Source organism: Lolium rigidum, chromosome 3, assembly GCF_022539505.1.
Source record: "Lolium rigidum isolate FL_2022 chromosome 3, APGP_CSIRO_Lrig_0.1, whole genome shotgun sequence".
NCBI lineage: Eukaryota > Viridiplantae > Streptophyta > Magnoliopsida > Poales > Poaceae > Lolium > Lolium rigidum.
In genome coordinates this window covers 375607226-375678844 of record NC_061510.1, presented here as the reverse complement: position 1 = coordinate 375678844, position 71619 = coordinate 375607226, and the positions used below count along the sequence as shown (strand labels likewise).

Genomic DNA, 71619 nt, shown 5'->3' with positions numbered 1-71619 from the left:
ATGCTCGCACGAACCGCCCGAGAAATAGAAAAACAGACGACTGAGTTGAACAGGAGAAAGGCGGCGGCTTACGCATCCAGGCGAGGAGAAGGGCGGATCTAAGTGGACAAGTCTAGAATTTCGGGTGATAGCCACAGGGAGGCTCGGAACGAGAGGAAGATCAAGGCTACAACACATACCCGAAGCAGACAGAGAGTACTTGGTTCAAAACCTCGACATGTCCTTTATGTCGATAGATACAAGAGGAAATATTATCCCTAGGACACCGGAAGCTGGGTATATGGCGACACAAGCTTACATCCTCGCATCCAAGCCACCCCCGGGAGATCCAAGGGAAACATTATACAACATGGCATTGGCGGGAGTTGGAGCTATGGGGACGGCGTTCGTAGCAACGCCTCCCAAAGGAGCAGACAAGGCAAAATAGTCCACGACCTGCGGCGAGTAACGGCGGCAGCTCCGGAAGGACCAAGTGGAGCAAGAGACACAGGAGTACAAGCAAGGGTCGACGAGCAAGGCAAAGCGAGAAGAGATCATCGGCGGTCCCCGGAGCTTAATGACGAGGATATGTGCGGTCTACCGTGCTTCACGAGAAGAGTCCGAAAAACTCGAGTCCCCTCGGGATTCAAGTTACCCGATCACTTCAAAAAGTTTGACGGCCTGCAAGATCCGGAAGGCTGGTTAATTGATTACCTCGAGACGGTGAAGCTAACTGGAGGAACTAGAGCAACAGCGATGCAAAGTATTCAGGTGCACTTAAGTGGAGCCGCACGATCTTGGATCAAAAAACTTCCGCCAGGATCCATCGACAGTTGGGAAAGTTTCGAGGACGTATTCGTCAAGAACTTCAGATCCACATGCAAGAAGCCTGCATCGTTGGAAGAGGCCGAGGGCGTGTCGACAAAAGCCGGATGAGTCAATGAGAAAATACATCCAAAGGTGGAACATCATAAAAAACTCGGCGAGAAAATATATCGACGAGAGAGCAATAGATGCGTTTGTCGCAGGAATCGAGCGCGGAGATTTTGTCGAGGACTTGGGAAGGACCAATCCAAAAACAGTATCCGCGTTGATGGAGATAGCAAATAGATGGGCAGACGGAGAAGACGCTGTCCACAATAAACGACACGGTCGCCGGAGGAGGACCGTGGTCGAAATTATCGAACGAGGCGACGATTTCCTCGGCGGTATCCGAATTACGACGCCCGAGGGCAAATTTCGGCGGGATTTCGGTCAAATACGAGGAGGAAGCAACGAGAGATGATTATCGAGAAGCAATGAGCAGCGAGGCGATAATAGGGACGACTCCCGTAACGAGGCAAAATAGTGGGCCAAGGTTTCCACGACCTTTTATGTCTCCCGAAGAAATGCTTGAACGGACCGTGCCGGATGCACTTCTTCCTCGACAGCAATGGGAAAAGACAGTCGGGACACTCGCGAAAGATTGTCGAAATTTTCAAGCAATGTTCAGATGTGCAGAAAACGCTCACGCACGAGCAGCACAGAGAAACCCTCGGGAGCCTAGGAGCGAAATTCATCTACCGCCACCTCCCGCGATTACAGAAGGCAATCAACACCAGCTCAGAATAGCGGCAGCACCTGCACCACCACCCTATGTTGATCCTAACTCCAACGGAGCAGTGTCGATGATTCAGAAGGGAAGGCCATCTAATAGAGCTCAAAAAGTAATCTCACGACAGGTGTTTATGGCAGAGAAAATGCCTCCACCAACGGTTGAGTACCTTAATTGGTCGAGGCAAGACATCGGCTTCACCATAGCGGACCACCCGCAGCAAGTTCCTCGACCAGGGCGGTCGGCACTCATTCGCCGGCGGTTATCGCAGGATTTGACGTTTCTCGAGTATTCATAGATGGTGGCAGCAGCTTAAACCTCATGTATGCGGATACATTGAGGAAGATGAACATATCCTTAGCAAACCTGAAGCCAACGGACACAAGGTTCCACGGCATCACACCGGAGAAACCAAGTTACCCATTGGGGAAGATCAACCTCGACGTTCGGTTTGGAACCCGAGAAAATTATAGAATCGAGAACTGGAGTTTGAAGTCGTGGATTTCCCATCGCGAGTACCACGCTTTGTTGGGACGACCGGCATACGCTAGATTTATGGCAGTACCACACTATACATACACGTTATGGAGATTGCACTGGACCCAAGGGACCAATCACGGTCAAAGGGAGTTTTGCCTTAGGCGATAAGTGCGACAAGGATTTCCATCGGTTATCAGAAACCTTCGGGATGCAAGCGGAATACTTGGCGTCGAAGAGCATGACTGATTACGACGTATTGCCAGACGTCGGAAGGCCAAATAAAGAATCAACTTTCAACAGAGAAAAATTCTAAGGAGGTGCGAGATTCACCCGACGGATCCAAAAAGACGACATCCATTGCAAACAACATGGATATCGCATAGGAAAGCGCGCTCGTCGAGTTCCTCCGTGAGAGCTGGAAAATCTTCGCATGGTGTCCAGCTGACATGCCAGGAGTACCCGGGGAACTTGCCGAGCACCACCTAAATTTGGATCCAACGACAGAAACCAATCAAACAACCTTTGCGGCGTTTTCGGAACCAAACCGCAAAGCCATGCTATCGAAATAAATCGACTAGAGGAAGCTGGTTTTATCGGAGAGATATCTACGAAGCCACATGGGTAGCTAACCCAGTGATGGTGCCGAAGAAAAACACGACAGTCCTTCGCATGTGCGTCGACTTTACGTGTCTCAACAAACATTGCCCTAAGGATCATTTTCCCCTCCCAAGGATCGATCAAATTATCGACTCCACGGCAGGTTGTGAACGTCTTTCCTTTTTGGATGCATACTCTGGTTATAACCAGATCAGATTAAAAGAAGATGATGAAGCCAAAACAGCGTTTATTACACCTTACGGCGTGTTTTGCTACAAGACAATGCCCTTCGGTCTAAAAAATGCGGGAGCAACATATCAGAGGATGATGCAGAAGTGTTTAGCAACACAGATTGGGAAAAACGTGCAAGTATACATCGATGATGTCGTCATAACATCAAAAAAGGGAACAACGCTGATCGGGGATCTCAAAGAAACTTTTGACAACCTCGACAAATTCTGCCTCAAGCTGAACCCGACGAAGTGTTCTTTTGGCGTCCCAGACGGGAGAACTTACGGGGTTTCTAGTTTCAGCAAGAGGGATTGAAGCAAATCCCGACAAAATACAAGCCATAGTAACAATGAGGAAGCCAACGAAGTTGAAGGAAATACGACTGACTAGCTGGGCGAGTCGCGACTTTGAGCGGATTCGTCGCCGGGTTAGGAGAAAAGCGTTACCATTTTATGCGGCTGATAAAACAAGGAGATAAATTCCGGTGGAACGAAGAAGCCGATAGAGCTTTCGAGGATCCGAAGCGAAAAATCTCGACACCACCAATCCTGGTAGCTCCAAAGGAAAAGGAACCTCTCCTGCTGTATATTGCGGCCACGCCCCAAGTGGTTAGCACGGTGTTAGTTGTCGAAAGAGAAGAAGAAGGGAAAATCCATGGAGTGCGGCGACCGGTATACTTCGTGAGCGAAGTCTTGTCGCCCTCAAAACAAAGGTACCCTCGGTACCAAAAGCTAGCATATGGAGTGTTCACGACGGCACGAAAATTGCGTCACTATTTTTCGGCACACCCGATCATAGTGGTCAATGAAGCTCCTTTGTCAAACATACTTGAACAACCCGAAGCTACGGGTCGTGTCTCCCTTTGGGGAATAGAACTTTCCCCTCGGGACATCACGTATGAAAAAGAAAAGCAATAAAGTCGCAAATACTACCGAGACTTCATCGCGAGTGGATGGAGTTGCAAAATACGAGGACCCCAGATTTATCGAGAACCTGGACTATGAACTTCGATGGGTCCAAGAGGCTAGAAGGGAGCTGGCGCAGGAGTAGTACTCATATCACTCGAAGGCGACAAGTTGAAGTACATCCTTCGGATGACGTTCCCTAACGCATCTAACAATGAAGCGGAATATGAGGCTCTCATACACGGGATGAAGATGGCGAAAGCACTGCGAGCAACTCGACTAAAAATCTTTGGCGATTCACGGTTGGTAGCTCGGCAAGTTATGAACCAATGTGACGCGATCAATGATAGCATGATGGCATACAAGGAGGTGTACAATGAGCTCGAGAAATTGTTCGATGGATGCGAAGTAAATCATATTAGCGAGATTGAGCAACGACGAAGCCGACGTTCTTGCAAACATCGGGTCGCGAGTGCCTTGCGGTCCCACCAGGTGTATTTTGGGAGGAGATAACAGAGAGATCCACCGAGACGACAAAATCAAAAAGAAGGAGAAGAAACCCTCGGGGCTATTAAGGAGAAGCAAGAGGAAGAAGAAGAAGAGCAAGACCTGGTCCTAGTAATACAGATACCATGGATGCAGCCATACATATCATATATCCTCAGGAAAGAAATACCCGATGATCCAGTTGAGGCAAGGCGTCTTGCAAAGGTGCGTTACACCCGAAGAAGGAAGAATAATTCTAAAAGACGTACATGAAGGAATATGTGGCCACCATGCAAGTAGTCGAGCTATCGCAGCCAAGGTTTTTCGGGCAGGATTCTACTGGTTGACAGCAATAGAGGACGCTAAGGACATAGTACGAACCTGCGACGCGTGCCAAAGGTTTGCCGCAAAACCTCACTCTCCAGCGACGGAGCTAGCACCAATACCTTTGTCATGGCCCTTTGCACAATGGGGACTCGACATGGTAGGTAAGTTACACAAATCGTCGCCGGGAGGAAAGGAATACATGCTAGTAGGCTGTCGACAAATTCACAAAGTGGATAGAAGCGAAGCCGATAAATTCACCGGACGGAGCATCCGCAGTAAAATTCATAAAAGACCTCGTCTTCAGATTTGGAGTGCCCCACAGCATCGTCACAGACAACGGCAGCAACTTCACGTCCAATGAATTCAAAGACTATTGCGAAGAGGTGGGTATCAAGCTGAACTTTGCATCAGTGGCACATCCTCAAACCAATGGGCAAGTCGAGAAAGCCAATGGCATCATCTGCAATGGCATCAAGAAGCGCTTGTTAGGACCACTAGAAAAAGCTCGACATACCTGGCCCCGAAGAACTACCAAGTGTGTTGTGGAGCATCCGAACAACTCCAAATACGACGACACAGGAAACTCCGTTTTTACGGTACATGGAGCGAAGCGTATTGCCAATCGAGATAGAGCACAACTCTCCACGTGTCGCGGAGTATGACGAAGAAACGTCGAGAAAGGCGCTAGAAGATGATGTGGACGCACTTGATGAAGCTCGAGATGAAGTATTGTCTCGAGTAACCAAATATCAACAGGACTTGAAGAATTACCACAGTCGACGTTTGCGGCCAAGATCTTTTCAGATGGGCGACCTAGTTCTTCGGCTCACGCAAAAAAGTCATGAAAAACTCGAGTCACCATGGCTCGGCCCTTACATCGTCACGGAAGTAATCGGAGGAGGAGCATACAGGATAAAGGACAAGAAGACAGGGGTGGAGGAGCCAAACCCTTGGAACGTGGCGCAACTCGAGGCGGTTCTACGCCTAGAGTCGAAATATAGTCCTTGTAAAACTTCAATGTACTCGAAACGCCCGCGAGTTTTCGGACGCACTCTTTTCCTTTTTCGGGGCACCGGAGTGGGGCCGGAGAAGGTTTTTAATGAGGCGGGCTCGCGGTGGCTGCAATATAATAAAGATAGTGGCTATATCACCTTTTTCTTTATCAACGCGACCAAAGTCATCGCTCCGACGAATTTCAATATAGTTCATCGATAAAAGAAGGAAAAAACCTTGCCTTGGTATTCAAATACCTCGTGAGTCAATAAAAATACAAAATAGTACTCAGTAAAAGCTCGGGGGCTCATATTTGCCTTCAATATATAAATGCCTTGGTCCACAACCTCGCAAATATACAAATATAGTAAAAAGTCACCGAAACACTCGGGGGCTAGACAAACATAGAAATATAATGGTTGCTTTACAATATAGTCATGGACTACAAAGAAGAAATTTCTACAAGAAGAAAATAATTAGTCTTGATTCGGTATGTCATCAAGAGTAACTCGTTCTCTTCGGGAGCAGCACCAAGAAAATCGGCATAATGGCCATCGGCAAAAAAGTCGGCATCCATCCGAAGAAGGTCCTCAATCATTTCTTCGGCTATAGGTGTAACCTTCGTGTTAATCCTATCAACACCAACTCTCCGACGTTTTACCTTTTGATGAACCCTCTCGACAACTTGGGCAAGGTCAAGCTTCGAGTGGCGAGATCTGGAGCATGATAAGAGCAAATCCGGCACCGGCTACCGGTTGTGCTTTGACAAAATCGTGGATACTCGCGAGCATCCTTGAACCTTTCCATCAATTCGGGAAGAGTTTTTGGTTGGACATTCCGAGGAAACATGGAGTTGTAAACCATGGATAAGGTTTTGGTACGAAGTGAAGGAAATCACGGGTTTGAGAGGTACGATCCCGAAATCGGTAATTTGGCGGGTCCTCTCCGGAGTGGCCCAAAACAAAGAACCATGGTCCAAGGAAAGATTGACAAGGAGGTTTGTCCTAGTGTTTACCCTCTCTTCCTCGGCAGAAGCATCAATAAAGGCACCTATCAACACAACGAAGGGACAACCTTTAGGAGACAATAGCATGAAGATGAAAGATATCACAAGACGAGACAAACATACCCGACATATCCGCACTGGCTTCATTCATTAACTCGAGCATGAAATTTTCTCGAGTGACCGCTTTTCAGCTTCGAAACAGCAATCTCCTTAGCGGCCACAGCCTCGCGGGCTTGCTCGAAGGGCAACTTTTCGGCTCGGATGATTTACGAGACTGCTCCATCATCACAAGTGTTTGCTTTTTCGCATATCGAAGTTGTTGTCGAAGATCATTCAATTCTTGCGACAAGGTATCATCGACAGTGCGATATCGATACGGTTCTCTCGCGCGGGAAGAAGGCGAAGCATTGGAAGGAGTAGGAATTGGAGTATAGTTATCAAATATCAACTGAAATTTAAACAGAACAACATCAAAAAACAGGCAAAGATAGAGTTCTTCATTAATCTCTTGGGAATAATTACAAGGGCACTACAGTGGAGCTAAGAAAATACGTGTCGCCAAAAGACTACTTTGGCGACAAGAGCAAAAGAAGCAAAAGAAAAACAGAGGCATGCAACTAGACCTCCGGCTTTGACGAACTAGGAGTCGACGTTGGCTTGATCCCGAGATACGCCAAGATTTTCTTCGTATTGGGCTTGGCCGCCTTCATCAGTGACTTCCACCTCGACTGCTATATCTGATCGGTGTCGCCAACCTTCGTCCAGTCGAGAGTCTCGTCGACTGTCGACAACCGGAGCAACGGTATTTTCAACGGCCACCTTCATATTCTCATGGCGCATCTTCAGCCCAAGATCTTCGATGTATTGAAAAGCTTGGCAAGGTCAAGGAAAGTCGAAGGTTCCTCTTTCTTCGGGAAGAAGTAGGGGAACAACGCCGACAAAGCCCCACTAGCATTGGCCACGCCTTCACGAATTTCGCGTCCATGGAGCTCAAAAGAGAAAGTGCGTCAAGGAGAGGGTCATTGACGGGATTCTCCAGATCATAATCTTGGCCTGTTTGGGCTGACACACGAGACAACATATTAGTCGAAAATCAAGACACAGGAAATGCAACAAAATAGAAGAAATTGAGGATATTACTCAGCGTACGTCGACATTGCGACTTCAAACGCTTGATAACTCCTTGCTCACGTGCAGCTCGTGCGGTTTTACGCTCGTGTAAGGCGGATTCAGCATCTTTGAGCCTTTGCTGCAATTCTTCGACATTAGCGGCCTTTGCTTTAGCATCATCAGCTTCAGCTCTAGCTTCGCTAGCGGCAAGCTCAGCCTTCTTACGAGCCGTCTCACTTTGCTCGAGTTTTCGAGCAAGAGTCTCGGCACGTTGGTTAGCCTCCGCAAGTTTTTCTGTTGAGAAAGGAAAAGGAAGAGAAGAAAGATCAAAAATAGCGACAAGCGTAGTAAAAAACCAAGGAAAAACAGCGAAGTATAAAAGTCGTTACCTTCGGCCCTGTCGGCATACTCGCGGTACCCAATAAATTGGGACCCGATGCGGATAAGATCCTTGATCATAGGTCTGTCAAAGAAGAAGGAAAGAAGGGGAAAAACTTCGGCATTACACAAAGTAGGGGTCCACAAAAGCAAAATAGAGGAAATATAGATCTCGATAAACTTACATCATCCAAGAGCTGCGAGGAAGAGCTGCCCAATTGAGGAGGAGGCTCAACGATCATTTCAACCCTTGCCCTTTTTGGTGAAGGGACAAGGGGGCTTGACGGTGGAGTAGTGGTGACGACGTTTTGTTGAGGAGGCGATGTTTCATCTCCTTCAACTAGCGTGTCTGAAACAAGTACAGTACGTGACGTGCTTGTCCGAGGAGCCACGTCAGTGACTGGTACTTCTTCTTCCTCATCACTAGTGAACAAAAAAGTCGACAGTATAAAAAGCAAGACAATATAAATATTTCGAGTACAAAAAAAAAGGGGGGAGAGATAAAATCGACTTACGAGCTGATGAGGGATTCAACATAAGGATCGTAAGCTGACCTCGGATGAGAAGGAACAACTTCTTCAGCCTTAGAAATGCCAGAATCCTCGGCATCAGTCCTTTTCCTTTTGTTCTTGGGAGAGACAAGCAGGAGGAAGGGACTCAGTTGATTCACTGGCCTCAGATTCAATTTCTTTCTCATGGGAAGCCGCAGATTTGTGAGAACCCGCGACTTCACTTTCAGGAACAGAAGAGCCCTGAGTATCGTCGGCAACGATGGTCATTTCTTCGACCTCTCCACCCTCAGGAAGAGGAGGAAGGGAAGTTATGCTAGGATGGTCCTGAAAAAATAGAAACCAAAGAAAAAGTAAAGAGATGACAATACAATAAGATGCAGAAAAAAGGCGCAACAAGATAAAAATGCGGAAAGACAAAATACCTTGGGGAGTGGATTGGTGGAGCTGTATGGTTCCACGCGACAAGAAGAAGGAACTGGATCTTTGCCCAGGCGAGAAAGTCTTCGAACCAACTTCTCCAAGTCCTTGGTGGAAAGGTCACCGGAGATTCCGTTGGCGTCATTTTTACCGGAGTACGTCCAAAGGGGATTTTTGCGAGCTTGAAGAGGCTGCACTCTAATCCTAAGGAAGTAGGCAGTGATTTGAACACCAGATAGCTCCTTGCCTCGAGTATTTTGAAGCTGACGAATGCGAGACATGAGCGCCTCTGTCGCCTTTTTCTCTTCTTCAGAAGCTTCGGCATCCCAGGAGCGACGGTGCTGAATTTTGGCATTCCCGTCAAAGGGAATTATGTTGTGCTCAACGGAGTTGGCGCTTTCTTCGTGAATGTAAAGCCACCTCTTGCGCCATCCTTGGACGGAATCGGGAAACTTGACGTCGAAATAATCGACATCAGTACGAACACAGATAACAACGCCACCTATGTTATAAGTGACGTTGTGGGAGCCATTGCGGCGGATGCCGAAGATGCGTTTCCAAAGAGCCCAATTAGGAGCGACTCCAAGAAAGCATTCGCAAAGGGTGATAAAAATAGAAATGTGAAGGATGGAATTGGGGGTCAGATGATGCAATTGAATCCCATAAACGAAAAGAAGGCCGCGGAGGAAATCATGAATTGGAGGCGAAAGGCCGCGGATAAGATGATCAACAAAACTAACCCGATACTCCATTGGAGGCTTGGGATAGCTTTCTTCACTGGGAAAGCGGATGGCGTCTTCCTTCTTCATCAGGCCAAGCCTTTTCATCAGGTTGGCGTCTTGATTGGAGATTTTGGATCTCTCCCACTCAAAATCTTCAGCGGCCATCGCGGACTCTGGAGTGCTGTGGCGAGTCAAACGCGCACGCGGTGGCATCCACGGCAGCGGATTGAGCAATGTATGCGAGAGCGGGAAATCGGCGAAGATTGGGCGCAAGGGAAGATTTGCGAAGAGGAACAGGTGAGCGGCGCAAGCGAGGGATGAACGGAGGTTGAAGACAGGTTTATATAAGAATTGGGTGAAGCAGTGTGCCGTTGGATGAGGAGATCGTGTGGTGAGAATGGATTTTCTAGATTCAAGGGCAAAAAAGTATTTTTACTGAGATAGGCGTTACCGTACGTGTGCCAGAAAAAGCGGAGGACGTGTGTCCCCCACTTGCACGACGTGTCAACGTGGTGGGAACGATGGACCCACAAAACAGAAAAATCTCGGTCATTGATGGAGTTGAAGGAAATTTGACAAAGGAAAATATGTCGACAAGAGAAAGGAGAATGGCGACAGGATAAGTTATTAGAATGCATCGGGAGCCTTTGGTCAGAAACAAGTTTTTGCCCAAATGCTCGGGGGCTACTTCGAAAAAAAGTAAAATTTCGACAATGGCAAATATAGAAAATGTTGAGCCTACAGTCAAGCACAAGTTCTTGGCTGTAGCCTCGGGGGCTACTCCCATCAGGAGCGCTGTTCGCGCACCCGACAAATATAAAAAAAAAAAAAAAAAAAAAAAAAGAAAAAGAAAGAGAGAAGAAGAAGGAGGAAAGAATATCAGGAGATAATGGCAATATAGCGACAAGGTGGACTAAAATGTTGAGCCTACAACCAAGCACAAGTTCTTGGCTGTAGCCTCGGGGGCTACTCCCATCGGGAACGCTGTTCGCGTGCCCGATGAAATTAACAAAGGAAAAATAGAACAAGCAAGAGAGTATATTTCGAGTTATCATTAACTCTCCATATACTCCCATCGGAAAAGCAATATAAGTCATATTTGACTCGATAAAATGTGCCATTCCAACAGCCGGAAAAGCACTCGACAATATATTCTCGAACGCCGAAGTTGCGATCAATTTCCGAATGCCGCAAAATTGCGAAGGTAAGACCCCGGACCTATTCTCGTCGGGCGTGGCATCGCCAAAGACTGCGCTCTGCTACTTTTATCCGTATCAACGGATACGAAGAAAAATCCTAACGGACGCGTTAGGTACTCGATAAATTTGACCGGGACTCGACGGAATGGTAAGACCTTAAGCGGCGCTGTCGAAGTTTACACCGGTATCCCGAAATCATGTCCGGGGACGTGATTTTGAAGTAGGTTTTTGCGGATTGCCACTAGAGCGGTTAACTAGTACCGATCCGTCGGATGAACTAGCCCCAACTACCAATATCCCTGTACAATACAGAAGTTTATGAGAAAAAGTATAAAAGTTAGAGCTTTCGAGTAAAAATAAACAGTGGAGATTTTCCCTGACTCTATGATTCAAGCAAAATCTCGGGGGCTACTGACATAGGCATCCCAAATAGGCCTGCCTAATATAGTACCCGGGGTTTATTGAAGGCCCACTACCCGAAGAATAAGAAGACTCGAAGAGCCCAAGATGTATTTAAGGAAAAGATAGAGTTGTAATAGGAAGGGTTATTTGTAATCTGGCGGGATGAGTTAGAAACCATCCCGGACTCTGTAATCCTTGTATAGCACGAATCCCTCGGCTCCACCTATATAAGGGGGTCGAGGGACGAGAAGATCATCGAATCATTGTCTGCAAACCCTAGTTTTCATATTCGTCGAGTACTTTTCGGCTGAAACCTTCGAGATCTACTTGCCCTCTACTTCTAACTAAACCCTAGCCTACAATCCATAGGCATTGACAAGTTAATCCCTTGTCAACAGGCGACCACGCACTAGTAGGGAAAAGCCTATCAGTCGCGTTTCATTTTGGGCTACCAGTCGCGATCCCGGGCCCACCACTGGTACCTTGCCGGTGGTAAGGCCTTACTAGTCGCGTGTGTACCTTGCACGCCACTAGTATGGCAGGCTAGTCGCGTGCGTGTCCGACTTGCTGTCAATAATGTATTAGTCACGTGCGCTTGTCTAGTTCACTGCTAGTAAGTTTTTTTGCAATTCTACAAAAAAAATGCTTGGACCAATGCTTAGTTGTCCACGTGATTTTACACAAAACCACCCTAAAAACTAAAAGAAAGCAATCAAGTCATCCTTGCGGCGTTGACGAGAGGAGATGTCCAGTAGAAGGTGGCCGGAGCAGGCGTCGGCGGTGGCGGAGCAGGGCGTTGGAGCAGGTTGTCGGTGGAGGCAGGCGTCGGAGGTGGAGTAGGCCGGGCATTGGAGGTGGGCAGCGAAGCAGGCCGAGCATCATAGGTGGGCAGCGGAGGTGGTTGCCATTGTCGAAGGTGGTTGCCATTGTCGAAGGTGGTTGCCGTTGTTGGAGAGGAGGCGGTCTCCGTCGCCGGAGAGGAGATGGCCATCTACGGGGAGAAGGTGGAGAAGTGGAAGGGGAGGAGGGGAGAAGGTGGAGAAGTGGAAGAGATGAGGTGGGGAGAAGGGAAAGAGGAGGAGGGGGCAAGGTGGAGAAGGGGTAGAGGAGAATGGAAAAGTTTCAAACGATAGCGAGGGAAGTTTTTTTATAAAAAAATCAGATCTTGAATTTTCTTTTCAGCATTTTCTAAAACCTGAAAAAACTCTATTTTCTTTTTTGATTTTTCAGAATCTAAAATCGCTAAACGGCCAAAGGCGATTTAAATCGGATGTAAAATTTCGCGTAGATATATTTTCATATAAAAAACTTTTTCATTGGAGGTCGTATGCAACCAGAAAACCGTTTTACCGAAATATGACTCTATTTTGCATAACATATCAAAATTCATGTTTGTTAATTTTCCCTAAAACTAGATGACATAACACATGACCATCTCGAATATTTTTTGAATTTTCTATGATTTTTTTTAAAACTGAAAAGACGATATCGATGCAGATGAGGGGTGCAAATCCTCGTAACTAGTAGTATGGTGTCCCAAATAGGGCATGTGACTAGTATTTTGGTTGTTTCTCGCCAGTTAGCCCAATATATTAGAAGTGGGTGGGCAAAGGCACACATGATCGATATCAGGTAGCAGTCGTGTATCCCCACTGGCGCGCGTTGCAGATACTTTCTAGACTCGAGTATAGTCAAGGCCCACCTAGTAGTCATGTGCCTTTATGTCCACTCCACTGCTAGCACGAGCAAATCAGTAAGCGTGTGCCTTCTCTCGTGTAGCTCTCGTCTCTTCAGTAAATCGTGTGCCTTCTCTCGTGTAGCTCTCGTCTCTTCTCGTCCTTCCGATCGAAACCGGTGCTTGATAATCAAAATGGGTAACATACGCAAAATTCTCGATCACGAAACTCCATCACGTGGCTAGTTGATTCATATTTCATTAATAATGAATTAAGCGCCGCCACCATCAACAGCCTACTCATGTGAAGCTCTACTTATTTCAGATCTAGTTTAATCTCGAAATAGGCTTTTCTTGTGCTATATTAATATAACAACCACATAATATAACTTCGAGATCTGGCAAACAATACAAGAACACAGCCAAGAGAAAAGAGAGAAACTAATGCCAACTACAGCAGATCGACAAAAGTGATGATGACTCGCAACCCTTACGCCCTCCGGAGAAGTTCCACCACACTCCTATGCCTACGAATCGCTGCGTACTCAATAATACCTTCAAGTAAGGATGCGGTAATGGTGCTGCCCGAACTGGTCCTAGGATTTCTCCTGGTAGACATAGGGGGGTGAGGAAGGGGTACACCGACGCCCTTCCAGAAGGAACGGTAGCTCCTGCATGTGTCACCGCATCGGTACGAACCGAGACGAGAGGGATTTCTGCCGACACCAAAAAATCACAACCCCGAACAATTCATAGCGCTCCACCAAACTTGCCGCCCACGAACATGCGTCACCACGGAGTTGCAGTCACCATCATTGGCTCACCATGTCAAACGATGTGAGGCCGGGCAGACCGAGAAGAAGGATATGTAAACAATGGCGGCAGTTCTGCATCCACTCGGGAGGGAACAACCTCCACCATCATAGACGGTAGCCGACCAGTCGTAGCAACATGCCAGCAATGGAACCAGAGGGAGACAGTAACACAACCACCTGGAGGACGTCCGCCATCCACAGGTGCATACCGGACACAACAGCAAGGACACACCAAGCCACCAACAACGGGAAATGGTTGCTAATACCCTGTAGGTTGAGGGAGTTTCCAACCGGGAGGCGCAGTCTCGTACAAGCAACCAGGCTCGGCTAGGCCCAGGTCGAGTCCTAAAATCCCCACCGCCATGCTGCAGCACGTAGGCCACCGTCGCCGCTACCCCTTGATCTGCGCCATATGTCCGGCCGGACCTAGATCGGGCCCGTGAAGTTCTTGCCGCTGCGCGCGCAGCCAGAAACAACGTCGTCGCCGCCACCCACATCACGGTCTGCTAGTCAGTCCAACCGAAGGCGGCACTTCCAAGCCCAGCCTAGCTCGCCTTTGCCCAGATTGAGCTCGAAGGTCCTAGTGTTGTGCCTGTCGGCGCCAGGTAAAAGAAGGAGCAACCATCGCCGGCCATGCGTCGGCACCGTGCGGGCAACTCCCGGCGGCGGGAGGGGAGAGGGGCGGAGAGGTGCTCCGCGAAGGCACGGGGAAGGGGGCCACCCGGTCGCCTCGCTCGCGGAGGTGACAGACGGGGAATCTCCTTTTTAGTTCGTCGGCAAGTCAGTCAGTCAGTTTAATCTGACCTATCCCAACTCTTCTCTCTCTTCAACATGTCGTTGTTGTCCATTTCTAATAACCAATAAAGGGGAGCCTAACCGAAGGTTCAGATGGCTAGCTGAGGCAGGAGTGCTTTCGGCTACCTAGCGACTTGGGTTCGAGTCTCGAACACCACGGTTTGCTGCTCATAGCTCCCCTAGCTTCCCTATAAGAATATACCTTGGGTGCTCGCCCATGGGTCTCGTTTTTTAATAACCAATAAAATTCATATTCATTCTGATATATTCAATCCCACGTTGTGCCCTTGGTGACAGAAAAAAAAAGTTTAGATAGACCTGTCACCTTGTCACTGTACTGTTCGTGCATGTGGGACGAGGGCTGCAACTTGCAAGCGTGTCTTCATTCTTCAGGCAGTGTTTGCGTCAGCCACTCTGCAAGTGTACCAAGACGTACTGACATGTTAGGTTCAGGTGCTCCTCTCTCACTGTCTTTCACCCCCTCTAATTTGGCAGTGCCAAGGGGGGAGAAGAAAATGGGTGATGTGTTTTCTCGTGCCATGCCATGCCGTGCGCCCGTGCCCCCGTGCCACGGAGGGAGAGACGCTTCTGGTGCGGATACGGTTACGCTGCCCCGCTGTTCGAACAAGTGTTTCTTACGACTGATGAAATGACCAAACGGGTTCGTTTTGATCTGTCTGGATAGAGGACACAAATTACTTAACCCACCGATTCGATGTAAAGAATACAGATTTGCGGATCTATATTTTTCATGCTCAAATTTTATTTGGAAGTGTGTCTGCGTGGACACGCCGGGGATCATATATGTACTTTCGCGTCTGCCTCAGGTTTACCTGGCAGCGACCAAATGGCCGCCTCACCTTCTGCGTGCCTGAACTGACAGGCAGCATTGGCAAAATGAATCGGCCATGCTTTTATTTTTGTGTTTATCTATGTCATAGATGAACTTACGCACGAGAAGGGGTACACGTGCAGCATAGGGAGCGGTGGTTTGCCACATAGGAGCATATGCTCTTTTTTAAAATGCATCTTAGATACATTTTGAAACATAAAAAATTTTAAAATAAAAAAGTCACACGTAGATCTTCACATGCTACCGATCACAAAGTTTTTTCATGAAAAATCGACTTATCGTGTGTCGTGTGTAAAAATACATAATTCTGTGTAAACAATAAGTATTTTAACAAGATAAATTTTCTCTTCCTTACATAGACAACAAAAAGTATCGGGTTTTCTTGAAACTTGACAAACACACATATATTGTGAATATTTACATGTAATAATTTTTTATCAAAAAATTTCAACGCTTCAAAAAATATTTTTAAAAAAGAGGAAGAATATGCATCCGAGAGGCAAATTAAATTCCCGGCATATTTGCTGCTCCTGTACATTGGCTGTCGAGGTCAGTAGAAAAGAAGTCATAAAACCACTCGCAACCAGGCCAAGGTTGCAGCAGTGGCGAGCGACCCGACAGAAAACTGCGTGCCCGATCCCTTTCGGCTCCATCACTCACCCGTCAAGCTGTCACAGTACATACAAAACTAATACCAGTACTACTACGTTTATGGAGGAAATATTATGCTGTGTACGGCAACGCTACTCAATTCAGAGCTCCAATTATTGAGTACTACCAACATGGCTGCCATTTCCGGCAAGGCGCAGCTTCAGAGCGGCAGAGGGAGGCGTGGGCGTGAGCGCCGGCCGGCCGGCGTGCAGGTGCAGCCGTGCAGAGGACGAAACGAACGACCGTTGGCGGCGTGGATGTATATGTTTATTTTTTTAATGTCGATACTGAATATGCAAGGAATAACATAGTACAGTACGACTTTGCTAATTAGCAGGTAATTGACTCTCAATTCGGCATCGTTCAAAATTTCTGTCTGTCAGATCAAATATTTCAACATGTTTTTCAAATCACTGCATCACCTCACCAACATTAAGAATCAAAACCTGATGGATACCGGACTGAAATCAGCTCGGCGGTATCTAATAACGCAACATGATGGTGTGTTGTTGGAAATATAAAAAAACGCAAACAAAAACCAAGATAAGAACCGAATCTTTCAAGTTTATGGAAAGATTTGTCTTCGCTAGAGCACACCGCTGGCATCAGTAGATCTACTACTGAGGATTTGGGACAAAAAAAACTTCTTTGTACGACCATCGGGCGAGGTGGTCGCGACCCTCCACGGAAAGAAATAGACACAAATCTACAACATCACCATAACTCGAAGTCGCATCGACACCATGAGTTGACAAAATATGATGAGGGACAGGGCGGAGCTAGGAATTTTGGGTTGGCGAGGCCGGCTAACAATTCAACATTATTCATATCAGGGACCAAACATTGGAATATATACCTTTTTTATAACATGGGGGATTATACATGCACATACAAGATCATGGCGGAGGCATGGCCCGTGCTAGCCTCCTTGTCTCCACTACCGATGGGGAGGATAAGGCGGCTTCGAGACATCAGGAGCCTTCACCAGTGCGCGAGAGAAAATGTTGATGCAAGTTGAAAACCTAACTATAGCCATGGGATGGGCATAAAGTCCTATGATCCCTTCTATCCGCATGGTTCCAACACGCAGAGTTAGTAAAATACAGGACTTTACTTTTGAATTCTACATAGTATGGTCGCACTAAAGTTTGTTCGATTGCACCTGTTATCACCAGATTTTGGCTAAATCAGGAGGTGGGCCGCAGTCAAGATGGGCTTAAGGAAATATACGTGGAGAATTCTATGAATCGGCCTGTTGGGTTTAATTGCCCGTGTATCTGTAACATATTAGATCTATTTTAGTTTAGAGATAGAATCTTAGTCGTGCACGGTTTAGTGCACGCCCACATTAGAAAGTCCCCTGGACTATAAATATGTACCTAGGGTTTATGGAATAAACAACAACTCACGTTCAACCCCAAAAACAAACCAATCTCGGCGCATCGCCAACTCCTTCGTCTCGAGGGTTTCTATCGGGTAGCGACATGCTCGCCTAGATCGCATCTTGCGATCTAGGCAGCACAAGCCCCACGTTGTTCATGCGTTGCTCGTATCGAAGCGCTTTTGATGGCGAGCAACGTAGTTATCATTAGATGTGTTAGGGTTAGCATTGTTCTTCGTTTAAGCATGCTTACGTAGTGCAACCCTTGCATATCTAGCCGTCCTCACGCCTATCTCAGGTGTGGGGCGGCACCCCGCTTGATCATTATTTTAGTAGATCCGATCCGTTACGATTGCTCCTTGTTCTACAAGGATTAGTTTAATATCTCGCAATAGTTTGGCCTTACAAAGGGGGAGGATCCTGTGGCACGTAGGGTGGCGTTCGCAAGTCCTAAACGGGATGTTCCTAGGATCAACTTCATGTTGGTTTTTTGGCCTTGTTTAGGATCGGCTTACGAGCACCGTGCGTGGCCATCTCGGCCCAACCCGGAGTAGGATGATCCGATTATGTGGTGAAAACCCTAAATCGTCGTAGATCTCATTAGCTTCATCTTGATCAAGCAGGACCACCAAGTATTCGTACACCCCGTACGGATCATGGGTGGATCGGCTCTTTGAGCCGATTCACGAGATAACCCGAGAGCCGATCGAGGCTCGTATTTAACGTTTACATGTATGCCCCGCGAGAAACTAAGCGAGGCAATATCATCACCTTCCCGACCAGGTATAGGTCGGGTGGCACGCCCTTGCACTTCGCAACGCCGCGTGTGACCGGAAGAGCATTGCGGGCCGTCGCTCGGAGGGGTCTCGGCCAGCCGCAGCTCTAGGCTCCCCCGGCTCTACGGTGTTGACAAGGCCGCTGCCCGCCGGTGGGTTTTGGCGATCAACACATTCCGGCACGCCCGGTGGGACAATCGTCTACATCAACCACATCGCCATCTACATCCGAGATGGCGGACGGCACGCCGCTCACATGCGACGAGATCAAAGCCATCCTCGAAGCCGCACTCTTCGGCTCCTCCCACCGAACCCACTCCCATGGCGTCGGGGGAGGGGCTCCACGCCCGAAGGCGCGCTTGAGGAGAGGGATCTCTCCACCCCGTTGGAGGAGCGCGCCAGGTCTTTGAAGCATGAGGATCTACCCAAGGAGCTCAGAAGGGAACATGACGGGATCAAGGCAACCCTTGGAGCCGAACTCATCGGCTCCACTGAGAGGACCCGGCCGCATGGTATCGGGCTTGGTAGGAACCCACGCCCGGGGCCCGGCGTCGACACGGTGGATCTCAGCCACCCCATAGATCGGCCAAAGTGTTCCTTTGGTGTCAATGTGGCAGGATCTGCAAGCCGCCATGACAAAGGGGAAACAGAAACAGCCACTCCCGTGGCAAGGATGAAGAGGGGCCGATCCGCGCGGCCAACCCCGAGGTGAGGACATGCGGTACCCGGCAAGGAAGGGAATAAAAAGCATGCGGTATCAACGCCCACACTCCAAGCACCCTCTCGGCAAATACGAGCAACACCAAGACCGACGTCGGCGCTACGACGCCGACGATGAGAGGAATGTCCGGCTCGATGCCGAGGTCGGAAGGTACCGCCAACATGGTAGAAGCAACAAAAGGTACGGCCGTCGCGCCGAAGGGAGGCCAAGGGGACGGAGTGACATGGATAAGCACTCGGAACTGCCCGTTTTTCAAACATTGCCGGGACTCGGGGATGAGCCGATTGCCAACAATTGAGGACCGCCTGAATGCAAACAAAGAAAGAAGGGTGCCGCTAACGTGTCCGCGTTCGGCCGGCTAGGGCCTTTCCCGCATCGGGACAAGCGTGCCGAGTCCCCTCGGATGGAAGATCTCGAGGAGCTAGAGGACGATAGTGAAGAATACAAATATCGTCGGTCCGTATGGTACCCCGATGGGCTCAGCCATTCCCGAAGCAAAGAGTCCAGCGTCCGCAAGGGTTGAAAGAAACCGAAAGATTATATCTGCGCACGCTAAGGAGGGCACGGCCCGATCTGGCCGCCAAAATTCTGCGAACCTTGGACGAGGAAGGTCAGCCACGAAGGAAAGAGTGGCGCCCCGAACAGAGAAAAGCCGATGATGAAACATCGGCTGGCACAAATATGGTGTTTATCCTCCTTCGGAGTTCAATGCCCCGAGGTTAGATGAGACCTCCGTGGCACAACTTGACTGCGGCCCACGGCCGGTTATCTTTGAGAAGCCACGAGACAGGGGCTACAGGCATCTGAAGGCCCTGTACTTACGAGGGTATATTGATGGGAGGCCTGTAAACAGGATGCTGGTGGACACCGGAGCGGCAGTTAACGTCATGCCGTATTCTATGCTACGTCGGCTGGGACGCTCGAGTTCGGATCTAATCAAGACCAACGTAACGTTGAGCGACTTCAACGGCCAAGCATCCGAAGCACAAGGAGTTCCGAATGTGGATCCGACCGTAGGAAGAAAAACCATCCCCACGGCGTTCTTTATCGTTGATAGCACGAGCAGTTATGTCTGTTTTGCTAGGAAGAGATTGGATCCACGCCAACTGCTCGCATTCCCTCCACGATGCACCAATGCATAATACGATGGGATGGGGATGAGGTAGAGGTCGTCCAAGCCGACGACTCGGCCGAAGTTTCAACGGCCGGCATGAACGCATGGGAAGCGAGCGAGGCCAAGAACCCCTTTCGGGCATCAAATTGGACGATCGCGAGCGCATCGATGTGACGAAGGGAAGGGTTAAGCTAGTTTTATCCACTGGCCGACCATGTAGTATAAGCCAAGCAATGTGCAAGTCGGTGAGGCTGATCCTTGTGATCGGCCCCAAGGATCCGTGAAGGAGCATTACAAGACCTTCACCGAGCAAACAACGTGGAGGCCGATTCCGGTAATCGGTCGGGAATATCCTCACCCACCATTCCGCTCGGGTTCAACATGTTATCCAACAGAGCCGATACCATCAATTCTCTTGACAGAATCGGCTCGGGGGGGCACCCAGGTAGATAAAATACGAGGGTATGCAACGGAAGCATCTCATCTTCTGATTGATGGGTATTGGAACATGGGGGCCGATATACAAGTCGGCCGGAAAAAAAAAAAAAAAAAAAGGGGGTTCGAAAAATTTCAGGCATAGCCGATGCAGCGAGCATCGACTTAAGAGCAAGGGGGTAGTTCCCTCCAAGAGTCCGGAGAGCGTCGAAACACGAAAACGTTCTCACCGGAAGTTGCTTCGACCTGCCGAAGATGATGAGCTGATCCGATCGGCGAAGGCGCAAGGTTTGGACTAAAGAAGCTCGGGGGAGGGCGGCTCGTCCTGGAATTCCCCCATTCTAAAGGAGCCGATTTGTTCTAAATCGGTTGATACGGCGTTGTGAGTTAGAAACCAAGGATGATTGACGTAATCGGCTCGTTGCTATTCTCACCTTGAAGGCCCGGGGGCAGCTCACTTTGAAGGTCTGCGCTCCGGGAGCCGATCTCGTTGGGATCGGCCGAACTCTGCACCGCAAGTTACACGAAGAACGGTGCCTATGTTGCAAAATTATCATAGCTTGCTCGGATCGGCTGTATGGACCCTCAACGGAAGGGAGGTGATCGAGCTGGTGGCCTCGCGGGATAACTCTTTGGACGGGGTTGGGCCCGCCCCGAAATCTCAATGGTGATGATCCATCCTTTACCCTCGCCGTGGCTAAGGCTCGGGGGGCAGCTCGCCCTCGAGGTCTAACCAACTCTGTCAAAATGGGCCCGCTCTTCGTGTCGGCTCGTTCAAAAGACGGTGTTTATTGTAGAGGGAAGCTGTTGGAGCTGGACGAGCAGAATTCGGAGAGAATAAGGAAGAGGAGACCTGACATTATTTCAGGAGTTTTGCCGCTAGGTCCAACATGTCATCTTGAATGAGATCTGTGGATTCGCGCGAATAAGGCTTGGACTTGTGTGGCAAGGAGTTTGGGTCTAGATGGATCTATCTCGAAATCTAGTGTGGGAGGCCGGTGCGATGCCATCGGCTTGTTGGGCATGGTCTAGTGTGGCAATCGGCAGAATCAGGAGGGGAGACAATCGGCTAAATTATCATAAATGGAATCGGCAAAATCGAGTTGGGGAATTTCTTCATTGATGAGCCAGATTTCTTACAGAGAAGAGCTGATTGCCCTCAAAAGAGAAGACCAGGGGGATACATTGCCCCGTCTCGCCATCGCTAGTCCTATGCTAAGACCCTATCTAGGGGCCGCTGCTGCCCTCGTCGTCGTCGTCGTCACCGTCGTCGCCACCGCCGGTGCTACTCCCCGCCGGCTCGTCGTCCGCTGCTCCGGCGGCCGCCGATAGGACCCTCGTCGTCTTCGTCCTCTTCGTCGGCGTCGTCGTCACCTGTCGACGTCGCCGAAGTTCCCGGCCAGAGGTGGCGGCGTTTGGCCGGCGGCTCGTCGGAGGAGCTGTCTTCATCCTCCTCCTCCTCTCCCTCTTCCTTCACCTCCTCGGAGGTGGTGAAGTCCGCCCAGGAGAGACGGTCGTCTTCGCTCTCCTCCACTACTTCCTCGTCAGCAAGGAAGCGGAGGTCGCTCTCCCCGTCGGTTTGGGATTTGTCATCCTCGGACTAGACGGAGGAGTCATGGTCCTCTTTGTCCCACTTCGTCGGGGCAAGGATGTCATACGCCGCTTGTGTACCCCACGAGGGCGTCGACTCTCGGATGGGAGAAGACACGTGGGAAGGATCCGACGAAGAAGAAGAGGACATGGTTGGAGCACTACTGCGGAAGGGGTAAAGAAGAGAACTGTTCGTTGTGGCTAAATAAAAGGAGGTGGGGGTTTTAATTCCCGAGCAGTTCTCGAGGACATGGTGCCAAAACCGTCAAATCGTGCAGAGAAGGTGGGAAGGCAAGTCGTCATGATAAGGCGTGCTGCGACGGTTCCGCTCTCGTCGTGATACGACCCCTCCGGGGAAAAAACGAGTGGTTTTGGAATTATCATCACCAAAACCAGGGGGCATGTGTTATCACCAGATTTTGGCTAAATCGGGAGGTGGGCCGCAGATCAAGATGGGCTTAAGGAAATATACGTGGAGAATTCTATGAATCGGCCTCGTTGGGTTTAATTGCCCGTGTATCCGTAACATATTAGATCTATTTTAGTTTAGAGATAGAATCTTAGTCGTGCACGGTTTAGTGCACGCCCACATTAGAAAGTCCCCCGGACTATAAATATGTACCTAGGGTTTATGGAATAAACAACAACTCACGTTCAACCCCAAAAACAAACCAATCTCGGCGCATCGCCAACTCCTTCGTCTCGAGGGTTTCTATCGGGTAAGCGACATGCTGCCTAGATCGCATCTTGCGATCTAGGCAGCACAAGCCCCACGTTGTTCATGCGTTGCTCGTATCGAAGCGCTTTTGATGGCGAGCAACGTAGTTATCATTAGATGTGTTAGGGTTAGCATTGTTCTTCGTTTAAGCATGCTTACGTAGTGCAACCCTTGCATATCTAGCCGTCCTCACGCCTATCTCAGGTGTGGGGGCGGCACCCCGCTTGATCATTATTTTAGTAGATCTGATCCGTTACGATTGCTCCTTGTTCTACAAGGATTAGTTTAATATCTGCAATAGTTTGGCCTTACAAAGGGGGGGAGGATCCCGTGGCACGTAGGGTGGCGTTCGCAAGTCCTAAACGGGATGTTCCTAGGATCAACTTCATGTTGGTTTTTTGGCCTTGTTTAGGATCGGCTTACGAGCACCGTGCGTGGCCATCTGGCCCAACCTGGAGTAGGATGATCCGATTATGTGGTGAAAACCCTAAATCGTCGTAGATCTCATTAGCTTCATCTTGATCAAGCGAGGACCACCAAGTATTCGTACACCCCGTACGGATCATGGGTGGATCGGCTCTTGAGCCGATTCACGTGATAACTCGAGAGCCGATCGAGGCTCGTATTTAACGTTTACATGTATGCCCTGCAGGAAACTAAGCGAGGCAATATCATCACCTTCCCGACCAGGTATAGGTCGGTGGCACGCCTTGCACTTCGCAACGCCGCGTGTGACCAGAAGAGCATTGCGGGCCGTCGCTCGGAGGGGTCTCAGCCAGCCGCAGCTCTAGGCTCCCCCCGGCTCTACAGTGTTGACAAGGCCGCTGCCCGCCGGTGGGTTTTGGCAGTCAACAGCACCACAAGATAAAATAATGTAATGTTTTTACAAGATGTTGTACTAGATGAAACTTTTCATTTTTTTCGAAAAGGGTTGCTCCAGCCTCTGCATCCAAGAGATGCATACGGCCGCTTTTATTATAGGGATTTCTATTTTCGTGCCCTCCGGTCCTTAGTTGTACTCAGTTTTCCCCAGCACCTTAGTTTTTTCTCAGTTTTCCCCAAGCCCTTGTTTGAAACCCGCGAAGCGACTCGGACGGCAGGATTCCCGTTTAGTTGACCGTTCTGTCACGTGTAGGGCCGCGTCTTGTGGGGCCGCGTCGTGTGGGCCCGCGTCGCGTGGGGCTGGTAGAAAGGGACCGCGTGGGACAGGACGAGAAGCTTTTGGTTGCACGTGAGCAGGAGCTGAGTTCTGTCTCTCTCGGCCCCAAATTGGCATTATTAAGTGCACCTTTTTCCCCTCTTTCTCTCTGTCCTTTTCACCAAATTAGTATAAAATCTAGAGAAGCTTGCATTTCTGACTTTCTTCAATTATTTGTGCCTTTTGGCCCTCGTTGTTTGCCCAATATGGCAGCAAATCTAGTACTCCCTCCGGTCCATATGTATGTAGTTAAATCTAGAAGCAAATCTCCAGGATAATGTACGATAAATTCACGAGTCATAGTAAATCAAGAAAACTAAGTACGGCCAACAAAATATAGTAGACTAGGGATAGATAATCCCTAGATAATATGGATAGATAATAGGCTGCATACACAGCAGCCAACATAGTAACGAGTTCTTCACAAGCAAGCATCATACTAACATAACAACAAGGGATCCCTAGCTAACAACAAAGGGATCCCAACAACAAACTAGGAGGCAGCGAGCGGCGAAGCACACGTCCGGGACTCCGCCTACCCCATCCGGCTCTGCCTCCACTTGTTGCTCTTGCTCCCCTTGGGAGCCTTGGGCTTGAGCGGAGGCATGCGCCCGGCGGAGATCTCCACCCGGCCGCAAGCCGCGGAGGTGCATGCCGAGCGCCCGTGCTTGGCGCGGAAGGAGTGGACGTTCACCGTCGTGCCGACCTTGGGGAAGGTGTTGCCGATGTTCTCGGCATGCGTGACGAGGCAGTTGAAGTCCGTGGCGCCGAGTCTCCTCGGTGCGGAAGGGGCACTCGTACACCTCCTTGGCGAAGTAGGAGATGTATCGGCCGACCTGCAGCCTCTCGCAAGCACTCGGCGAGTCTTGACGTCCTCCTCCTCTTCGTCGCCGCCGACGTCGCCGCAGTACATATGATCCATATAAAACAGAAACTAGTGAATGAGTTGCAACAATGACTAACGTACATGATAACAAAGTTAAGAAAAACAGAGTCAGCCTCAGTTAGAGTGGACATGATTATATATCTACAGGGAAGGTGTTAGCGAACTAAAGCTCATGCACAACAGATTTGTACACAAGCAATGGTTCGCTGAACCCTCCCTGTAAAAATTTGTGCCCAACCATTCATCATAGGCAAAGAAACGGATTCTAGATCTGAACTAGATCCGAACTTGAACACATTCGAGATTATTTGCAAAATTAAACGGTTGATATATTTTGATTAGTGCATAAAATAACTGATTGAGATCCCATGATTACTTGCATAAATTAACTGATTGAGATCCAATATTACTTGCATAAATTAACCGAACAGCCGAACCCCAAATCTTAAACGAAATCAAGAAGTGATCAAAACAAAATGGAATAAAATCGGCGCAAATATTAGCCCAATACTCATCCATCTACGGATCCATCTACACCAGCAAAAATAGGGTTCAAAAAGGAATGGGGAACAAAAAAGGAAGCAAACCGTAGTTACCTCGTTCCATGGGTCCTCCGGGGAGGTGTCGTAGGGGTTCGGGGTCGGGACGTACGGCACGGGGTCGTAGGGGTCCCATCCCGCCGGGATCCGACCGCCACCGGCGGCAGCAGCCTCCGATGCACCGGCGACGGCGGCGGCGGCGGCGTCGTCCGTCGAGGGACGGCGCCGAAGATGGAGGCGTCGCGCTTCGAGCCAACCTCGACGATTGGATTGGCATTCTCCTTGTCCATCTCTCCGGCGGAGGAAGAGGAAGAGGGAGAGGGAGAGAGTTTTTTGCTTTGGAGAAGATGATGGGACGTGAGAGAGTTGGCGATGCGTGAGCGAGTGAGAGTGACAGAGAGAGTGCGAGGAGGCGTCTATAAAGGCGAGGGGTGGTTAATGCGACCCGCGTCCTACGCGTGCACAGGTGCACGTCTTGGACTTCTGCAACGCGACACGCGTCCACGATTGCACGTCTCGACTTCTCCACCGCGACCCGCGTCTACGCGTCAACAATTGCACGTGTCCTCGAGTCTATCCTCGGAAATTTAGATATACTCAGGTATACCCTCGAGTCTTATACTAGCATTTTTTGTGTGCTCAATTTTCCCCTCGAGTGCTAATACTGGCTAGTGCAATATACTCAGTTTTACCCTCAAGTGGCTGGTCAACAGAGAGTCAACAAATGGGATTAACTAGTTAAATGAGTCATTTAATGTGCAAAAAAATCCTAAAAAGAGTGGCACTTACTCATGGAGTCTTTACCACAAATTGCCACTTCTCAAATCATAGATAAATCAAGTTTTACCACAAATTGCCACTTCTCAAATCACCTAGTAGCTATGAAGGTGCATGGTTTTCCACAATAAGCCCTTCCCAAAACAGCTTCCCCCAAATCATACTTTGTCTAAATGAGGCCACAATTCTCACACTGATGTATATTGGTATTGCAAATAGTTTGAGGTAGGCCAAGATGGGTTTCATTGTACAAAACACGCATTTTCCATTTTTTAAATCTCATATTTGAATCCCTTAGTCTATTTACTACTCAGGTGCCCTTGGTTTCTTGATAATACTCAGTTTTGCCCTCTCTCTTCACAAATTCTCGCAGACGTGCATCATCGCCCTGATTGGTCTAGCCCATGTCACGCGGATCGTGCCCGCCGACCGTTGATCGTATGATATAGGGAACGGGCAGGATAACCCCTCTCTCTCTCTCTGTTGGCGGTTAATTAGCTTCCACCCTCTAAGTATGCTGAAGGGCGGTTTTCTGTATTATTTTTCACGCGCTAAAAATTATAAACTCTTTTAGGCGTTATTTTTCACGCAAAAAATGATAAACCATCACCGATTTGTTGTTACCATTACTTTTCACGCAAAAAAAATGATAAACCATCACCGATTTGTTGTTGCCATTACTTTTCACGCAAACAATGATAAACCATCAACAATTTGTTGTAGCCATTACTTTTCACGCAAAAAAATGATAAACCATCAACAATTTGTTGTAGCCATTACTTTTCACGCAAAAAAAATGATAAACCATCACCGATTTGTTGTTGCCATTACTTTTCACGCAAAAAATGATAAACCATCAACAATTTGTTGTAGCCATTACTTTTCACGCAAAAAATGATAAACCATCAACAATTTGTTGTTGCCATTACTTTTCACGCAAAAAAATGATAAACCATCACCGATTTGTTGTTGCCATTACTTTTCACGCAAAAAAATGATAAACCATCAACAATTTGTTGTAGCCATTACTTTTCACGCAGAAAAAACCTAATTTGTTACAAAAGCTGGTTTCAGTGAGACCTAACCAAGTTTGGCATACATGATGGCATACCTATAACAACAAGGAATATCTAAAAGGGAAAGTTTCAGAAAATTTGAAATTTAGGGTGAAAATGATGCCATACATGATGCTGTTTTTCGAGGTTTTGACCTGAAAATCAATTGGGTATTGTAAAGGGAAATAAAAAGTTCGAAAAATGTAAAAACGAAACAATCTATCTATCTATGTATAGAAGATCAGCTGTATGAAATTTGAGGTTATTTAGAGAAGGTAGAAAAAATCACCTTGTTAGAAAAGCTGGTTTCAGCCGAGACGAAACGGCATGCGCTTAAGCAAAGTGATTTTTTCGAACATCTCCAAATGACCCCAAATTTTCCATACATGATGCCATACGTGTAACAACAAGGAACCCTATCTAAAAAGTGTCAAAAAAGTTTGCCCAACCGTATAGCTCTATCAAAAAGAACCTCACCATGGCGCTAGTATAATTTTGGGATAGTTACAAACTTTCGTTACCTAACCTTCAACATGAAACTTGTTTCAAATTCATTTTGTCCTACAAGAAACAAATCCCAACTTGATTCGAGCACCACAGCCTCCAAACGATGCCGATGCCGATATCGGCATGGTCAGAACGGCTATGCTCGCCGCCACTGCTAGGTCAACGTCGGGATGCACCCTCAATCCCGTCCCCTCATTCGATCACTGACACACCAGAGATACCACCGAGGCCAATGCCGAACGTACATGCTGATGCCAATGCCGAACATGCATGCACGCCGCTGTGGGCACGGCCACGCCGACCCGCTATGCGTCGGACGCCTACGTACCGCCGCGAGGTCTTTCCCTTCGCCACCACACTCTCCTAGCACCCACCTATACACGCCGTAAAGGAGAGACACTAGTTTTCTCTACATTGCTCGTGTTCGTGTCCGACACGGTCGATCAAAGTTTTGAGGTGGTCGTCGATGTCGTCGACCATTTCTTCTCTTCTTTGCATGGTTAAACGCGTCTAGTTCATATCTATCTAATGCGTCCGGTCTCGCCTCATGCGGTTCTTTGTGGAGGTCGATCTCATCTCGGCACCCCGCATGCCACCTCCTCCGTGCCATCGCTCGTAGAGCTCCGTTTAAAAATCTAATCCTACCCGTGTATTGCCCCTTGTATCGGCGTCATGGCCCCACTTGTCATTTGATATACCGAAGCCCCACTCGTTCGCGTTTTGGTCGGGGATACAACGATGCTTACGGTCAAACAAAGATGGATGGTCCGATGTGTCTTTGCGGGCTCTACGTGGCCCCACTAGTCGAGAAGATAACGGTCAACCGTCGGGCAACCGGCCGTTACATCACGTGTGATGGTTTAAGACAAACGCTTGGGTAAAACTGAGGAAAAACTAAGGAACTGGGAAAAACTGAGCACAACTAAGGACCCGAGGGCACGAAAATAGAAATCCCTTTATTATATGAAAGTATCCAGTCTTACAAACGAAAAGTCTCAAGAATTATTACAAAAAACTGATCAAAAATGGTCTCAACAAAATGTTGTGGAAATGAACCCTCACAAAATCTTCTGCGGATTCAAGCCTACAAATCAACCCATTAAAAAAATCTTAATACTACAATCCTCTAAACTATATAAAAATCCTTCCAATCAAAAAGAGCCATGAACTTCAAAACCAGCGAGGAGCCGCGATTCCACGGGCACTCCGACGCCTAGACCGCCATCGAAGGTGAGAGAACCGGCAAATTAAGGCAGAGTTATCCAAAGGTGACATGACAGGGCGCTGTTATGTTATTTTTGTACCCACTTCAGTTTCAACGATGTGGATTAGTTTAAACTGGCTTGATTAGGTGCGCCCAGTTACTGTCTTACTTATCTCTTGCGAGTAATGTGACCCACACTCTTCACATAAAGAAAAAAAACGATGACCCACGCACACAGACTCTCTGTACAACATCATTAGCCCCCAAAATCAGGTGGGTCAGACGCCACATTATGGCGCCAATTTCCGTCGTTTTCTGATGCGGCGCTGTGAAAGGCTGCTGCGGCACGCATGGTGTGAGGGGGATGACGGTCGAGAAGAGCGAGAGGCGAATGAATCCAAGCATGACAATCGGGCCAATTAACGGAATGGAAACGGCAGGACAATACAATTGCAATGCTTGTTCGTCTTTGTGTGTGGCTTTTATTTCATCTTTCTTCTTCTGGTCGTATATGCTTTTAGAGCAATTTCAAGAGCTTGCCTATATTTTAGGTATCTAAAACTGGTTATGGGTATAGGGGAGAGAGAGAGAGAGAGGATATGGTAAAGAGACCCCCCCCCCCAACTTATCCATATTTTGATATACTTTTTGACAAATCTGACACTTTGGCGAAACAAATTTATTGCCTCACTTTTTGGTAAAACTATTTTTTATTCTAACCCCTTGGTTCGACGCCATCCAAAATGGAGCTAAAATTGTGCAGGATGACGCTAAGGAAAAAAGTAGCACAAAAGCACTCTTAGCAGTTTGATGTCGAACTCGCTTCGATGTCCTAGGAAGACATGAAGGTGATCAAAATCTTGGCATGCACATTCTCAATAATCATGTTGTGGCAGTTTCACGCAAGTTGTCACGATCTTCCAAAGAGTTTTATCTTGAGCCACGCCAGTGAACCGGAGGAAGACTGCCATTTTAGCAAAGTTCTTAAAAAAGAGTGCCTAAGGCTGATTAGGGTTGCAAGCCCACGAAAACATTATCTAGTTTAAAGTATACTAATTATTCAGAAGAATTACAACTAACTTGACCAATTTCAACTATGAAGCAGATGCATCGGGTGCCTCTTGACAGCCCTAAGGATAATGCATGTAAGAAATGAAAATAAATGAAGGAAATGGTCCAATCATCTACTCCCTCCATTACATATTAGTTATAGATACATCTAAATCGGCGATAACTAATACTGTTGTAGATACATCTAAATCAGCGCCGGGTATTGAATCACGGCTATGAATTTTTATGTAGGCGGGGCTTGTCGTCACGACTTGATGGGCTAACAACCTAATGCACACAAGATGTATATACGTTGAGGCCCTAGGAAAATAGCCCCGGTAACAACACAATGTCCTAGTGTAGATATATAGTCAAGAGTGATCAGGTGCTCAAGTGTGAGGCAGCTAGAGAATGAAGATGGCTCGTTGATATTCCTCCTTTCCTGAGGGAGGTGTGCAGTGATGCAATTTGCTAGAAATATGGTGGATATATGCTCTAAAAGTCTAAACTACTGGCAATGGCACAAGAGCTTGAGAGGAGTTCTTGTGTTCTTGGTGGTGAATGTGGAGCTTGAGTCTTCAAGATTGCTTGTCCCCCTGTCCTTGGGGGAAGAGGGATTTATATAGCTACTACCATGGCCCATCTTCGTATGGTCATTTTGTGAGCCCCTCCTTGTGATGGGACAAGAGAGAGGCTTTGTCCTTCACCACGCCTGGCTGGAGTGGCTGTACTTTGGCACCCTCCTGCTATTGTGCATAACATCGTATGATGGCGTTGGGGTCAAATTCGGGAGGCGGCCACTGAGGTCAACATGACGTGTTCCCTCCGATGTGCAGTGACCTTAGCAAGGTCTTGTCCCATTGGCACGGGTTTAAGAAGCCATCCTGCTACGAAGGACTTTAGTCTATGGGTGGCCCCCCATAGATCCGGCTTAGATGTGAAGTTGGATCATGTGATCAACCCACCGAATGGGAGACTCAACTGATTGATACTTAACCGGCCTCTGGGCACTTGGTGATCTAGGACCCCGTCACTAGTGAAGGAGTTATGCCCTAGAGGTTATAATAAAGTGTTATTATCTATCTCCAAGTTTCATATTTAAGTTTGCTTTCTTATGTTATAATTGATAGGTGTCTTGAATATGAGGTTAGGAAAACTCGTAAGAATGTGTAGAGAAACAAACAGACAAGTGTTGCTAGTCCCGCCTCTAGGACTAGCTCATGTGTTGTTTCATGATCACGTTTTCCTGATCAGAGATATGGTTAAGTGCAACAAAGATACCAACAACAACGAGAGTACATTGGTACGAAGAACAACGGTATTGAATATCAACTAATCTCATTCTGGAGAGTACATTGGTATGAAGAACAACAGTATTGTTTCGGGAAATTCTGGGAGGGAGAATTATGAAGGTGTCAGCGAAGGCCCCTCATATTCGTAGACGGTTGAGCGGTCAAAATCGTTTGCGAAAGTTTGCCCCATCACACATGATTTCCGGAAACCGTGTGCGTCGTAGAGGCGCATCGCGCACCCTTGCATAGTGATGGTAATGTTTATCGCGTGCGACGGATCATTTCAACGTGTGTGAAGGCTTATTTTGTACTGTCTCCGTCCATAAATAGATGCCAAAAATTTATCTAAATTTAAATGTATCTAACCATGATTTAGTGTATAGATATATCCGAATTTGGACAAATCTTTTATAGAGGGGGGGAGTACTAGTGATGGGTGTTCTCGCAAAAGAAAGGAAATGGACCAATCATCTGATCTTTTATTTTCAGACCAATTCATCTGAACTTTTGTTTTCAGATTTCTGTTGAATCTTGTTTATAGTAGCAATGGTTCAATCATTGAATCTCGGCGACCGGGCACCGGCGAATTGGCCGGACGCCGGTGCACCTCCCATAGGTCGACAGCAAATCCACCTGCCATTCACCACCCTAGCGCTAATTGGGTACGGTTCGTCATCACACACACGCGCCCAAATTACAGAACCCGACGCCGTGGCCAGTGAAAACCGAAAACGATCGGGAAAAATTATAAATTTTGATAAGTAAAACTGACGATAAGGACGTGCGGTTTTGGAGGCGAGCACACAGTGACATCACCCGAGAGAGCAGCTGGGACTGGGAGCCCTTCTTTAAGATCACCACCCGCCCCCCGTTGCCCTCTCCCACACCCCTCTCCTCCCTCGTCTTCTTCTCGCCCGGCGGTTTGTGCCCAGTGGTGTGCCCTCACACTCAAGAGCAAACCGTAGGTAATAATTGAGCAGCAATTCCCTCGTTTCTTGCTCTGTTCTTGGAGCTGATCGATCGGTGGTTCTTCCCGAGATTCAGGGACTGAATTGTTCTCTTCTGTGTGCGTGCGTGCAGAAGAGCAAAGCTTCCTTCTTGAGATGTTTCTGAGGTCCAAGTTCCAGGAGATGATCCTGAGGAGGAGGTCCAGATCGACGAACGGCGCGCAGCACGCCGGCGACACGCCCCCGCCGGCGCCGAGGCTGCTGCACTCGGCGTCCCTCCCCGCCGGCAGCTGCGCCACGGCCGGGAGCCCCCAGCGCGACTCCTACTCCATGAGCCCGACCTCCGTGCTCGACGCGTCCGCATCCTTCGGCTCGCCCGCCGGCGCCGACGGCGGCAGCATCAGCAAGCGCCGGCCTTGGTGCGACGGCTGCGCGGGCCCGCACGGGCTCGCCGACGCGCTCGACTGCGCCCACGACGGCCGGGAGCGGAGGCGGAGCATCCTCGCGGGCCGCGTCAAGGCGCAGGCGCCGGCCCTGGTCCGGTCCTGCTCCCTCGACCGCCGCGTCGAGTTCGGGGTCAAGAACAAGAGCTCCTGGCTGCCGCTGCGCGCCGGCGGCCGCGCGACGCAGGAGAAGGCCACGGCGCCCGCGCCGGACGAGGTGGAGATGGAGCCGTCGTCCGAGGACTACACCTGCGTCATCTCCCGCGGGCCCAACCCGAGGACGGTGCACATCTTCGGCGACCGCGTCGTGGAGGGCGACCACCGCGAGACCTCGCCGCGCCAGATAACAAACCTGCCGCCGGCGCCGACTCGTGGAGACAGAGGCTTCTTGAGCCTATGATGCCATCCATAGCAACTTGATGATCCATGCCATGCTTCGGTCGGTAAAGTACTGCTAAGTCTCGGTGATGCTGCCAATCTTGTCGTATTTCTTCTTCTTTATTATTAGTTCTTCAATCTTGATGGGATGATCAAGTAGACGCTTCTTGGATCAGACGATGATCATTATTACATAGGCTTCTTGCTTGGTCACATGATCAAACAGAGATGGGTTTTGTCTGTAATAGAAATTCTTTCCTCCAGAGCACATGTTTGTACTACCAGAGTTCTTGTAAGATCCGAACATGTAAATTAGCTGCTGAATTGAAATGAACTACTCTACTAGAAGTATGAAAGATTTACTGAATTCCTTGGTTTGCATTTCTACTACTACTTCCAGAACTTCTGATGAAAGAATTTTCGAGAACTGAGTTCTTGGTCTGCTTTGCAACTGCTTCCAGAACTTCTGATCAAGAAGAATCTGAGAACATTTTCCAACGAAGCTAGTTGCAATCAAGCTAGCAAGCTAGGCTACTCTACTCTGCAAGATGATGAAAGATGCACTGAATTGCTTGGTTTGCATTTCTAGCACTACTTCTAGAACTTCTGATGAAAATATTTTCCAGAACTGAGTTCTTGGTCTGCTTTGCTCCTACTGCTTCCAGAACTTCTGATCAAGAAGAATCTGGAAGAACATTTTCCAACGAAGCTAGTTGCAATCAACCTAGCAAGCTAGCTCGGCTACTCTACTCTGCAAGATGCTGCATCTCCACCAATAATTGGTGGTTTCTCGCAGCAGTGTCACAGAAAAGAGAGCCCCAAATGATTGATGTCCCCTGGGCAGGCCACTTGAAGGGTGCCTTGTCCTAGTCAGGGGCCCGGATTTGGCAAACGGTTGCAGCGACCCACTGTGGGCGGTGGGCCAGGTGCCCCCTCGTCTCATCTGATCCGATCGATCTCGAGGATGGACTTGGTGCTTCAGCTTCTTTTTCGCGACCACGATGGCCTTGATGCCCACTCTCTCAAGCTTTTCTTTTTTTCTTTCTTTCTTTTTTCTTTCTGGTGATCAATGCACAATGCTATCAGCTGATGTGAACTGTGGTGGGTATCACAAGGGTTTTCAATCCACTTTCTCGCGGGGCAGATTAAGAGGACCAGCGAAATCTGCTGTTTTATGATGAGCAACTAGACAGGGATTCTCGAGGAATTTAAGCTTCAGCTTCTGCTAGAAATTTCTATGTGGAAATGTTGACTAGTTCATGAGTTTGTGGTTTGGATGGTGATCTGTTGATCATGGAGTGGTTGCTTCTTGCTAGCAGGGAGATAGAGTTGTGCTGATGTTAGAGCATCTCTAACAGAGCCCGTAAATTCCACCGGAACTGAATTTTTCCGGCGAATTTACGGATTCGGACCGAATCTGTCGCAGAACAGAGTCCAAAAACATGGACCGGCCCGTAAAAGAAGTTCAGGGGCTCGAGAAACTCCCCGCACGCCCCGTATTAAAAGGGTTCGCGGAGGGGAGTTCGGTTCGCAAACCCTACTCCCCTCCGCCGTTCCTCTCCCTCCACCGCCGCCACTCACCATTTCCGGCGGCTCGCCCCAGCCACCGATACGTAGCCGCCACGCGATGGCGTCCTGTGGAGGCTCCGACGGCCCTGCCGCGGGATTGGGCGACGACGACTCGCCGCCGCGTTCGCCTGTCTTCCGCACCGACGCGGAGCGGCGCAAGTGGAACAAGAGCGAGGGCGCGCGTAAGCGGAGCGCTCGCCGGTGGACGAACTGGGGGCTCACGCCCCCAGGGAAGCTCACGCGCTATGGCAACACCGACGAGGGCTCCTCGTCCGGCCAGTCTAGCCGCGCACCGCGGCTGCCCGTGGCGGAGAGCAGGGACGAGGACTACCTCGTCCCCGGGCGGTCGTCGACCATCTCCGTCGGGGACTACGTCCACGGCAGCGACGAGGAGGAGGCCATCCTCGCGCAGACGAAGGCCGTCAGCGATGCGGAGGCACGGGCGCTTCCGTCAGGAGGAGGCCGACGCCGTCCGCCAGGTCAGGAGTACGAGGCGGACCGCCGGGAGGCCAGCGTCCGGCCCGTCAAGCTCGAAATAATCAAGCTTGACGCCGACGACGCGTGAAGATCTTCCACGATAGCGTCGGCGCCGTCTGCCGCCGACAAGCTGCGCCACCACCGGCACCGCCGCGCGCCATAGGTCATAATAGGCCGCATTTTGCTTATAGCTAGGTAGCGCCTGCCGGTGTAAGTATCGATTAGCTTCAATTTCTCGAACAATGTAAGTATCGATGCTCAATCAGAGCATCTATGTCATCTAAAACTACGATCGAGCATCTATGTCATCTAAAACTATGATCATCGTCTAAATTTACCCGCGCCATTTCGAATTCCGATTTTCAGTTCCATTTTACGGTTTCTATTCAGCGCCACTGCGAAATTCAACATTCGACAGAACTTACGTTTTCGGTGAACTGGACTAGCATTTTTCAGTTCCCGTTTTTTCAGGCTCTACTAGAGATGCTCTTAGTCCAAAACATTTTTACTTGTTGTAAATTGTTGTAAATATTGAACTACACATGTTAGTCAGAACCGTCCTATGAAAGTTGTCTTATGTTAAAATTTGGATATATCTAAACACTATCTAGTGCGTGGATACATCATAAACTCCATCATCAAAAGAAACAAGTATAGACACTGCAACTGAGCAAAACCACATTTCCAGTCCAAATGAAACCCGATCTGTTACTTTTCACGAAACGCAAAAAAGCAATACTTATCAAAATTCTAAGCTTGCTCTAAGCTCCAATTGATTTACAGACCTACAAGGGTACAGAGATGATGCATAACACATTCCTCTTGCAGCTTGCGGAGGTAAGGAATGAATGTCTCCATGTTGAACAAGCATCTGACCTAATAGTCTGACTCAATAAAACATCTCACCTAAGAGCGTCCATATAAGCCTTGCCAAATCTCAGCTAAACCTGACAAAGACAAAAATGAAGCCCCATACGAAGACAATAACTGGGAAAAATTTAGTGCATATAATCTACTTGCTTAGTTTGGAGAAAGCATCTAACCAATGAACTCAATACCATTATCCTCGACGTTGAACAATAGTGGGTTACATCTAATGATTAGCCACCACAAGAAATAACAACCCGTAGGTGAACCAGCAAATGTACATGAAACCTACAGAAACTTGAAAAAAAATTGCTCAAGACTTGCAATCCATCCGTTTTACCAGTAACAGATAGATGACAGAGGAATCCCCTAAACACATATGACAGAGGAAAGTGGGTGAACATGCCATGCTGTCAGTTTTGATATTCACAACTGATTAGACTCTAACTAAGCCATTTACATGCAAACTAGTGTTCTCAGGAATAGCGGTAAACAAGCACTAACATACTGAAGTCAAGCTCGCCGCATCCTGGACCGGATGACCGAAGGAACCGCAGATCTCAAGCCCAGATATGAATATGATTCTTGTCAGCGGTGGCAAGAGGTCCATACCCGGACCATGCACTTGAAACGACCGGTAATGAATGGTGGCCCTCTAGGATGGCCAGCGGCTGCGGCGCATCCTTCTCATCCTTCGGCTTCGGCCATATGTAAACAGACCCATCAGAAGAGCCAGCCGCGATGCATTTTTCATCTGGGCTTATACAAGGTCTGCCCCAGCTGCCAATCACTCTGTTACCCGGGGCCCTGAGCGTTCCAGAATCCTCCACTAACACTGTTGGCATCCTAACATCAAAAAGCTTGTGCACATTCTCTCTTCCACTTGAAAGAACATAAGTTTTGCTCCGAGATACACATACCGATGTGACATCAGTATGAGCACCTACTGTTGTGGCTGAGGATTTTCCAGTGCGGATATCATGGAACTGAAGGCTTCCATTCCTATGACCTGAGCAAATGGTATCGCCATGGATGAAAACTAGCGAGTTGGGGTTGCTTGCTGACATTATGGTGCTTTTACAGAAGCCAGTCTGGAGATCCCAAATCTTGATAGTACGGTCACTGGATGAACTAGCAATAACCAAGCTTTTCACCCAGCTTGCATCTACAGAAGAAACACTTTTTGTGTGACCAGTGAGAGTGTGACGAGGACGCCCCCCATTAGCTTCCCATACGAACAACTTGTTAGAGCTACACGCGGCAATTACAAACTTGTTATCATTGGTCACAGCAAGATCATTGACAGACCCCAAGCAACCCTGTAGGGTGGAGCTCAAAGAACCAGTATGTGCAGACCATATCTTCACAGTTTGATCCTGGCCACCACTGATTAGCATGTCTGTGTTATTCTGGAATATTATAGATCCACACCCACCCTCATGAGCACGGATGGTGATTCTGGGTGCAGATGGGATTGGTGTTTCAATGATGTCAATGTACCCAGCTTCGGATCGACGAATGATGCCATCAGCTTCTTGTTCTGCATGGTGTTGCATTCCACCAGCGCCAAGCCCAGCTGCCTTTAGCTTTAAGACCATCTCCTCATACATGGCATTGGCCTGAACAATTTTATCCACACCATGTAAAGCAACAGTTTCTTGGTACATACATACTAATACTACGGGCAGAATTATTGATTTAAAACATACTACATAAATAAAACATCTCTGACGGCTAAACAACCATAACTCCGTAAAGAACTTGGTTCTTCTATTTCCGCTCTTGTTACAGAAGTGAAAGAGTTTGAACATGACATACAATTCAGAAAAGGGTCAAGTTTCCCAGACGTATTTGAGGACCAACGTTTCAACAGTAAAAATTGACATTTAATGGGAAGCGAAAGTTCACTAAATAAATATAGTACACCAACTCTCTTGTGTTAGTATCATGGCAAGCTTGCTGGTATTTGAACTTTCTCATTGCAGATCCACTGAGAATATGTAAGGAAATATGAATTGCTGATAGGTGACAAGAATTTTATGTACTGTATTAGTGAGACTATCAGGTGCTAGAAGGCAAAGCGTAATGCTTGAACAATTCTCAATTTGTATTACTCCCTACGATCCATAATAAGTGTCGAGAATTAGTACAAAAGTAGTACTAACTTAGCACTAAATCCCCGACACTTATTATGTATCGGAGGGAGTACCTTATACTGGAAATGCGAAACATTAGCAATAAAAGGAGACAACAAGGTACCTCGTTAAGCTTCTCTGCCTCCACCATCTTTGCTTGCATCAACCGCTCGACCAGCTGCGTGTTCTCATTCTCCACACCTTTCAGTTTCGCTAGCGCCTGCTCAAGCTCAGCTTTAGCCGCCTGGTGCTCCTGAATCAGAAGCTCTAAAGCCTGTGTCTTCTCTTCAAGTGATTGCTTTAGCTGTAGGTTTTCTTCGCTGCAAAAGTCCCATACGAACATCAACGGCAATGTTCTCCACCACGGCCACACTCAATAAACAGCACCAACACTATCCACCATATTCAATACCTAGTCTGCCCAAGTTCGCTCTGCAAAGTCGGAATCAGCGCCTCCTTCTCCTTGAGCAGCGCTTTCAATGCTTTCAGCTCTTCTATCAAGGTAACCAGCTGCTCGGACGAACGGGAATGCGCCTTGTAGAGATGTTGCAGCTCTAACTCGTACTTCTCCGCCTTCTCTTTCCACTCCAAAGCCTGTAGAAGGGGCGCAGGGTCAGAAAAGCAGTCACTACAGAAAGAAGACACCACAGAGGTTATAATTACATGAATTGGTACAAGTTTTTTGTGGATTGCTAAGCTAAATTGTTGGACATTTTGGTTACTCCGTATTTAGCAGCAGTCGGATGGAGAAATAATAAGCTTCACGCAGCCGACTCCACCGGCATTCATTTTCTGACCCTGCGTGGACTGTATATGGCTCGAATGCGTGTTCATCAGTGATGTCAAAGTGTCCCGATTCGATCGAAGCTCGCAAGATCAACTAGAGAGATTGGTAGTTTACCTGGGCGGCGAAGGGGCGATTGAGCGCCTCGATGGCGGGGCGGTGGGCATCCACCTCGAAGGCATCCCGCCGCCGCAGCTTCCGCGTGACCCTCCCGATCGCCGCCATGGCGGCCTTGGCATCCGCCATCGTCCTGCACCAACAACAACAACAACTAAATCACTAACCCTCGAGCAGAACTACGAAGGGAGCGCGGGTTAGCTCCTTGGCTCGAAGAAACGTCGCAGTGTCGCGTGGCTTACTCCGGCGGCGGCGGCGGCGGCGGAGGTCGCGTGTACCCGGCGGCGTGGCTTCGCGGGGAGGGCGACTCGGGTGGAGACGACGAGGAAGAGAGAGAAGTGGAAGGAGACCCAAATTGGCTGGCGTCCGGGCCCGATTGGATATGGATTGGAGCTGGACTTGGGCCGAGTCTGATACGATTTGGGCTTGGGCCCGAGCGAATTGGGCCCATTTCGAGAGCGAGTTGGGCCGAGATGTGGATGGGAATGGAATATTCCGGCCTTGGCGACCACGCGACGAGAGGCATCTCCGCCACCCACGCCGCCTCGCTTCCCGGCGGAAGCCACGGCCGCCGCCTCCGCCTTTCCTTTCCTTTCCTCCACGCCGCGTGCTCCGCAAGCAAGCGCATTGGCGACCTTCCCCTCCCGCCTCTGCATCGCCGCCTGGGCTGGAGCTGGTGCGTCGGTCGCCATCTCAATTCTGCCATCGAGGGGACACGGACGGAAGGAAGGAAGTGGGTGGCTCGCGATGGCGGCTGCCGCGATCCTGCGCCGGAGGGCGCTCCCGTCGTCGTGCCGCCATGGTCAGTGCCCGCTTTCGCTTATAGCATTCCTGCCTGGGCGTCCTGTACTCTGCGCATGCGTGGTGTCTCCCGACCTGCGTCGCGCGCGGACCTGCGCCGTGTGTGTTCGGCTGAATGCCAAAAGAACAGGCTAGCGGTATGCGGCATTAGAGCATCTCCAACAGGCGCTCTATCCCGCGCTGTATCCAAAAAAGCGGCTAGTTTAGCGCGTGGGCGCAAAATTATGCTCCAGCAAGTGCTCTATCCCGCGCTGTAAAATACAGCTTGGGGCAAAAGCGCTATGTCGTGCACTATATCTACAGCGCCGGAAAGAGCGCGCTGTATCCGTCGCGCGCAGAAACAAGTACAGATTTTTACAGCTCCAAGGTTTAGAGCTTCTGTTGGAGGTGAATATGCCCTCACGCACAAAACATGGATAGAGCGCGCTCTAAAGTGATTTTTACAGCGCCAAATTTAGAGCGCCTGCTGGAGATGCTCTTACTGATGTCACTTATCACTTATCAGTATCCCTTTGAACGAACATCAGCTTCAGGCTCCATGTTTGATCGGCGATGGGGAAGTTGAGCCATGCAGTGGGCTGCAACTATTTAGGAAAATGGAAAAAATGGGGATGCTTTCCAGTGTTGGTTGTGGCTGGGTGTTGTGCTGATGAGTAGAATATAGCTATGGATTTACCTTTTTGTAGAGTGTACTGCCTCGGCTCCAAAATAGTTCACGTTCTAGAAATTGTCCAACCAAACTTCTTTAATTTGACCATCAAAGATTACTGAGATTGCTCAAATGAAATTCAGCATATTTGTCATGGAAATAAAATTCAGGCTTTATGATCTTTTGTTTTCCTTATCAGCATATTCATTTCGAAAATAGTTGCATCATGGAGACAGTGTCCCTATTTTAAAATGTCATTTATCTTGGAAGGGGGAGTATAACCTTGTGTTCATACGATAGTTACTGTTTGACGCACTGAGAACAATTCTATTTGGGGTGAACATGTCATCTACGGAAAGGCTGGAAGCCTGATTTATTGGGATTTGAACAATCTTACTCACTTCTCCAAAGGCTTCTCCCCACCATGTTAGGTAGAAACACGTAGCCAGGGAGATGGCGCTTGTGGCTGTGCGTTAGTCACTTGCATTGTGATTGCTGATGTGGACTGTTATTTTGTACTTATCTGCAATATGATTTATATAAGGTGTCAAGAACTTTGGTTGGTTGGTCCATTGTACAGCTCTCCCTTTGCTAAGAATATTGGGTAACACTTCTTTTGTACAGATGTTTACATTCGCTGCCTTCTCTCCTATTCTGATCTACATTCCTCGGTGAACTCTGCCAATTTGAGATTTTGGAGGGGCTGCCACAGCTCTGGGAAGATTGATTTGACTGATATGACGTAAGAAATCATTTTGTTCTTTCTAATCACCTGATATCTGTTTCCTCTACATATTCTTGAGGCATTCCGTTTTAAAACAGTTGTCCTGTATGGGATGCTTGTATTCCACATTATTCGTGTTCTAGTTTAAATATGACAAATGTTGACACAACAGTGGTGCACATGTTATTTTAGTTTCAATTATTTTCCTTAAGCAATCGCCATACCGAAGTGCATTGTAAGTCTTCAAAAGATTAGTTATGTGCCAAAATATTCTGTAAAATGCTCTTTGCTTTCTCATTTTTCATACAATAAAGACTTGATTAAGTTCTGTGCTATCTTGAATAACAGCCATCCTCATTTGTGGTACCCAAATGCCCGAGAAAAGAAGCGTAAGGTATTTTTACATGTTGGTCCTACAAACAGTGGGAAAACACATAATGCTCTCAAGCGATTAGAAGCAAGCTCTTCAGGTACTATTTTGATCAACCCAATGAAAATGAAAGATCATAAAGTTTTAATGACTGCTCTGAGTCCTAACCAAAGGCTGTAGGCGTGTACTGTGGACCTCTAAGATTGTTAGCGCGGGAGGTAGCAAAAAGATTGAACGAAGCTAGTGTCCCTTGTAACTTGACGACTGGACAAGAAAGGGAAGAAATTGAAGGTGCAAAGCATAACTCAGTGACCGTTGAGATGGCTGATGTGACAACTGAGTATCAGTGCGCTGTTATTGATGAAATTCAGGTATGTGAAGTGATCCACGTTTGCAGACTTGCTAGGAAGATGTATATTCATATTATTATTTTTTTAAGAAATATCAATTTATATTACAGATAGACTTATCGAGCTAAATTTGTTTTTTACTAAACCATCCTACGAACCAATATATTCAACTGTTTATGAAGTATATTGTTTGGAATGATCCTCATAATTCTCATTTCATTTGCTTTGACTTAGTAGATGGTTGGCTGTAGAACAAGGGGTTTTTCATTCACACGTGCACTTCTGGGGCTTTGTTCAGATGAGCTTCATGTTTGTGGTGACCCAGCTGCCGTTCCTATTATTCAGCGATTGCTTGAAGCTACTGGTGATGTGGTTACGGTAATTTAACCAAAACTCACCTAATTTCTGATGATCATTGACATAGTATGTACCTTCTGCTACACATGATAGTTGTCAAAGGGCTTTTCTGGTACGAAATGAGCCACTTCAAATAGGTTCATTGCTCCGGCCCAGAATACGATTAATCCGGCATGAGCTACGTGAGCTCCAAGTAGCTTACCGGACAAATTGATAAGTCTGGCATTCCCAGCCCACCAAGCAAAGCCGGTGGTTTCTTGGTCACGACCAGCTAAAACGAAAGTTCCATTAAAGAGCGTTTCCACGTGGTAGAACCTCCTCAGGGAATATAAGATTTTCATGAGGCTGATCCTGAGCTGCCATCCACGCACGAATACCCTCGTTTAAAAGAATATTTTTGGTGTAGAAAGTCATGTAAATCATGGATAACAACACCAATCTATCTTGGGCCTTTGCCCAGGATATGCTTTGTGTCCTGTTATTGGTGTTGTATCACGGATATTTTCCGAACTTATCCCTATTGTATCATAAGTTATGCTTTGGCACGTACCACTTTTAAGCCTTTTTCCTGAAATTTAACATGCAAGTGTGCAACCTTGCTGTAGCAAGTAGTACCACTAATTTAGGACCTCTAAAATGAGAATTTTAGAAATTTGTCCTGCCCATCATGCTGGGCAGTACTTATTTTCAGGTTAATTCTACTGACATGTTGGGTCTATGTTGCCAACCAGGTTCAGTATTATGAGCGACTATCTCCTTTAGTTCCTCTGAAGACTACACTTGGATCTTTCTCTAACATCAAGGAAGGGGATTGCATGGTAACGTTCTCACGGCGTGAGATATATAAGCTTAAGGTTGGTATTCTTCAAGGTATTATTGTAGCCATGCTTAGTTATTTGGGGAGCATACAATTATTATTTATCTGATTTGTTTGACATTTCCAAAAGAGTAAAATTACAGGCTCACACAAAAAATACTGAGAAAATCTCGCTAGTTTGGGGAAAAATATCAGAAACTTGAATGTCAACTTTATTCAGCCTATCAGCCCAACTGGATCTCAGCATGTAAATTTGGAAATTAATAGACCCTTGTGTCCACCGGACTGTGTTCTCTTTGGCCTCTGGTAGCCGGAGGCAGCCTTCCCCCAAGAAGGAATTCATCTTCGCCTCCTCCACCGAAACCCTTTACCTATTTGCTCTCTGTTGGCCTCCTCCGCTCCCTTCTCCATTCTTCTGGCACTGTTCCATACGAACGTGATTCCTTCTGCTGGAAACGCAAGGGTGGTTCACTGCACCTTGTTGGCTCTCCAGACAGAGAAGGAAGGGACAATTGCGATTTGTAATGGGGTTTTATGATAAATTTTGTGCTGTGGGGCTATTGTCTCACAGTTACAGGCCAAAAACAGTTGCAATAGCAATGATAATTATGTTACAGGATAGATAGTCCCGTTGATAACAGATTACCAGCCCACCTATTTTTCACAAATGCAATTTGATGAAACCTGTTTTTCTAGTTACCAATATCCAAAGTTCCAAACAACTTTTGTTTTTTCATAATACATTCTGGTTGAGTATTCCAAAGAAATTTAAGCAGTAAAAATAAAAATGCAAACCCATGGCCTACTCAAAAGAAGAAACAAATAAGCCAGGGCCCCCAGTACTCTAGTGATAGAATCGCTACTACTGTAAAAAAAAAATTGTGTCCAGTGATTCTGCGCTTCCTAGCCTAACCCAAGGAGAATTTGATGCTCACGGGGACACTACTACTTACCAGTGTTAGTTATACCCATGGTATGTAGCTACGTGCCCAGATACATGACAATGTTTTTCTTTTGAATAAAAAATACATGACACCGACACATCATTATGTTGTTTTGCGGGCTAGATAAAGTGAAATCTGAAGTTTCAGCTACCTTTCTTACACCGTGAATTTTGTCACATGCAGAAAAAAGTTGAAATGGCGGGAAAGCATCTTTGTTCTGTAGTCTATGGCTCTTTGCCGCCAGAAACTCGAACGAAACAGGTAATGTTTTTGCATTTGGTATTTCCTAGTATTGATATATACCTCATTGTCAATCATGTGTGACCTCATATAATTACAAGTAAGGTGAAATGTCGCACTTTCCATTTGAACATGCTGATATGCATACCAGCACACCTTGAAAAATAAATATGTTATGTGATAGTTTTGCCACAACCATCTGAACCATAAAGCATTTTTACAATTATGTAACATGTATTATTAATGCTCCTTTAGATGCTTTGGAATTGAGCGTACTGTTCAATGTTAGGAAGATGGACTTTGAGTTACTATATTGTTTATTTTTACCTGTTACGTTTTAAATCAGCACCCCCTTTTTTCTGTTTGTATAATTTGTTGATGCAACACGCCCATAACTCTTAGCCAGAACTAACAGATTAGGAGTTTTGGCCGTATGCACTAAATTCATTTGTTTGTTTGTCATACTTTATTTGTGACAAACGACATGATTGTTTGGATAAATTTTGTTAATCTGTTCCCTAAGCTTGCAGGCGACAATGTTCAATGATGAATCCAGTCACCTTAATGTGCTAGTCGCTAGCGATGCTATTGGAATGGGTCTTAATCTGAACATTTCTAGAATTATTTTCTCTACACTGAAGAAGTTTGATGGTGTCTGCACCAGGGAACTGACTGTGCCTGAGATCAAACAGATTGCTGGTATTATATTTGCTTCTTAATTGTTTTATCCCTGGCAAGTCTTTCTTCTTCTTATTGCACAGGTCTCTTGAGTCTTGAGGTGAGCTGAGCAAGTTCTGTGTCTCTCTTTTTTTTATGTAGGCAGAGCTGGGAGATATGGGTCTAAATTCCCAGTTGGCGAAGTTACGTGTCTAGATGCTGAAGATCTCCCATTACTACATTCATCTCTGAAGTCACCTTCCCCCATTATAGAGGTAATATCCACCCATTAATGTGCAACATATTGATTCCACCTGTTATATGATGAAACTTTCAGAAGCTCTGTATGAGTCACAGTTAGAAAAGCTAACCACAGATACTGCATTGTTTCATCTGCAGCGTGCTGGACTTTTTCCCACATTCGATTTATTGTCTGTGTATTCACGATTGCAGGGAACCGTCTTTTTGCACCCTATATTGGTAAGCTAAACATACCATATTTCTTGGTAATTGAAATGCATTCATACTTTTATAACAGGTTAAGTGTCAATGGCATAGCTAAATATTATAGTAAGTAATAGTTCAATGATGATAGCAATTTGTTGTGCTATTTTGGATGGCACGGTAAGTTACTATGATATTGTGTAGCTATCAGAATATTCTAGCACTTGAGCTTCAAATTTTGGTTAGTGTGGTTGGTGCGATCAATTATGTAGTCATATACAATTACTTATATTTTATTTTGAGGTATATTGTTGTATTTGTTTGGACTTCATCTTGGCATTCCTTGCTTACAGATCACAACAAATGAAAGTAGAGTTTACTTTTTCTCTGTCACCTCTTGTTCAATAATGTCTGCCTTCCTATTAAATATATCTCAATGCTGTGTGCCTATATGCAGCTATTTCCCCGGTTAGGACTCAGGAATATGTTTTAACATTTTTCCGTTCTGCTGCAGGAACGTTTCTTGGAAAAGGCTAAACTGTCTCCAGATTATTTTATTGCTGATTGTGAAGACATGCTGGTATTTTATTTAATTGAATAACACATTTTTTTCTATGTTTCATCAAATGATATACAAGTTTACATCTAGAAAATGAAAATAATTTCACGTGAGTGGAAAGTCAGACTGTGACCTGCCTCTTTTAAAAAAGGCAACAACTTAGCATTTATATATAAATCAATACTGAGAGATATAGTGAACTTTGTAAAACAGATTCATGTCTGCTATAGAGTTATGGGTTCAATATTTTATGTAGTCACATTTCTTCCTCCCACTGTTAACAGAAAGTTGCTGTTGTTGTTGATGAGTTGCCTCTTGGGTTGTACGATAAATACCTCTTTTGTCAAAGGTGATTTACTATGATACTAGATCAATCTATCTCTGTGTTATCATAATACATTTTCTACATTCTCTCTGTTCTATGTCTGTTGTCAGTTCTCCTGTATCCTGACCACTTTCTGACACTTCATTGCAGTCCGGTAGATGTGAATGATGATATATCTACTCAAGGATTAACTCAGGCAAACATTTCTACCCTAATACTGTTAATTTCTATGTTTCTTGGGGAATTATGAAACAGTTGCACTGATTTTTTTCGAGATGCAGTTTGCAGAAAACTATGCAAAGAAAGGCATTGTTCGACTTAAAGAAATATTTACACCTGGAACACTGCGGGTGCCTAAAACACACAATCAACTCAAGGAGCTTGAATCAGTTCACAAGGTTATTATATCTTTCGTTTCTCTAGTATAAATTATGTCAAAAGAGAATACTTGTAACTTGCTAGTCAATATCAACACTACTATATAACTTGTCAGGGTTCTTCTGAACACGAATTAGTTTGTTCTTAAAGTTCATATTGTGCAAAGGCAGTAAACATGTGTTTGTGTGCATTGTCAGCTGCCTTCTATTCTGCATTCATACAAACCTTTTCATGCTAATCTTAATGAAGTGGATTATCCCATAAGGTCCTAAGAAAGAGACATTAAAATTAATGCACAAAAGGTTATTAAGGGAGTTTGCTGGTGGGTTGTTACTAGTATGATGTAATTACTGACCATGATGCATTTAGCAGTTAGTATAGACTATCTTAGAACCAACCACTTAATAATTGATTCGAGTGCTGAGCCTAGAACTCCTTAGGAGATTATACTTCTCAAAACAATGGTGGATCCATAATTTAAAAGTTAGAGGAGGGACCCCTCACTTTTTTGTATAAAAGAAGCTAGTTGGTTGATATACGCCTCCTGTAGAGATCGGACCCCACTGCTCCGAAGCGTTGGACAACGCCCCCACCACTGAGCTAGTACTCAGTTCTATTGGATCCATAAATTCGTTTATTCTTTTGCATTGGGTCTTTGTGCATATAAGATATGGAGTACGCTTTTTTTTTTGGAAAAAGATCGGGCGGCACTTCCGTTTCAGCCAACCATTTACTTCTGAAGAGTTTGCAGCAAGATTAATTATGTAGCTTCCATCTCGGTACACCATTTTCTTGAGACTAGTTCAGAAATGACATTAACGCATTTGTGATCGCTTCAGGTCCTAGAGTTGTATGTGTGGTTAAGCTACAGATTTGATGACTCTTTCCCAGATCGTGAACTGGCGGACTCCCAAAAGTCAATCTGCAGCATGTGAGCTCCATATAGAATTTATTTGTTTTCACCATTTTGTTCATAAATAATCTGGAGATCTAACTGGTAATGTCAGGTTGATAGAAGAATATCTTGAGAGGTCAGGATGGCAGCAATCAGGGCAAAGAAGGGCTTTGCCTCGTCTACGGAAATTAAGCCAAGAATATGATGCACCACAATTGTATGATATATCTCCTCCATAAATTTCAGATGTTATTTGCATTCGAAGAGGGGAATTACTATGCTAGAAAAGTCCTTAGCTAATGAAGCCAGGTTTCTCAACCTACTGAAGTTTTTACGAATCTGCACTTAACTCTGATCCCCCTTTTTAGATAAATATGGATGCTTAAAAACAGAACCTATCATGCATCTGTTACAAGCACATGTACTTGGTCATTCTGTTGATATTTTTCCCTTCACTGCTTTGCTTTGTGTTCGGTGGGAGGATGTACTCACTGACTTGACATAAACAGCGAGTTCTAGAGGCCTTTAAAAGTTTAGGGGTCATTACAATATATTTTGCATGTCCTTCTCTTGCTTTCTGCCTCTAATACAAGTTCTAGAAGGCACTTTTGCTAAACTCTCATGTCTTTTTACATGCACAAGAAAATGCTGTTACATAAGATCAGTATTTTAATATCATTTGCTTTCCTTTTTCTTAGAAAAGTTTCTTTATGTGTCTTTCAAAAAACATTGGAGTAACCATTTTGAGGTTAATGAACAGGAGCAAGTATTTTCCAGAAATTGATGCAAGATCAAAATAGAGGCTGGTACAACAAAAGGCGCATCACCACATTCAGTCAATGTTTTGAGCAAACCTCCAGAGCATGCATCTGGCCCTTCCTATTGGATACATGATAAATGACAAGCAGTGATAATAACACTTCTGGGTGGCAGAGGATCTGTTTGGGCTCACATTTCACCGTGGTCATTGAAGTTCACCTGAAGCTTTCACCGTGGTCATTGAAGTTTACCTGAATTACTTAGTGTGGCAGCACATAACATCTTCCATCCATCAGATTTTGTAATTATTCTTTCAGTAGCACCTCATGTACCTAATACGAATGGAACTGTACATTGCAAGGCTAAGCCTTTCCCAAGCAAGTTGGAACTGTACATTACAAAGTAAAAAAAAAAAGATGCAAGCGTAAAGAACCATTTGTCTTATTGCACGGCACTAACTTATTATATGCAAATGAGATAACCTGCATGTGTGTCTTGAATCCAGAGACAGCGTGGTTGTAACTTGTGTGGGATCAGAAAGACGTGAATGTCTCAGCTGTTGGAAATGGGAAGGGGTAAATATGTTGGCAGAACAGTTTATACGAAGTCTGAATGTTGTTCCATTGGCAGCTACACATATTATCATGTATACTTGTCCAGTTGCTTCTCTGTGAACAACATATAGGGCTTGCGAAAGACCGAAACATATAGTTGCTTCTCTGATAAAATGTTGGTAGGGAGAACCGGAGAAAAAAAAAGTTGTTGGTAGGGATGTCCTCGCATTTTTTTTTTCTCGAACATGTTTTTTGCGTAAACTTTTACATTGGAAGAAAACAGAGAATGTGCCAAAATTAACAAAGCTGAATCCAAACAAACTGCAAAGCTAGGTTAACAAGCGTGAAACGAAAACCTGAGTTAATATATAAAACAAAGGCAAACAAAAGAACTAAAAGAGATTTTGCCATATACTGCCAAAAGAAAAGGTCAACATGGGGGTCTTGCATGTTGAGGCACTCTCCTTGGGGCATTGGCCCCTGTGAATTTCCATTGTGAGGCCCTGGCAATCTGGAGCTCCCAATCAAAGACGCAAGAATTGTGGTGCCGCCAGATGGTGAGGGTGATGAGTGAGTCAGTGAGTGAAGCCTCTTTGCATTGGCGCTCATGCGCTCTGCCACTGTGTCCAGCCACCTGCGGAAGAGTCATCTCGTCAGATCCAGAAACCAAACTTGGCGGGCGAACACACATTCAGTTAACATGTGAGATTGATTCCATGGAGGCATCACAGACAGAGGAGCATGGCGTTAGGTGCTGCAGCCCGTGCCAACCTGCCCGCCATCCAACAACCAAACATCGATCTGCCCCGACGAGTCAAGAGAAGATTTTGCACTTCAACAGCGCACAGCAATCCCAGCTCTGCCTCACAGTGCAGCAACTCGACTGTCCCTGAGAAGAACGTATCATATGCAGATTTTGCCTGCACATTAAGGGCAGCGGCAAGCAGTCCTGCTTTAACACTGCACGAACAGAAAGGTTGAGTATGCTCACCGCCACCAGGACCGCTCAATAGCATGATAATGACAACCGCGTTTCCATGAACGGTTCGTTCCCATTTGTTCTAAGATTAATGGCCACAAGTGTTTGATAGTACAGCACAATGTTGTGCAGCAGCACCATCCTTTCTCAAATAAGAGGAACCAGTGTGCTTCGCAGCAGCTGCCTGTACTATAAGAAGTTGAACCTTTTTCTTTGCTGAATGCAGATTCCCCTTATCAAGCTTCTCCATCACAAGATCAAATGTTTCTTGCTTCGGCGTAAAACCCTTCAGCACCATCTCCTCCAGAAACAGGCAAGACTGAGCAGGCTTCCCGTTTCGGCATAGCCAACTTACCAACAAGGTATAAGTGCTGAAATCAGGGGTGATGTCCTTTTTAAACATGTGGCATACCAGGAACAGAAGTATCTTCATCCATTGTTTTTTACAGCACAGCTTGAGCAATGGGGTGTATGTCTTTATGTCAGGCTTGCATGAATGAACCTCCATCTTAACCAGCAGCTTCAGGGCATTCACTGCCTGAGAGTGGTCACAGGCAGCAGAAATCAAGGTGTTGAAGGTAGCGACGTTGGGGGGGACTCCAGTTCTGCACATCTCATCAACCATAGAATTGGCATCCTCCAGTCTCCCTGCTCTGCCGAGTATATAAATGAGAGAGTTGTAGAAGGACGCATCTGGGACACAGCCATCCTTCTTCACCCTGTCAAATACATCCAAAGCTTCTTGTGTTCTTCCGGCCTTCCCTAGTGCGTGCATCACAATCGTGTATGTGATAACATTGGGAGGGCATCCTTTGGAGCGCATCGTGTTTAAGATGGCGTAAACAGTCTGGAAATCTTTCTCCATGCAGTATGCTTCTATTAGGCTGGTGTATGTTATGACTGAAGGACTGAAGCCATGCTCCTCCATCTCCTTCATCGCATCACGAGCTTCGGTCAGCATCCGTGCCTTGCACCACCCATGGACCAACGTGTTGAAGCTACCTTCGTCGGGAGGTACCATGCCCCTCAGCTCTTGGAACACGCCTCTTGCACGCTTCACGCTCCTCTCCTTGCACAACGTGTCCAGGAGCACATTCATGGCCTTGGTGTCCTTCACAACACCAAACCGGTCCATTTTATTGAAAGCCTCTATGGCATCGGTCCACCGGCTGGCCCCAGCAAGCCTCCTCATCACCTTTGTCATGGTTGCCAACGACACCAAACCCCCAATCTCGTCCATCTGACTGACCAAGCCCCACATCAAATCAAACTGCTTGAACTTCCCTAGTATGTCAACCATCAGGTCGTACGAATCAGCAGCGTGGCAGTACCCTTCCTGAGCGCCTGCCCACATGAAGAACCCGAAGGCCGCCACCCAGTCGCTGCCAAACCTCCGCAGAATCTTGTCGACCATGCGGCCTGACACCCTGACGGGGCAGCAGTCCATGGCTATCACAATGGCCTCCGGAGACGCAAAGCGAGAGCTCAGGATCCTGCTCACCTCGTCGACGTCTGCCTCGAACTCGGCGTCCTCGTGGGAGGCGGGGGTCGAACAGCCGGGGAGGATCGACAGCGGTCTCGAGCTGCCTCCGTGACTACGTTGCTCCACGGAAGCGTAGGTGATCGGGAGCACAAAGTCGTCGTCGTTGTTGTCGTCATCGATAGAGCCGCCGTCCTTCTTTGGGTTCCTGAACCAGTCGGGCAGCCCGAAGCCTGCGGTGCAGAAGCATGACGCTACGTGGTTGCCTTTAGGTGGCCGGTGCTTGCGCGTCGGTGACAGTATAACCTGGCAACACCGGCGCATTCTTAAGCTTGGAAGGCGGAACAGGCAAATCGTCGAGCACCCTGTCCGTGCGGCCACGCAGTACCGCGCTCTGCCACGAGAGCAGTGAAGGACCCACCGTCGGTGCTAATCGTATCTCGGGCACGGGCTGCACGGGCTCCGGGCGGTGGACGTATGGGATCCCACCGCCGTGGAGTAGGGGGAGCTTGGCGGCGACCCCGGGCTGGGAAGGGAGAACCTGAGCGGGGGGAGGAGTCGTGAGTGGGCTGTGGGCGGCGGGCGACGCGGCGGGCGGCGGGCGGCGGGTGGGTGACTAAGCAGCAGGTTCGGCGTGGTCTAGTCTCGCCGCTCTTGCGGCCGGCGGCGCAGGCTTGCAGTAGAGCACCCGGAGGAACTTTTTTTTTCCTTGAGTGGAGCACCTGAGGAACCGGATCAACTTTGTTGCTTGAAGCTCGCGCCCGCCCTCCATCGCCAGAAGAGTTCTAAATTGGCCGCAATTAGGGTAAATGCGAGTCATTTAGAAGTAAGTCTTATATTTTTATGTTTCAAAAAAAAAGTCTTCTATTTTTAAAAAATTTATTGTTTGTAAAATCTTAATAAGTTTTATATAAATTTAATGTTACAAGTTTGTGGTTTGACATGAAAATCATTTTTTTGCGTTTGACTTTAGATAATTATAAGATTGTGTGCTGGAAAAAAGATGGGCTCAAAAACCTCGAAGATTTATATGTTTCTTTTAAATTTTATTTTATAACCGCTGGAACAGCTCATGTATCTCTATCATGTACTATTCGATAAACATATCATGATATTGATGGTCAATAAAATGTGTATTGTGAAGTAAAAAAATGTTAACGTGTTGAAAAAATTGTTCTCACATGTTCATATATATCTTACTACATTTGTCTAAAATATAAGACATGTTTGACTTTTATGGTCAACAACATGCAACTTTAACTAAAATTTCAGTTGTACTATACCTATAAAATTAGTATAGTGATATACTCAATGTCAATATTTCACAAGACAAATGCAACCATACCATTTGTAGAATTATTAAACTTTAGTAAATATTTGAGGTCAAAGTCATGCATCAAACATTGTCACATCTTATATTTTGGGACATGGGAAAGTTGTTTCTATATATGATTAAAAATTATTCAAATAACATTCAAGTGTATTTATTTTAGGGATTTCTATTTTCGTGCCCTCAGGTCCTTAGTTATACTCAGTTTTCCCCAGCCCCTTAGTTTTTTCTCAGTTTTTCCCAAGCATTTGTCTGAAACCCGCAGAAGGAGCTCGGACGAAAGGAATCCGTTTAGTTGAACGTTCCATGTTGACGTGTGGGGCCGCGTCGTTTGTGGGGCCGCGTCGTGTGGGGCTGGTAGGAAGGGACCGCGTGGGACAGGACGAGACCGTGTTTGGTTGTACGTGAGAGCTGGGTTTTGTCTCTCTCGGCCCAAATTGGCATTTTTAAGAGCACATTTTCCCCTCTTTCTTGTAACATCCCAAATTTCAATAAAAAGAAAGTTAGAAGAATTCCAGAGAGCAAACTTTCAAACAAACAAAAACGTTTTAATTTGCATATAGTGCCATGCATAGGACTTGTGCATTTGAGTGATATGCCATGATGAGTGTTATTATCTGTATGTGCTACACTCTAAAATCTTAATGTGATCATATGGAGATCACCAACCAAATAAATCAAAGAGGAAGAAAATCCCATAAATGAAAAACCCTAAAAACCCTCACATATGCTCTATGGCATTTTTATAAATTTTGACCCTAGACCAATTTGGTCTTCACCATTAGTTGAATAATGTTACTAAACACTTATTACAACTTTTGGAATCAAAGAATCACAATTCAAATAATTTTCAAATGCAAAACTAGCTCACATATGATAATGGTCAAAACTGCAAATTATAGCCTGATCACTACTTTGAGCCATTGCCATTCAGTTTTCTCAAACCAAATCTTCCTAACTCTTTGCACCACTTCAAAGTCAACATCAAGGTGAACACTTTTTGTAAAGATCACCATGCCAAATTCTTCCTTGATCATTAGCTATGTTCATCCAAAGTTTCAACTTTTTAACATACTCAACAATTTCCCACTTAGCAATTTTTGCAAAACTTTGAATTAAACTTTGCCACCACCACCTCTCATCATCTCTGGTCAAATACAACTTATCTAAACACACACAATTCAAATTGGGCAACCATGTGAATTAAATCAAAATTTGACAAAATTCACAATTTGCAAATATGGCACTATTGGACACTATTTGCTATAGTGATTCTACTCCATCTAATCTACCCCAACCTACACCAATTGGTCCCCTGGTCCCCTCTCACTCTCAATGCAGCATAGAAACCCTAGAAGGGCAAGCCTAGCATGCATGTGCATGGCCATGCCGGCCATGCCACACATGTCGCGCCACCCTCTCCTCTCTTCTTCCCTGGCCACGGCCACCGTGCCAAAACGCGCCACCACACCACCCTAGCACCGCCTACACTCGCCATGGTCGAAGGAGCAGCGACCACACGTCGGACGACGCGCGCCCAGAACGCGCCCAGATGCCGATCGTGTCGCGCGTGTGCACGCCGTGGACACGCACTGGCCACGCACCGCGCCACCACCTCGCGCTCGCCCTGGCCCCGCTTACTAGCCGTTGAGCATCGCCGTGCCACCTTGACGCCGCCAGACATCACCACGACCAGACCCTGGACTGCCGCCGCCGTAGACGGAGAAGAAGATCCCGTGAACGCCGCCACCAGACATGGAAGCAATGCAAGCTAATATTCTTGGAAAGTGCAAAGCCCCTTTGGGGCAAGGCACCATGAATCTTACCTTTTCTTACATAAGCCTATCCCAAGTTTATACATTACAAGTTTTCTACTTGTTTTCTCAAGAAGTTACTTTTATAGTTAACTTTGGTCAAAGTAAAGGATGGTTACTAGAGTAGTGAAGTATTCTAAATCAAGCAAAGCAAGATAGCACCCCTCATGAATTAGAGATAGTGCTAATGAAATAAAACTTGACTACTCTAGATGGGAACAATGTGAATTGAAATGAATTTGAAACCTTGGAATGATGATGCATTCCATTGAATGCTTTTTGAAGGTGAATATGACCAAGAGAAGATAGTGATTTTTGATAAATATGATATTGGTTTGAATGCGATATCTTTCCAATTATTAAGTACCCCCACAATACCTGATTATGGGTAGGGCTTAACTGGAAGTTTATGCATTTTAGTATGGGTTCCCTCTGAACACACGTCATAGGGGTTACGCTTGAGGCTGCCTCCGTTGTTGAGAAATGATGTGAAATTGAGGTGAATTGTACGGCCAAGCCTCGTGCGGTTCCCAGAGTTGACGATTGGTCTTCACTGGGAGGCCAAGCTCATGGGGAGAGGTGCTCATACTAGGATTTGTAAGTGAAAGGTTATGGTTGATGATCCGCGTACTATGTTACGATGATTCGGGGTAATCCCGACGGATGAAATCAAATGTTGTGGCACAAGTGTGCAACCTCTGCAGAGTGTAAATCTATTCGAATAGCCGCGTCCACGGTTACGGACGGTTGGAAAGGCCATACAGTTTCTGATGTCATATCTTTGAAAATGATGTTGAAAGATGATGGTGAAATGACTTGTGGTGAATTGAATTGAAATCACCACTTGAATGGTGGGAATGACACTAATGTTCCCACTTGAGTTAGTTAGCATTTGAATAAGCTTTTCTCAAATACTTGTGAACTAAAACTAGCTTTATGCAAATGAACTAGAGCTTAGCAAACCTTACTAGAATGTCTAGCACTTACATTAGTATTAGTTTGCGAGTACTTAAAGTACTCACGGCTTTGTCCCTGGCTATTCAAATGGCCAGAGTATGAAGATGAACAGGGTGATGACCAACAGGACGCCTACGACAACTAGGAGTCTTCCGACGTCAAGCGTTGGCCTGTGGACTCGAGAGTCCTTGTATCTTACGCTTCCGCTATGAACTATGAATTTGTGTTTGTTCGTTGATCGATAGATCAACTATTCACGTAATATGGATCATGTGATTCCAATTTGTAAGACCTTATGGTTTGTAATGAATGATGACTGTGATACTTAACTATTATGCCTCGCAACAACAATATTCCTGGGATTGCGATGTATGACATAATAGGCATCCGGACTTAAAAATTCGGGTGTTGACAAGTTGGTATCAGAGCCATTGTTTGACCTTAGAAGACCTTAGTTAGAATGGGCGTTCTGAAAAAGTTAACTTTGAAATCAAATGAAAGAAAATATTTGTGAAAATTTACTTACACTCTTGTCTTTGAGACTTTGCCAAAATTTGATGAATCATGTTCTATCTTATTTGAATCAACTTAAAATTTTGCCACACTTTACACTCTCTAACTTACTCATCCAATTCTCTTTCATATGGAGCCGAATGAACCCATCAACACCAAGTTTTATCAGCTTGGGAATGGAGGGAGCTTGATCTTCGAGCACGACCTCAACGCCGTCTCTGACTTCCTTGGGCGCCCACACCCCGAGTTCCACGGGGTTCAGCTGGACGACACGCCCGGAGGAGAGTTGCGGTGGGTGATCACCGCAGACTTGAGGGGCAAGATGGAGCCTCCCACCTCGGAGAGGATCCTCTTCTCCTTCCGCGAGAGCAACTGGCTCGACGGACTTGCACGTGGCCTTCAGGAGGCACTTGCGCGCCTCTGTGGACAGAACGTGGTGCGCATCCTTGCGTCGCGCTACGCACACCTTGTGAGGCGTGATGCCATGGGAGTGCCCATGGAGCCGCAGCCGCACCCGGAGTTGAGGCACCACGCCGAGCACTCGGACTTCATGCTCTACCGCACTCGAAGGACCTCGACGCCACTCGCGCTTACGCGAACCAGGACCCATGCTCACATCATCGAGCAGGGTGAGGCGATCAAGCTACTCAACAACGACCGCAAGAGCCTTCGCCAGCAGCGTGCCAAGAAGGACGCTACGATTGTGCGCCTTCGCGCCAAGATCGCGTCACTCGAGGCCACTGTTAAGGCCCAGGAGGATCAGATTCGTGAGCTGGAGGATGACGATGGAGGCATCGACCTTCAGGGAGGAGGAGCCTTCCTGAGCGACGACGACGACTTTGAGGAGGACGAGAACACCGAGGAGGAGGACTACGAGTTCCTAGAGGCAGGACCCGACGACTACGTCCCAATCGATGTCGAGGATGAGGAGTAGTTGCACTAGTTTCACTTATGTAGGTGTGAGTTGTATCCCGTCCCTTGTATCGTAGCATGAGAATGGTTCTTAAAACCATTGGAGTATGTGTGTTAGTTTGTACTATGTGTTGAATGAATGAATGAATGTTATGTGTGTCATGAAAAGATTACAAGTTTTCAAATGTTTTCAAACTTAACCAAAATAAACCATAGAATGTTCCCTCTTATCTCATGATCTTCTATATCTTCAGATGGCCCCTCCCAATCGCACCAACGACGCGATGTTGCAACCGCTGCGACCATGCTTGCCGACAGGGAAACAGAAAGAGCCGAACGCCAAGCCAACCTCATCGCCTTGCAGAACATTGCCAACCAAGGCCATGGAAATCATGATCACCCTGGATCCAAGCTCAAGAACTTCCAGAACACAATTCCCCCGGTGTTTAGTAAGACCGAGGAACCCTCGACGTCGACGACTGGCTCCAGACTATGGAGAACAACTTGGAAGTAGCCGGAGTGGAAGCCAACGAGAAGGTCTTGTTTGCAACCCACTATCTCGCTGGACCAGCCCGCGCTTGGTGGACAAGCACCCGTGCCATGAACGGAGGTCAGTTCATGACTTGGGAGGACTTCAAGCTAAAGTTCAGCAAGTACCATGTACCCCCGGGTCTTATCAAAAAGATGAGGGATGAGTTCCGTGAACTGAAACAAGGTCGCATGATGGTGGTTGAATACCGCAACAAGTTTCTTACACTGTCAAGGTATGCCCCTGATGAGACCGACACCGTTGAGAAGAGGAAGGAGAGATTCCTGAACGGAATGCATGATGAGATGCAGACTGTCCTCGTCAACATCCGCTTCGCCGACCTTGAAGCTCTTGTTGACTCCGCCATCCAGATGGAGGGCAAGTTGAACCAAGCCAATGAAAACCGCAAGCGCCGTATGGCGAATCAAAGTGGATCAAGCCACCCCCAGAAGTATCGCCCTAGCTCAAGCGGAGGTTTCACTCCGAGAAACAACAAGCCACTGATGCAGAACTCGCGCCCCGGTTATCAGAACCGGAGTGGAGGAAACTCCAAGCCAGGAGGCTACAACAACAACTACAACAACAACTACTACTACTACAACCGCGCTCCGCCCAGAGCCCCCAACAACAACAGCAACAACACCAACACCGCTCCCAGAACCAGAAGCAACGCCGTTCCCGTTGCGAACAAGCAGGACAAGACCACCATCACTTGCTATGAGTGTGGTGTAGTGGGGCACTACTCCAACGAGTGTCCCAAGCGTCTCGCCAAGCTCGCCTGCAACACCGCTGCACCTGCTCAGCAGCAACGCCGTGTCTCTACCCGCAAGAAGTTCGCCCCCAACAACCCCAATAACCGCAACGGCCGCCTCTACCACATGAACGCCGAAGAAGCCCAGGAAGCACCGGATGTTGTACCGGGTATGTTTTCCGTCAACCACATCCCTCGCCAGAGTGTTGTCCGATTCCGGAGCATCTCATTCTTTTGTCACCGAAGACTTTGCATCAACAAGTAAAATTCAACCCCTCAGTTTGAAGCATGTTATGATAGTTCAAATCCCCGGATCAACCACCAAAGCCAGAAAATTTTGCAAAAATGTACCTATCAAAATCCATGATGTAGATTTCTATGTCAATCTAATCATTCTGGGAACCAAAGGTTTGGAAGTTGTACTAGGAATGGACTGGATATCCAAGCACAATGGATTGATAGACTGTGCCAAGAAAGCCATAACCATGACTAGCAGCACCGGTATCGTAGTAGAGCACGTCTCTGAAAAACTACCTGTAAAACTCACCCGCAACCAAAGTGTATCCAAGCCAACTCTGGATCAAATCGGGGTCGTTTGTCGCTACCCCGATGTGTTTCCGGATGATCTACCTGGTATGCCCCCGGATCGGGATATCGAGTTTATCATCGAGTTAATCCCCAGAACTGGACCCATAGCCCAGAGAGCCTACAGCATGAACGCAACCGAGCTTGTGGAGCTGAAGAAGCAGATAGATGATATGTTAGCCAAAGGTCTGATTAGACCAAGTGCATCCCCCTGGAGATCCCCCGTCTTATTTGTGGACAAGAAGGATGGTGCAAATCGTTTATGTACGGACTATCGTAAGCTTAACGATGTCACCATAAAAAACAAATACCCCTTACCCAAGATAGAAGACTTGTTTGATCAACTCACCGGAGCCAAAGTTTTCTCCAAGATCGATCTTAGAACTGGATACCATCAGCTGAAAATCCGAGCCACCGACATTCCAAAAACTGCCTTTACCACCAGATATGGGTTGTATGAGTACAACGTCATGTCGTTTGGACTGACCAATGCCCCCGCTTATTTCATGAATCTCATGAATAAGATCTTCATGAACTTTTTGGACAAGTTTGTCGTTGTCTTCATAACGACATACTCGTCTACTCCAAGTCCGAAGAGGAACATGAACAGCATTTGGAGACCGTCCTAGAAACCCTTAGACATCACAAGTTGTATGCCAAGTTCAGCAAGTGTGAATTTTGGTTGGAAGAAGTTGGATTCCTGGGACACATCTTGTCTGCAGGAGGAATTGCCGTAGATCCCACCAAGATCAAAACTGTTATGGAATGGCAAGCCCCAACCACACAAACCGAGGTCCGCGCTTTTCTTGGATTAGCCGGATATTACCGCAGATTTGTGGAAGGCTTTTCGAGCATCGCTCGACCAATGACCCAATTGTTGAAGAAGGACAGAAAGTTCGAGTGGACCGATAAATGTGAAGAGAGCTTTCAACAGCTCAAGAGTAGACTGACAACAGCCCCAATCCTGATCATGCCAGATATCGCAAAGCCCTTTGACGTATATTGCGACGCCTCCAAGACTGATCTTGGATGTGTGCTTATGCAAGAAGGCAAGGTTGTATCCTACCTTTCAAGACAGCTAAAGCAACATGAACATAACTACCCAACCCATGACCTCGAGCTTGCAAACGTGGTCTTAGCCTTGAAAGTTTGGCGTCATTACCTCATGGGTAATCGATGCGAAATCTACTCCGATCACAAGAGCCTCAAATACATATTCACCCAGAAGGAGCTGAACATGAGACAACGCCGATGGATCGAATTGATCAAGGATTACGACATGGAGATTCACTACCACCCCGGCAAGGCCAATGTGGTAGCCGATGCTTTGAGTCGACTGCCGTGCCAGTTGAACTCCATGCTCGCAACCGAACAGCCCAGCTTGCATCAAGAGTTTGAACAGTTCAGACTTGAACTTGTTAGTGAAGGATTCCTAGCCAGCATGGAACTGCAACCTACTTTGGTTAGCCAGATCAAGGAAGCCCAGAAAGACAACGCTAGCATTGACGGAATCAAGAAGCAGATAGCCGCAGGAAAAGCCCCCGGATTCACCATAGACGAAGCCGGAGTTCTTTGGTACAAAGAACGTCTCTGCGTACCATCGGACTCAGACTTGAAACAAGTCATCCTGCAAGAAGCCCATGACACCCTTCATTCAATCCACCCCGGAGGTACCAAGATGTACCAAGACCTGAAGGAGCAATTCTGGTGGCATGGAATGAAGAGAGAAATCGGCAGCTACATCGCCAAGTGTGACATCTGTCAGAGAGTCAAGGCAGAACATCAACGACCCGCCGGACTGTTACAGCCACTCCAGATTCCAGAATGGAAATGGGACTCCGTAGGAATGGACTTTATCACCGGACTGCCCAAATCCAGCAAAGGCAATGATTCCATATGGGTAGTTGTCGATAGATTGACCAAGGTCGCCCATTTCATCGCCGTCAAAACCACCTACCAAGGCCCAAAGTTAGCTGAACTATACATCTCCAGAATAGTCGCCCTGCACGGAACCCCGAAATCGATAGTGTCGGATAGAGGATCACGAGTTCACCTCAAGATTCCGGCAGAAAGTGCATGAAGTACTAGGAACCCGTCCTGAATTTCAGCACCGCCTATCACCCTCAGACCGACGGACAGACTGAGAGAGTCAACCAGATACTGGAGGACATGCTGAGAGCATGTGTACTGGAATACGGATCCAAGTGGGAAGACTGCTTACCTTACGCAGAATTCTCTTACAACAACAGCTACCAAGCTAGCCTACAGATGGCCCCCTTTGAAGCCTTGTACGGAAGGAAATGCCGTACCCCCCTGAACTGGTCGGAAGTCGGAGAAAGCCAAGTTTTTGGCCCAGATGTGCTTCGTGAAGCCGAAGAGAAAGTGCACAAGATTCGCGAGTACCTCAAGACGGCGCAATCAATACAGAAGAGCTACGCCGACAAGAGACGTCGGGAGATGACCTTTGAGATCGGAGACTTCGTCTATCTCAAGGTATCCCCCTTGAAAGGAATGCAGAGATTCCAACTGAAAGGAAAGCTCGCACCCCGATATGTCGGACCTTTCAAAGTCCTCAGCCGCCGAGATGAAGTATCTTATCAACTGGAGTTGCCCGAAGAAATGTCGGCTGTGCACGATGTGTTTCACATCTCACTTCTCCGGAAGTGCCTTGAAGTCCCGGAGAAGACCGAAGTGGTCAAGAACATCGATCACCGATCGGTGGATATCAACAAGGATCTGACTTACCGCGAAGTGCCGATTCGCATCCTGGAGGAAGCTTACCGAACCACCCGCACCCGAAGCATCAAGTTCCTGAAGATCCAATGGAGCAATCATACCGAGGATGAAGCCACATGGGAACGCGAAGACTTCATGAAGAAGGAGTACCCAGATCTCTTTAGTACCTAACTTTCTTTTCGATCTCGGGACGAGATCTTTTGTAAGGGGGAAGGGTTTGTAACATCCCAAATTTCAATAAAAAGAAAGTTAGAAGAATTCCAGAGAGCAAATTTTCAAACAAACAAAAACTTTTTAATTTGCATATAGTGCCATGCATAGGACTTGTGCATTTGAGTGATATGCCATGATGAGTGTTATTATCTGTATGTGCTACACTCTAAAACCCTAATGTGATCATATGGAGATCACCAACCAAATAAATCAAACAGGAAGAAAATCCCATAAATGAAAAACCCTAAAAACCCTCACATATGCTCTATGGCATTTTTATAAATTTTGACCCTAGACCAATTTGGTCTTCACCATTAGTTGAATAATGTTACTAAACACTTATTACAACTTTTGGAATCAAAGAATCACAATTCAAATAATTTTCAAATGCAAAACTAGCTCACATATGATAATGGTCAAAACTGCAAATTATAGCCTGATCACTACTTTGAGCCATTGCCATTCAAAATTCTCAAACCAAATCTTGCTAACACTTTGCACCACTTCAAAGTCAACATCAAGGTGAACACTTTTTGTAAAGATCACCATGCCAAATTCTTCCTTGATCATTAGCTATGCTCATCCAAAGTTTCAACTTTTTAACATACTCAACAATCTCCCACTTAGCAATTTTTGCAAAACTTTGAATTAAACTTTGCCACCACCACCTCTCATCATCTGTGGTCAAATACAACTTATCTAAACACACACAATTCAAATTGGTCAACCATGTGAATTAAATCAAAATTGGACAAAATTCACAATTTGCAAATATGGCACTATTGGACACTATTTGCTATAGTGATTCTACTCCATCTAATCTACCCCAACCTACACCAATTGGTCCCTTGGTCCCCTCTCACTCTCAATGCAGCATAGAAACCCTAGAAGGGCAAGCCTAGCATGCATGTGCATGGCCATGCCGGCCATGCCACACATGTCGCGCCATCCTCTCCTCTCTTCTTCCCTGGCCACGGCCACCGTGCCAAAACGCGCCACCACACCACCCTAGCACCGCCTACACTCGCCATGGTCAAAGGAGCAGCAACCACACGCCAGACGACGCGCGCCCAGAACGCGCCCAGATGTCGATCGTGTCGCGCGTGTGCACGTCGTGGACACGCACTGGCCACGCGCCGCGCCACCACCTCGCGCTCGCCCTGGCCCCGCTTACTAGCCGTTGAGCATCGCCGTGCCACCTTGACGCCGCCAGACATCACCACGACCAGACCCTGAACCGCCGCCGCCGTAGACGGAGAAGAAGATCCCGTGAACACCGCCGCCAGACATGGAAGCAATGCAAGCTAATATTCTTGCAAAGTGCAAAGCCCCTTTGGGGCAAGGCACCATGAATCTTACCTTTTCTTACATAAGCCTATCCCAAGTTTATACATTACAAGTTTTCTACTTGTTTTCTCAAGAAGTTACTTTTATAGTTAACTTTGGTCAAAGTAAAGGATGGTTACTAGAGTAGTGAAGTATTCTAAATCAAGCAAAGCAAGATAGCACCCCTCATGAATTAGAGCTAGTGCTAATGAAATAAAACTTGACTACTCTAGATGGGAACAATGTGAATTGAAATGAATTTGAAACCTTGGAATGATGATGCATTCCATTGAATGCTTTTTGAAGGTGAATATGACCAAGAGAAGATAGTGATTTTTGATAAACATGATATTGGTTTGAATGTGATACCTTTCCAATTATTTAGTACCCCCACAATACCTGATTATGGGTAGGGCTTAACTGGAAGTTTATGCATTTTAGTATGGGTTCCCTCTGAACACACGTCATAGGGGTTACGCTTGAGGCTGCCTCCGTTGTTGAGAAATGATGTGAAATTGAGGTGAATTGTACGGCCAAGCCCTGTGCGGTTCCCGAGGTTGACGATTGGTCTTCACTGGGAGGTCAAGCTCATGGGGAGAGGTGCTCATACTAGGATTTGTAAGTGAAAGGTTATGGTTGATGATCCGCGTACTGTGTTACGATGATTCGGGGTAATCCCGACGGATGAAATCAAATGTTGTGGCACAAGTGTGCAACTTCTGCAGAGTGTAAATCTATTCGAATAGCCGCGTCCACGGTTACGGACGATTGGAAAGGCCATACAGTTTCCGATGTCATATCTTTGAAAATGATGTTGAAAGATGATGGTGAAATGACTTGTGGTGAATTGAATTTAAATCACCACTTGAATGGTGGGAATGACACTAATGTTCCCACTTGAGTTAGTTAGCATTTGAATAAGCTTTTCTCAAATACTTGTGAACTAAAACTAGCTTTATGCAAATGAACTAGAGCTTAGCAAACCTTACTAGAATGTCTAGCACTTACACTAGTATTAGTTTGCGAGTACTTAAAGTACTCACGGCTTTGTCCCTGGCTATTCAAATGGCCAGAGTATGAAGATGAACAAGGTGATGACCAACAGGACCCTAAGACAACTAGGAGTCTTCCGACGTCAAGCGTTGGCCTGTGGACTCGAGAGTCCTTGTATCTTACGCTTCCGCTATGAACTATGAATTTGTGTTTGTTCGTTGATCGATAGATCAACTATTCGTGTAATATGGATCATGTGATTCCAATTTGTAAGACCTTATGGTTTGTAATGAATGATGACTGTGATACTTAACTATTATGCCTCGCAACAATAATATTCCTGGGATTGCGATGTATGACATAATAGGCATCCGGACTTAAAAATCCGGGTGTTGACATTTCTCTCTCTGTCTTTTTCACCAAATTAGTATCAAATTTAGAGAAGCTTCTATTTTTGTTTTTCTTCAATTATTTATGCCTTTTGGCCCTCGTTTTTTGTCCAATATGGCAGCAAAAGAAGCTAGTATATAATAAATTCACAGCAGCATAATCAGAAAACTAAGTATAATACATAAACTGCATACAGCAGCCAAAAGCAGCCAATAACGTTGTTAATGTTCACGACAAACTAAACTAGAAAAAAAATACAAGACGCACGCAATGTATGGCCAACAAGAAGATTCCTCATTCCTCATATATTTCTTCGTCGCTCCATTCGTGCATTATCCCAAGGAAATATTCATTGAACTTCTTCCGTCAGTGTGCGGTCAATACATCCTCCAAACGGTATGGCATGTGTTCATTTCTCAGACCGTAGTTTCCCATTCTATCCACATATCGTGGCCACTCATCCCAGGTCTTTGTATCATGAATGTACTCTCTGATATAACCCAAATCGGCGTAGTATATGCAGCCAGGTCGAAGTGTCGGGTGCACTCTGATGTCGACGGAGATACACCGGATATAATGCACGAAGAAGGCATGACTGCCAATGTTACTGACCGGATGGAGAGAGCGGCTCTGGGTGTCCACACGGTACACCAATGGTTGGTCCTCCAAAAGCATGTTGTCCAACAACACAAGCAGCAGGTCACCATCCGACTTCACAAGATAGAACTTGTCATTTCCAAGTTGTGGAAATGAAATTAGTGTCTCCATCTTGACAGTGCTCGCGCGCTGCTGCAACTGTACATTGGTGCACACTATTCTTCCGGACTCAAAATTGTCCACAACTATTGCATACAGTTCACCATTGAACGGGGTAATGCAACGCAAACCATGGTTCTCGATCGAAAATCTTCCATCTCCCCAATCTTCATATATATCCTTGGTTGGAGTGCTCTCATCGACCAAACTAATTTTGTTCGGGTAATGTGAGCAAACGAAGACCATAGTCGAGGATTTGATTACAGCGACTGAATCCAGAAAAACAGATGGCATCTGCGCCTCAAACATAGTGTTTGATGCCTTTGTGAGTGGGTTCAGAAGTCGTATCTTGTGCGGCGGGTTCTTCTGGGCAAGCACGATGACGCCACGGCAAAAGCCGATGAAGTACTATCTAAAATATATTGATGAAGATAACATTCAGCACTAAGATTGAAAATAAGAATAGATTAACCATATAGATATGGAGGAATTTGGAGGAAGTTGAACCTTGCACGAACTTCCGATAGATCTATGGTGACGTAGCGGGATGTGCCGAGTTGGAGGAAGGTGAACTCAGCGGCACGTGGAAGGGCGTGGTCTACCATGATCCATTCGTGCAGGTGCACGTCGGGCTCAGGTAAACCTGAGCGCCAATTTCTACAGACTTGCCTCATAGCAGAGTAGGCGTCCACGTACTCCTCATTCGCCAGTAAGCATTCGCCGATCTTGTGAAGTGGTCCGTCAGCCATGAGAGAGGTCCAGCTCACGGAGGCGTCGCGCTTGGATGCGCCGCCCTCGGAGGCGACGGGCTCGGCGGCGACGGGCTCGAAGGCGACGGGCTCGGGGGCGATGGCTGCCGGCGCATTCTTCTTCTCCATCGCCGGCAAGGCTCGTACGACGGTTGGGATTTTTCCTTCGATTTGGAGAAGTTGATGGGACATGAGAGGCGTGGTTTCGTGCATGAGCGAGAATGAGACGTACTGTGTGCAGAGGGAGGGAGAGAGTGGCTTACGCGTCCTAAATGTGACCCGCGTCCTACGCGTCCACTATTGCACGTTTGCACCGCGACACGCGTCAACAATGGCACGTCTTCCACTTCTGCACCGCAACACACGTCCTCGAGTCTAACCCCTGAAATTTAGATATACTCAGGTATACCCTCGAGTCATATACTAGCATTTTTTGTGTGCTCGGTTTTCCCCTTGAGTGCTAATACTGGCTAGTGCAATATACTCAGTTTTACCCTCAAGTGGCTGGTCAACAGAGAGTCAATAAATGGGATTAACAAGTTAAATGAGTTATTTAATGTGCAAAAAATTCCGAAAAAGAGTGGCACTTACTCATGGAGTCTTTACCACAAATTTCCACTTCTCAAATCATAGATAAATCAAGTTTTACCACAAATTGCCACTTCTCAAATCACCTAGTACCTATGAAGGTGCATGGTTTTCCACAATAAGCCCTACCCAAAACAGCTTTCCCCAAAACATACTTTGTCTGAATGAGGCCATAATTTTCACACTCATGTATATTTGTATTGCAAATAGTTTGAGGTAGGCCAAGACGGGTTTCATTGTACAAAACACGCATTTTCATTTTTTAAATCTCATATTTGAATCTCTTAGTCTGTTTACTACTCACTTGCCCTTGGTTTCTTGGTACTACTCAGTTTTGCCCTCTTCCTTCACAAATTCTCACAGACGCCCAACATTGCCCTGATTGGTCTAGCCCATGTCACGCGGATCGTGCCCGCTGACCGTTGATCGTATGATTTAACGGGCAGGATAACCCCTATCTCTCTCTAGTCGGGGCCACCACCCTCTCTCTCTCTGTCGGCGGTTAGCTTCCACCCTCTATGTATGCTAAAGGGCGGTTACCCAAGTACGCTAAAGTTTGGTTTTCTCGCATTATTTTTCACGAGCTAAATTATAAACTCTTTTAGGCATTATTTTTCACGCAAAAATGATAAACCATCACCGATTTGTACTTTTCACGCAAAAAATGATACACCATCACCCATTTGTTGTAGCCATTACTTTTCACGCAAAAAATGATACACCATCACCAATTTGTTGTGGCCATTACTTTCCACGCAAAAAATGATACATCATCACCCATTTCTTGTAGCCATTACTTTCCACATAAAAAATGATGAACAATCACCGATTTCTTGTAGCCATTACGGTAAAATGATAAACTATCACGAATTACCATTTCTTTAGGCATTACTTTTCACGGTAAAATGATAAACTATATCACGAAGTTCCATTTCCGTCAAGATAGTCCGCATTACTTTTTTGTTGAGATATATACCCCCACAACGGTCATGTCCTCCTTAATTTATTGTGTAAACCCCCACAACGGTCACCTCCTCCTTAATTTATTGTGTAAACCCCTACAACGGTCATCTCTCCCTTATAAAAACCCACAACGGCCATCCCTTGTGTCAATAGGTTCTGCCTCTCTCTTCTTCGTTCACATACACTTGATCCATTGCCATGGCTTCCACGTCTCGGACGCTAACCGGAAGGGGAAGGGGAAGGGGCGGCCGGGGTGGTGGATCATCATATTGCCACCACCACCGTCAACACTGCCATTGATCATAGAGGAGTTCTTCATCGTCGTCTATGAAGACCCTTTGGTCAAGAAGGTACGTACGCGTTCTCACATATATGATGCATGTGATTAATTATGGGCATGTTCTAAAAACCTTTAATTTCAAACGATCGGCGCTCGATCTTTTTGCAGAGCACTCCGAAAAAGTTTGCGGACTATCTTGACGGCCAGGAGCCGGCTAAGGTGTATCCGTGAGCAGCTGACTGTGGTCCTCGTCTCTGGACCGTGGAGGTCCTATTTGATGGTCAAGGCCGGATGTACCTCGACAAGGGCTGGGAGAATTTCGCCATCGCGCACGGTGTGGATTTCGCCTGCTTCGTACACTTCAAATATGAAGGCGATGATGTGCTCACAGTGAAGGTGTTCGACGGAACAATGTGCAAGAAGTACTACTACTCGGACGACGAAGATACTGATGATGAAAGCGCCGACGACGTGAAGCCATGCATACATCCCCTTTAGATAAGGGGATTATGACCAAGAATATATATGTAGCTTCATATGCATCGATTTAGAGATCTAGCTATTTTCCTATATATTATGCATTTAAAAAATTATATCACAATTTCCACCATGATTCGAGCACCACAGCCTCCAAACGATACCAATATCGGCATGGTCAGAACGGCTATGCTCGCCGCCACTGCAAGGTCACCGTCGAGAAGCATCATGTTTAGCATAAGATTCACTTTAGATTAAGTTGCGAAAATAGTCACCTGCCATTGGCTGAGGCGGCCCCACAGAGCGGCTCTATATGATATTCTCTAAATAAATAGACGACCCCAGCGATCATTGGCTGCAGAGGCCCCATAGAGCGGCTCTATATGATATTCTCTAAATAAATAGATGACCCCAGCGGTCATTAGCTGCGGAGGCCCCACAGAGCGGGAATATATGATTTTCTCTAAATAAATAGACGACCCCACTGGTCATTGGCTGCGGCAGCCCCACAGAGCGGCAATATATGTCTTTTCCTGAAAAATAGACGACCCCACTGGTCATTGGCTGTGGCAGCCCCACAAAGCAGTTATATATGTCTTTTCCTGAAAAATAGACTACCCCATTGGTCATTGGCTACGGCAGCCTGATACGTCCAAAACGTATTCACTTTCCCGAACACTTTTGCTATTTTTGCCTCTAATTTGTGTATTTTGGATACAACTAACACGGACTAACGCTGTTTTCAGCAGAATTGCCCTGGTGTCCTATTTTTGTGCAGAAACTCAACTTTCAGGAAAATCCCCGGAAATAATTGCAATGGGCCTATTTTCACAGAAGATTCATGGAGCCAGAAGGCGAGACGGAGGGGGCCACGAGGCGCCCACACCACCAAGCGGCGCGGTGGGCCCCTGGGCCGCGCCGGCCTATGGTGGCGCCGCCTCGGCCAGCCTCCGACGCTCCCCTCTGGACTACTTAAGCCCTTTGACCTAAAAACGCGAGGGGGTTCGACCAATTTTCCAGAAGACATCCAGAACTCCGCCGCCATCGCGAAACTCCGTCTCGGGACCAGAAACCCCGTTCTGGCACCCTGCAGGGATGGGGAATTGGAGGAGATCATCGCCATCATCACCACCGACGCCTCTCCAACAACCATCCATGCTTCCCCCATCCATGTGTGAGTAATTCCCCCGCTATAGGCTGAAGGGGATGGTAGGGATTGGATGAGATTGTTAGGGCATAGTGCCTAGTATCCGTTGTTGGTACTTTTATAATATTGTTTCAACTTGTTATGCGTAATGCTTGTCACTAGGGCCCGAGTGTCATGATTTCAGATCTGAACATGTTATTGATTCATGATGATATTCATTGTTTTATGATCTTACCTGCAAGTTGTATACACATATTGTTGTCTGGAACCCGAGACCCCAAAGTGACAGAAATTGGGACAACCGGAGGGGAAGGCGGTGATATGAGGATCACATGTGTTCACGGAGTGTTAATGCTTTGCTCTGGTGCTCTATTAAAAGGAGTATCTTAATTACCAGTAGATTCCCTAGAGGCCTAGCTGCCACCGGCTGGTAGGACAAAAGATGTTGTGCAAGTTTCTCATTGCGAGAACGTGCGTACGACTATATACGGAACACATGCCTATGGTTGTTTAGTACTTGGATACTGTTTTATTACTATCTGCAAATGCCCTGCCTTGATTGTTACATGAGTTCTCTTATCCATGCAGCGCCCGTTCATCCATCCCTGTGCCTACAGTATTTTAATCATGTTGTTTACTATAATCACTACTGCTGTCTTTATTACACTGCTGCTTATATTTCACTACTTCTACTGCTATAAAACTGTTGCTACTGATAAACTCTTGTGAGCAAGTCTGTTTCCAGGTGCAGCTGAATTGACAACTCCGCTGTTAAGGCTTACAAATATTCTTTGGCTCCCCTTGTGTCGAATCAATAAATTGGGTTTTACTTCCCTCGAAGACTGTTGCGATCCCCTATACTTGTGGGTCATCAAGACTATTTTCTAGGCGCCGTTGCCGGGGAGCATAGCTTTATTTGCAAGTTCACCTGGATTGATATTGTTCGCTGCAAATCCTCCATCATGGGTAAACCTCGCGATACTAAAGTCGCTGCTCTTGATTCACCATCTGTGATAAGTCAACTTGTTTCACCACCACAAGCTTCACGTGTTGGTACTTCTGCTGAATCTGAAAATTGCTTTGATAATTTTGATGATGCTTTTACTGTGCTTGATGATAATGGTTCATTAGGTCCTTTTCTAGATGCTACAAGTGATAGGTCTAGACAAATTGAAAATACTGAAATTCCTAATAAAAATACGGTTACACCTGTTAATTCACCTGAGTCTGTTGAATACTCTAGTGATGATCTTGATGAAGATTATGTGGAACTCGATGATGATTTTATTGATAAATGTAATGCTACTACTGATGCAAGTAACATTAAAAGCTTCTTGCACAACGTGCTTCGTTAGATATAAACTGTCTCCTGATCCTAAATTTGCCACATCTCCTATAAACATTAAGGATAAGGATTATGATTTTTCTCTTGATTTATCTCATATATCTATTGTTGAAAAAACACCTTTTTCTGGTACTGAAAAAGAAAGTGCTGTAGAGCACATGAATGAGCTTTCTACTTTGAGTAGCTTGTTTTCTGATGATATCAAGAAGCGTACTTATTTTGTTGCTAAATTTTTTCCTTTCGCATTAAAGGATGATGCTAAAACTTGGTATAATAGTTTGCCTCCTGGTTCTATTGATAGTCCAACTGGTTTGCTTGATGTTCTCTTTCGAAAATACTTTCCTGCTAGTGCTTAACATATTGCTTTGCAGAAAATTTATAGTTTTGACCGGGAAGATGGAGAGAAATTGCCTGAAGCTTGGGCAAGGTTTTGCTCTCTTATCAGAGCTCGGCCTGGACATGATCTGGAAAAGCATGACTTACTTGATATATTTTATAGTGGACTAACCATTGAGTCTAGGGCATACCTGGATAGTTGTGCTGGTTGTGTTTTCAGGAAAAGAACTCCAGACGAAGTTGAAGAATTAATGGTTAGAATAAGCCGAAATCATGATGATTGGACTACACCTGAACCAACCCCAACATCAATATTGAAGAAGAGGGGTATGATTAAATTAAATGATGAAGATATGAGGGAAGCCAAGAAATCTCTTAAAGAGAAAGGTATTAAATCTGAAGATGTGAAGAATTTACCCCCCCCCGTAGAAGATTTATGTAAGATAACTCCCCCTTCATCCACGATTGAGGTACATTCTCTTCAACGCTTTGGTAAAGAAGATATTCCTTACTCAAAACCTCCTGATCAATGTTTAGATGAGTTTGATAATTATATTGTT

The 71619-nt window shown here is 46.5% G+C and overlaps 4 protein-coding genes across 4 annotated transcripts; 2 read left to right on the top strand and 2 right to left on the bottom strand.

The window, feature by feature from the left end:
* Positions 1-32252: 32252 nt before the first annotated feature.
* On the top strand, positions 32253-33519 carry LOC124700578 (FCS-Like Zinc finger 8-like). The gene is made up of 2 exons (XM_047232671.1): positions 32253-32335; positions 32451-33519. The coding sequence occupies exon 2, from the start codon at positions 32474-32476 to the stop codon at positions 33158-33160; it is 687 nt and encodes a 228-aa protein (XP_047088627.1). The 5' UTR covers positions 32253-32335; positions 32451-32473; the 3' UTR covers positions 33161-33519.
* A 2841-nt stretch (positions 33520-36360) lies between these two features.
* Positions 36361-39337, bottom strand: LOC124704339 (autophagy-related protein 16-like). Its single transcript, XM_047236593.1, has 5 exons — positions 39330-39337; positions 39088-39220; positions 38599-38780; positions 38311-38506; positions 36361-37670 (listed from the first exon to the last, which is right to left on the bottom strand). The coding sequence occupies exons 2-5, from the start codon at positions 39214-39216 to the stop codon at positions 36612-36614; spliced, it is 1566 nt and encodes a 521-aa protein (XP_047092549.1). The 5' UTR covers positions 39217-39220; positions 39330-39337; the 3' UTR covers positions 36361-36611.
* A 497-nt stretch (positions 39338-39834) lies between these two features.
* On the top strand, positions 39835-48775 carry LOC124697482 (ATP-dependent RNA helicase SUV3, mitochondrial-like). Its single transcript, XM_047230067.1, has 17 exons — positions 39835-39889; positions 41162-41279; positions 41610-41731; positions 41812-42002; positions 42219-42359; positions 43070-43192; positions 44283-44360; positions 44870-45038; positions 45159-45271; positions 45396-45476; positions 45955-46020; positions 46284-46348; positions 46475-46520; positions 46606-46722; positions 47542-47633; positions 47710-47814; positions 48358-48775. Exons 1-17 carry the CDS (start codon positions 39835-39837, stop codon positions 48395-48397), a joined length of 1722 nt encoding a protein of 573 aa, XP_047086023.1. The 3' UTR covers positions 48398-48775.
* Positions 48776-49810: 1035 nt separating this feature from the next.
* Positions 49811-51693, bottom strand: LOC124704340 (pentatricopeptide repeat-containing protein At3g22670, mitochondrial-like). Its single transcript, XM_047236594.1, has one exon. The coding sequence runs from the start codon at positions 51691-51693 to the stop codon at positions 49978-49980; it is 1716 nt and encodes a 571-aa protein (XP_047092550.1). The 3' UTR covers positions 49811-49977.
* Positions 51694-71619: the final 19926 nt, after the last annotated feature.

Coding starts and splice junctions, on each gene's coding strand:
- LOC124700578 (XM_047232671.1), top strand. CDS start 32,474: ATGTTTCTGAGGTCCAAGTTCCAGGAGATGATCCTGAGGAGGAGGTCC.
- LOC124704340 (XM_047236594.1), bottom strand. CDS start 51,693: ATGCGCCGGTGTTGCCAGGTTATACTGTCACCGACGCGCAAGCACCGG.
- LOC124697482 (XM_047230067.1), top strand. CDS start 39,835: ATGGCGGCTGCCGCGATCCTGCGCCGGAGGGCGCTCCCGTCGTCGTGC. Junction 42,360..43,069: donor CTACTGGTGATGTGGTTACG/GTAATTTAACCA, acceptor GTTGCCAACCAG/GTTCAGTATTATGAGCGACT. Junction 47,815..48,357: donor GAATATGATGCACCACAATT/GTATGATATATC, acceptor GTTAATGAACAG/GAGCAAGTATTTTCCAGAAA.
- LOC124704339 (XM_047236593.1), bottom strand. CDS start 39,216: ATGGCGGATGCCAAGGCCGCCATGGCGGCGATCGGGAGGGTCACGCGG. Junction 38,781..39,087: donor ATCGCCCCTTCGCCGCCCAG/GTAAACTACCAA, acceptor CCCCTTCTACAG/GCTTTGGAGTGGAAAGAGAA. Junction 37,671..38,310: donor AGGCAGAGAAGCTTAACGAG/GTACCTTGTTGT, acceptor AAAATTGTTCAG/GCCAATGCCATGTATGAGGA.